At 44.8% G+C, this 67,194-nt stretch overlaps 1 protein-coding gene across 1 annotated transcript; it reads left to right on the forward strand.

Annotated features, from left to right (window-relative positions):
• The first annotated feature begins 36,790 nt into the window (after positions 1 to 36,790).
• Positions 36,791 to 60,311, forward strand: LOC142209220 (uncharacterized). Its single transcript, XM_075278150.1, has 4 exons — positions 36,791 to 36,872; positions 44,003 to 44,048; positions 56,826 to 57,023; positions 59,752 to 60,311. The coding sequence occupies exons 1-4, from the start codon at positions 36,816 to 36,818 to the stop codon at positions 60,120 to 60,122; spliced, it is 672 nt and encodes a 223-aa protein (XP_075134251.1). The 5' UTR covers positions 36,791 to 36,815; the 3' UTR covers positions 60,123 to 60,311.
• The last annotated feature ends 6,883 nt before the right edge of the window (positions 60,312 to 67,194 follow it).

Consider the following 67,194-nt stretch of genomic DNA (forward strand, 5'->3'; position numbering starts at 1 on the left):
CAATTACAAGCGGTTACCGAATATTCTAGCTTTGCTTCTCGGCCGAATGTTATCAATTACTAAGTCCATTTTAATTGCCTAATCAGATCCGGCTTATTAACATTTTCATTTAATTACCTGGAGATATTTTCACAGGGTTACCGATTGTACACAAAATTGGGTGATTAATGGCTTTGTCAGATTGCAATGATCAAATACTTGGATGCATTTCAAGCACAATATTATGGTAAAAGGCATCTTTCCCCGACTGTGTCTCAGGATACGATACATTGAGAATACTGGACTGCACCGAAAACTTATTCCGTGACATGAGGTTAAGCAGCTGTCCTCGGCACAAGTAACTTTTATGACTGTTCGTATTATTCCATGTTCATAGATGTGGATCTGATGCAGACACGTGTGCCGCCATATGGTGCTTCTTACTGATTAAGGTTGAGTCGATCTTGAGATTTCAGGATCGATTTTAAAATCCAATTTTCGATCATTTTCCAGCTGATCCCGATCGTGAAATTTGCTCGATCGCCGAACGGGATCTGATCTTTCCCGATCCCGATTGCTCAACCCTATTCATGATATATACATGATTAGGGTTGAGCCAATCTTGAGATAACCTCTGACCTCGATCCCGCCGGAAAAGTTCGGGATCGGAATTCCGATCGCGATCGTGAAATTTACTCGATCGCCGACCGGAATCCGATCTTTCCCGATCCCGATTGCTCAACCCTATTACTGATCTGTTCTGTATAGGCAGGTTGCAACTCTATAGTAAGTCATGGCCTGGAGAAGAGCCAATTTTTTTGCACCTTAGTAGGTGACCAGGGCAAATGTTATGAATATGAAACTTCATAAAACTTCATTTCCAACCATCCTGCTCCTACCTCTGCCCAGGACATGTCAATCCACCAATTACCGTGTCTATCATTCCATGGCCAATGTCCAACTCACTTGTAGGTGTAATCAAGTTTTATAGCAAACAGAACAAATGCAAAATGTAGAACACAGAAACAACATCATGAGCTGGTGCAATGATGGACGAACAAGTCCAAAAACAGGCATGTCAAGGGAAAAACAAGGATAAGAAAGGAGAGAGAAGTGAAAACCAAAAAGACACCAGGGGGGCACAGACAGTAAGGGAGGAGACAGGAGGAGGGGGTGAAAACCACCAAGTCAGGCTGATGAGAAGAGGCTAGAAACTCTGAGGATTCCTGAAACACCACCCATGGCCAACAGAGGGTTCGAACTTAAAGGAGGCAGAAGAATCCTCTGCAACAAGAACCTCCATCCTCCTGCTGAGAAGAAACTCCTGGAGCCATTCCATCATCCAACTCACTTTTGATCTCTAGTTCTAGACCTCGTTTCTCAGCGTCTTGCTCTTCACTGCTTTCCGGCTGATGGTGTCTCTCATACTAGATCCTGGCTCAATAAAGAGTCTAGATCAGGGCTCTCAAACTCAATTTACCCCGGGACCGCTGGAGATAGAGTCTGGGTGAGGCTGGGCCGCATCAGATTTTCCCAATTTTTTTTTTTCTTCTAAAAGTCGCCATATTCTTTTTTATACGTCTGTGTACGGGGATGCATAGGGCGTCTTTTTTTGCGGGGCCAGGTGTACTTTTTAGTTCTACCATTTTCAGAAAATGTTATTGCTTTGATCACTTTTTGTTCAAATTTTTATCAGAGGCAAAACAGTGAAAAAACGGCGGTTTGACACTTTTGACTTTTTTTCCCACTACGGCGTTTACCGTACAGGAAAAATATTTTTATAGATTTGTAAAACGGGTGATTTTGGACACGGTGATACCTAACATGCAGGTTCTTCACAGTATTCAACTACTTTTATATGTGTTCTAGGGAAAGGGGGGGTGATTTGAATTTTTAATACTTTTTAATAAAAAAAAAAAAAAAAAAAATATATATATATATATATATATATATATATATATATATATATATATTCCTTGCATTTATTGGACCCCCTAGGGGTCTTGAACCCCAGGGGGTCTGATCATTAATGCAATGCATTACAAAGCTAATGCATTGCAATACCTTGCAAAAAAATTTCATTTCATTTGCAGGCTGCAGACCGGCCGGGAGCCTTTACAAGGCCCTGGAGTATGCCCCCACGTGCGGGCACCGACCGGAGGCATTACATTGGGTGTCTACTTTGTAAAACAGTAAACACCCGGTAGCTATGGTGGCCGCCTGACTCTCGGGCGGCTGCCATAGTTAAACACCCGGCGTCCACCAGGGGCCACAAACTATTGTCCCGCGGGCTGCGAGTTTGAGACCCCTGGTCTAGATGCACTAAGTCCAATATCTCCATCCAATTCCCAGCCTTCCAATGCATCTTAAGGATGCTTCCTCCCATGAATAATGTTCGGTGACCAATGAGAAATAGTCAGTTTGTGTAAGTTCCATTAGCATGAAAGGGTTCTTCTGCTCCATATTCTTTATATTAAACTTGACTTGCCCTCTGTTGGACATTCTGACCTACTGAACTCCATCAGCCTGGACCTGAGCCTATCTTCCATTGTGAACATACTCTGCCAGCCCTGACCACTACAATTTGTGACTGCTGTCTTAGTACACTTTCACAAGTTGGTGTCTCCTGTCCATCCATGCATAAGTTAATGTTCAAGTAGACTACTCTGTGGGGAACATGCGGGGACTCCATTTGGTTCGGTCTATTTCTTTACTGGGGTTCTATGTAGAATAGGCTCCTGGTTTAGCCCAATGTCAAACCTGTAGCAAGTAGGTTCTCATTGTCTTCAGTGATTTGAAATACATTGACCATGGTGGCCTCCTAGATAGATTCCTGAGTATGATCTCTACTATACCAATGTCTGTCTATGGAGATTGCTTATATATTATTAACCTCTGAGACTTTTGATGCATTTTTATATTCCTTTCCCCATTTTTATTAAATCTCAGCCCATAGTGAAGTCTCTTCTTGATATTCGGACCATTTCAGGGCTCACATTTGCAGCTTTAGCACAGATCACACCGAATGTTTTATGTTGCTCTCTCTGAACACAGTCTTCCACTTTTCATGGTTTGGGCTATTTCAATGTGTGAATATTAAGGTTGGCAGGTGTGCAATATTAAACTTGCAAGGTGGGAAAAGTCCAAACCTCGGTGCCAAAACTTAAAACAAACTCATTTTTTACACCAGTAAAGATTGGAGCCCGCAAATGTTCAATTTGGAAATTTAATGTGAATTTATTTACATATTTATACAAAAATCACACTGGCACTCAAGCTCCATATGTAATGCCTTATATAGCGTAGAATATATATATATATATATATATATATATATAAATATATATATATATATATATATATATATATATATATATATATATATACAGTCCTATGAAAAAGTTTGGGCACCCCTATTAATCTTAATCATTTTTAGTTCTAAATATTTTGGTGTTTGCAGCAGCCATTTCAGTTTGATATATCTAATAACTGATGGACACAGTAATATTTCAGGATTGCAATGAGGTTTATTGTACTAACAGAAAATGTGCAATATGCATTAAACCAAAATTTGACCGATGCAAAAGTATGGGCACCCTTATCATTTTATTGATTTGAATTCCCCTAACTACTTTTTACTGACTTACTGAAGCACAAAATTGTTTTTGTAACCTCAGTGAGCTTTGAACTTCATAGCCAGATCTATCCAATCATAAGAAAAGGTATTTAAGGTGGCCAATTGCAAGTTGATCTCCTATTTGAATCTCCTCTGAAGAGTGGCATCATGGGCTACTCAAAACAACTCTCAAATGATCTGAAAACAAAGATTGTTCAACATAGTTGTTCAGGGGAAGGATACAAAAAGTTGTCTCAGAGATTTAACCTGTCAGTTTCCACTGTGAGGAACATAGTAAGGAAATGGAAGACCACAGGGACAGTTCTTGTTAAGCCCAGAAGTGGCAGGCCAAGAAAAATATCAGAAAGGCAGAGAAGAAGAATGGTGAGAACAGTCAAGGACAATCCACAGACACCTCCAAAGAGCTGCAGCATCATCTTGCTGCAGATGGTGTCACTGTGCATCGGTCAACTATACAGCGCACTTTGCACAAGGAGAAGCTGTATGGGAGAGTGATGAGAAAGAAGCCGTTTCTGCACGTACGCCACAAATAGAGTTGCCTGAGGTATGAAAAAGCACATTTGGACAAGGCAGCTTCATTTTGGAAACAAAGATTGAGTTGTTTGGTTATAAAAAAAGGCGTTATGCATGGCGTCCAAAAAGAAACAGCATTCCAAGAAAAACACATGCTACCCACTGTAAAATTTGGTGGAGGTTCCATCATGCTTTGGGGCTGTGTGGCCAATGCCGGCATCGGGAATCTTGTTAAAGTTGAGGGTCGCATGGATTCCACTCAGTATCAGCAGATTCTTGAGAATAATGTTCAAGAATCAGTGACGAAGTTGAAGTTACGCCGGGGATGGATATTTCAGCAAGACAATGATCCAAAACACCGCTCCAAATCCTCAGGCATTCATGCAGAGGAACAATTACAATGTTCTGGAATGGCCATCCCAGTCCCCAGACCTGAATATCATTGAACATCTGTGGGATGATTTGAAGCGGGCTGTCCATGCTCGGCGACCATCTAACTTAACTGAACTTGAATTGTTTGTCCAAAATACCTTCATCCAGGATCCAGGAACTGATTAAAAGCTACAGGAAGCGACTAGAGGCTGTTATCTTTGCAAAAGGAGGATCTACTAAATATTAATGTCACTTTTCTGTTGAGGTGCCCATACTTTTGCACCGGTCAAATTTTGGTTTAATGCATATTGCGCATTTTCTGTTAGTACAATAAACCTCATTTCAATCCTGAAATATTACTGTGTCCATCAGTTATTAGATATATCAAACTGAAATGGCTGTTGCAAATACCAAAATATTTAGAACTAAAAATGATTAAGATTAATAGGGGTGCCCAAACTTTTTCATAGGACTGTATATATATATATATATTCATGAAATATTCATTTATATACAGTCGTGGAAAATAAGGAATTAGGTGAATACAACCTTAAATGAACGACTACACGCGACAAATTACACGGTGCTATTATTTCTTTCCCAAAATCTAGTCCTTACTTACTGCTTGCTTATGAACTACGTGGCCAAATCAAATGCCCTTGGTCATCATCAAGTGAGACCACCTCTATAAGAACAGAAGTTTTGGAAGTTTGCTGGTCTGAAGCATTCCAATGCCAAAGATGAAAGACATCAGCAATGATTTTAGGGAAGCAATTGTTGCTGCCCATCAATCAGGGCCAGTTCCAAACAATTTGAGGTCCTTCATTCTACTGTGAGGCTGGGTTCACACCAGCGTTGGTTCTCCGCATGGGAATTCTGTTCCCCTCTCTGTGTTTTTATCCCTTTTTCAGAAGGAAACCAGGCAGACTCTAATTATAGTCTATGGGGCCTGTGGGTTTACGTGGGGAACTGCTTTTTTAAGGTTTCCCATTTGGGAAGTCTCCAAGCGGACCCCCTGAATGGAAAACCTGAACTGAGCCTTGGAAGATTCTCTCCTTACAGCACTGGTGCAACACTGGTTCCCTGAAATATCCTGGAAATTATTCCAAAATTGCTGTTTTTTAGTTACTTTTTTAAATGTAGATTGTGAGCCCCACATAGAGCTCACAATGTACATTTTTTTCCCCCTATCAGTATGTCTTTTTGGAATATGGGATGGAAATCCATGCAAACACGGCAAGAACATACAAACTCCTTGCTGATGTTTTTTTTGCCCTTGGAGGGATTTGAACACCAGGACCCCAGCGCTGTAAGGCTGCAGTGCTAACCACTGAGCCACCATGTGGCCCCTTGTTTTTCAGTTACTTTTGAAGAAGTCTTATGTATCCTACATGATACCATTGAACCCTAAAGCTTATCATGCAAAAAATAAGCCCCCACACACAGCCCTATTGATTAAAAATGTAAATAAAAAGTAATGCTCTTATAAAAACAAAGCCCCCCAAAACACAGAGTTGATGTTTCTTCTTAAAAAAACTATGTATTTTAAGTTATATGTACCATTAAAAAATGCCACTCATCCAACAAAAAAAGAAGCCCTCATACAGTTCTTCGAAGTCTTGCAAAAATGAGATGGTTTAGGACAATTCACTTTAGAATCCTATAGGAAAGGGTCACAGATTTGGAAGATTTATGGGAATAAAACAAAGTTAGCATATAGTTACACCCGTGTATGTTTCCTGGTTTGATAATCCATCAGAATATCTACATAGAGACTGTAGAAGGCTTCACATGAAGACTAATGTGTCTTGGAGAAGTCGCCCATTAACTCTATGGGCTCGAAGATGATTCACGTTGGAACCTGAACCCTCATAGACTAATGTATAGTCCACCAATTCATCAAACCCAAAGTACACAATGTACATAGGACGGGGGAGGGGGCGCTTTCTAATCACTCACGATTATTACCTCCCAGGTAAAATCTCTCATTACACCATATCGGAGGGCATGGGTGCGACTATTTTACTGAATTGATGCTTTCATATTGAACAAGTGACATTCGCAGAAGAATATATGTAGAGTAATAAGAACCAGACGAGAAAATTTACTTAAACCTTAAAATTTCTATAACTTATTAAAGTTTTTGCATTGGGAACGTCAATATTTCTACAAGAGGAGCACTAAATCTGTCCATATACCTAAAATAAAAATTGGCCACAATCAGGACACAATTCTCCATCACCAACGAGAAAAAATTCCAACAGAACCTTTCACCCTTTTGGGTGGCCCCAATATAAAATTTGTATCAGGCCCCCAAATATAATGTATCATTTATAGTACTGGTCTCCTTATCTTGTGCAAAAAAGCACATTATTGGTCCCCTGAGTAGGGTTGAGCCGTCTTGAGATTTCAGGATCGATTTTAAAATCCGATTTTCTAGCCGATCCCGATCGTGATCGTGAACTTTGCTCGATCGCCGCTCGGAATCCGATCTTTCCCAATCCCTCAACCCTACCCCAGAGGTTTGTGGATCCAGATGTGAATGCGACCTCTGTACCCCCTCAAGTTGTGCCTTGGACTCTTGTTAAATTTTAATGCCACCATTGGCCAATATGGTAAAAATTGTTCATTTTGACCAATTTGTATCTAATGTGTATGGACTTTAACTTTGTCCATCCCTATTTGTGTAATCCATCGCAACTCTCTTTTAGAGTAAGTGACCTTTAGGATCTATGGTTAGAGGATCTCTAATCATTGGGGGTCCCAAACAATTATCAAAATGGGAGTCCTGAGCCCCCATTCTGATGGAGCAGCAGTCATTCAATGTGTTCATTCAATTCATCACTATCTCGGTCATGGAGAAGAATGGATGACCCCTACTTCATATGAACACTCCTAGAATGGGCACTTGAGTCCCCTGTCCTTGTGATTATTGGAGTCAGACAAGTGGCTATATAGTTAGAGATGTGTCATTCCTTATCTTCAGTCTTGGTTCAATATATCCTAAAATACATAGCATAAAATGATCAGCTTTTTGAAAAAAAACTCCATGATTTTGTGATACTCTGTCACAAGGTATCTGTCCTATCTGTGTTTTATGGGCGTGGCTACACAGTGGTTGTGTTCTACAGCTTGTTAAGGGTTTTCTAACATGTTGCAATACTGTATTGCATTGGTTTTGTGAGAAATTGGAGTCGTTAACCAAATTCAAGCAAAACTAAGGGCGGAAGCATCTATATCATGCGTAGAGATGGTAAAGGAGAAATCCTTTAAAGTGGTATTAACCCATTCCTGTAAAGTATTAGTCCCCAAGTTGTTGATTTTACGTTAAAGGGATTCTACCATTAAAATTCTTTTTTTTCTAGTTGATACATTGAAAACCAAACACAAAGCAAACACGCATATACCAATAATTGCGTGTGTCTCTTATATCTGTTGTGGGCCCTACAACAACCTGTCCTTACCAAAAAACAAAGAACAATAAACAACAAACAATTATTTTGTTGTTTATAGTTGATACGTTGGAATAGCCTTAAGAAAGGCTATTCATCTCCTACCTTTAGAAGTCATCTCCACCGTTCCGTTAAAATCCCAGTTTTGATCATATGCAAATGAGTTCTCCTGCAGCACTGGGGGCGGGCCTCAGCACTCAAACAGCACTGGGGGGCGTCCCCAATGCTGCAAGAGAACTCTCTCCATCTTCTTCAGCAACCGCCTCTTCATTCGTCTTCTTCCGGCTTCCACTTCGACGCCTGCGCAGTCAGCTCTGCCATTGGGCCGCAAGCAGAGCTGAGTGCACAGGCCGGCGGCCATTTTTTGGAGGCCGCTTACGCGTGCATGCGCAGTACTCTCTGTACTCCATAGAACTACAGGAGCGTACTGCGCATGCACGCATAAGTGGCCTCCAAAGAATGGCCGCTGGCCTGTGCACTCGGCTCTTCCTGCGGCTCGATGGCAGAGCTGACTGAACAGGCGTCGAAGTGTGACCCCAGCCGGAAGAAGACGAGTGAAGAGGCGGTTGCTGAAGAAGATGGAAGCGTCGCTGCAGAGAGTTCTCTCTCAGCATTGGGGACGCCCCAATTGCTGTTTGAGCGCCCCCAGTGCTGCAAGAGAACTCATTTGCATATGATCAAAACCGTGATTTTAACGGAACGGCGGGCCGTAGACGACTTCTAGAGGTAGGAGACGAATAGCCTTTCTTAAGGCTATTCCGATGTGTCAACTAGAAAAAAAAAAGTTTTAATGGTAGAATCCCTTTAACGTAAGATCAACATCTTGGGGGCTAATACTTTACAGGAATGGGGAATCCCTTTAACAGGACATTGACAGGAGATCTCAGGGCCTCCATACAATTTTCCCGAACCAAGGCCAGAGAAGGATGCCGGGACACCATCGTAAGAGGTGAATCAAGGTGAACATAGCTGTTACTCGGGGGCGTATAATAGTGTTTTCTGGGTGACAAACTCCAAAAGTTTTTGAATTGAGTCTAAGTCAAAACTTTTTGAAAATTTGGGTCAAATTAGGTCCCAACAAAATAGCTTGGTTCAATCCCAATCCCAATGGAATGGCCCCACTTTCTGCAGGACCCCACCCTATCTTAATGGGCTGCCTCCATTTTTAATGAACCCTTGAGGTAAGTCCGACTCCTATAGGGTAAAAAGTATCCTCTCCAGTCACGTGGCCACGTCCCGAATGGGTTAATTCCTGTGATCCAAAATAATCCTGACACTTCTCACCTATCACATTTTCTTGTTAGTTGAAGCTTTGACAGCTACAGGTCTGAGGTTGGAGATATTAATTCCCCGCATACTTTTCGAGCAATCTCCATTTATATGTGTCTAAAAAGTTAGATTTTCCAACAATTTCCTTATTTCCTCGGCCCTGCCCGCACACCTAACCACCAATATGTACGCAGCTCCTTGGAAAACTGTTTGCTTTATCTTGAATAACTATATAATTGATTGAGGCGGTGGACAAGAAGTCTTCAGATTCATTTGCGAGATGGAAAGGAGCAATATTTCTAAGAAAGCTGGCAGCCTGGCCTTTTCCTCTCTCGTACCGAGAAAGCAAATGATTGAAACATCCACTTGCTCGCTCGCATCTTAAGTTACCTGGAGCGCAGACCTGGCTGGCACTTTCCCTGTTTAATAAATGTTGCCTCTCACAAGGTCCTGATTGTGCACACGGAGAAGAAACAAACGGGATTTAATTACGAGGGACGGCTCGGTGGCTGCTTCGCAAATCGTTTATTTGTTTTCACTGGTGCAAGGTCTTTGGGCGTTACAAGCTTAACCGTCCTTCATGTCGGAACGGGGACAGCAAATTTATTAAGTCATTGATTTTTTTTCTTTCCATTTCGCGATACAATATTTTTTTTAAGTCAACACGGAGCAGAGATGCAAGTAGGGTTCTTCTTCATCTGATGAGCCATTGTGGTTTGGAATGGTGTCTCTGCTCCTTGGAGGACTGTGTAGGTGAGGAACGCAAGATGTATGGGGGTTAGAGATGGTCCCCGGGCTAAGAAATAAAATTGGTTCTGATGGAACGCATCCAGACCGGATCGTGAGACGAGCAAACGTGTCCAGTCGCAAATATGTTGCCATGTAAGTGACCCATCAGGTTGTTCCCCTGTTAGTGAGTGCAAGGCATCGGTCTAAAGAAAGTCAAGGCGCTTTGCCGGATATTTGCCGAGCAGAAAGGCAAAGTGTACTGCTTGTTCCTTTACAGAAGGAGTAATGAGAATCTGATGAGCGACTGTGGTTTGGAATGGTGTGTGCGCAACGTACGTTCTGGAGGAACATCTGTGGGTGGTAGAGGTGGTCCTCAGGTTGATAAATGATTTTCACTTCTCTGGAAATAATGTTTCAAACATTGGTGGTGTCAAGTAAACTGGTTATGGACCAGTGGACGAGGACAAGCCAACGGTACCAAGAAGATCAAGACGCGTTCTCGTTATTTGCCAAGCAGAAAGGTAAGTGTAGCAGAAGGAGTAATGAGAATCTGATGAGCGACTGTGGTTTGGAACGGTATCTCTCTGCTCCTTAGTAAGAGGACTCCGTGTCTGAAGAACGAATCTTCTGAAAGAAAATGTTTTGGGTATTGGAGGTGGTCCTCAGCTTCATGGATGAGGTTCAAATTTTGGTGGTGTCAAGAAAACTGGATATGGACCAGTGAATGAAACACACCCAAGAGTGGACTTTGCGGAAAGTTAATGCGTACTATCGGAAATGTGTTGCTGTGTAAGTGACCCCACAGGTTCCACCCTCATCGTACAGAGGTGTCCACTCTTACTTTACTGAGGTCCGATTTACTGTATACTTATTATTACATTGAGCGTGTTTGTAATCTCATTGACCACTAAAATTGCAGAAGCAGTATCAGTGGCGTAACTAGGAATGGCGGAGCCCAGTAGCAAACATTTGACATGCCCCCCCCCCTCCGACCAACGTCAAAGATCTCGACGAACTGACCACTACCCCCCCATTTCTGCGTACACTATAATACCCCATAGTGGCCCCTACACACAGTATTATGTCCCCATAGTGGCCCCTGCACACAGTATTATACCCCATAGTGGCCCCTGCACACAGTATTATACCCCATAGTGGCCCCTACACACAGTATTATGTCCCCATAGTGGCCCCTGCACACAGTATTATGTCCCATAGTGGCCCCTGCACACAGTATTATCCCCCATAGTGGCTCCTGCACACAGTATTATCCCCCATAGTGGCTCCTGCACACAGTATTATCCCCCATAGTGGCCCCTGCACACAGTATTATGCTCCATAGTGGCTCCTGCACACAGTATTATCCCCCATAGTGGCTCCTGCACACAGTATTATCCCCCATAGTGGCTCCTGCACACAGTATTACGCCCCATAGTGGCCCCTGCACACAGTATTATGCCCCATAGTGGCCCCTGCACACAGTATTATACCCCATAGTGGCCCCTGCACACAGTATTATACCCCATAGTGGCCCCTGCACACAGTATTATCCCCCATAGTGGCCCCTGCACACAGTATTATGCCCCATAGTGGCCCCTGCACACAGTATTATCCCCCATAGTGGTCCCTGCACACAGTATTATCCCCCATAGTGGCCCCTGCACACAGTATTATACCCCATAGTGGCCCCTGCACACAGTATTATCCCCCATAGTGGCCCCTGCACACAGTATTATGTCCCATAGTGGCCCCTATACACAATATTATGTCCCATAGTGGCCCCTGCACACAGTATTATGCCCCATAGTAGCCCCTGGACACAGTATTATCCCCCATAGTGGCCCCTGAACACAGTATTATCCCCCATAGTGGCCCCTGCACACAGTATTATGTCCCATAGTGGCCCCTGCACACAGTATTATGTCCCATAGTGGCCCCTGCACACAGTATTATGTCCCATAGTGGCCCCTGCACACAGTATTATGCCTCATAGTGGCCCCTGCACACAGTATTATGCCTCATAGTGGCCCCTGCACACAGTATTATCCCCCATAGTGGCCCCTGCACACAGTATTATGACCCATAGTGGCCCCTGCACACAGTATTATGTCCCATAGTGACCCCTGCACACAGTATTATGTCCCATAGTGCCCCTGCACACAGTATTATCCCCCATAGTGGCCCCTGCACACAGTATTATGCCCCATAGTGGCCCCTGCACACAGTATTATGCCCCATAGTGGCCCCTGCACACAGTATTATGTCCCATAGTGGCCCCTGCACACAGTATTATGTCCCCATAGTGGCCCCTGCACACAGTATTATGTCCCATAGTGACCCCTGCACACAGTATTATGTCCCATAGTGGCCCCTGCACACAGTATTATACCCCATAGTGGCCCCTGCACACAGTATTATGTCCCATAGTGGCCCCTGCACACAGTATTATGTCCCATAGTGACCCCTGCACACAGTATTATGTCCCATAGTGGCCCCTGCACACAGTATTATACCCCATAGTGACCCCTGCACACAGTATTATGTCCCATAGTGGCCCCTGCACACAGTATTATGTCCCATAGTGGCCCCTGCACACAGTATTATCCCCCATAGTGACCCCTGCACACTGTATTATACCTCATAGTGGCCCCTGCACACAGTATTATGTCCCATAGTGGCCCCTGCACACAGTATTATGCCTCATAGTGGCCCCTGCACACAGTATTATGTGCCATAGTGGCCCCTGCACACAGTATTATCCCCCATAGTGGCCCCTGCACACAGTATTATGTGCCATAGTGGCCCCTGCACACAGTATTATCCCCCATAGTGACCCCTGCACACTGTATTATGCCCCATAGTGGCCCCTGCACACAGTATTATGTGCCATAGTGGCCCCTGCACACAGTATTATCCCCCATAGTGACCCCTGCACACAGTATTATGCCTCATAGTGGCCCCTGCACACAGTATTATGCCTCATAGTGGCCCCTGCACACAGTATTATGCCCCATAGTGGCCCCTGCACACAGTATTATACCCCATAGTGGCCCCTGCACACAGTATTATCCCCCATAGTGACCCCTGCACACTGTATTATGCCTCATAGTGGCCCCTGCACACAGTATTATGCCTCATAGTGGCCCCTGCACACAGTATTATGCCCCATAGTGGCCCCTGCACACAGTATTATACCCCATAGTGGCCCCTCCACACATTATTATGCTCAATTGTGGAAACCCATGAAAAATTATTATACTCTGGGGTCTTTTCAGACCCCAGAGTATAATAATCGGAGACCCAGGGGGGATAAAAATTTAAAAAATCACTGTTACTTACCTATCTCCCGGCTCCGCTGCATTCTCCGGTGCTGTTGGCCAACTTCAATGAGGGCCAGGATGTCATGTGACATCATGCAAGTAGGCCTCAAGCATGCCCGGAGTGCAGAGAGGTAAGTAACACAGTTTTTTATGTTCCGTTACCTCTCCTGCACCTCTGATCATTATACTCGGGGGTCTGAAAAGACCCCCGAGTATAATAGTGCTTGTAGGGGCCTGCGGTGTCACTTACCGATCCCAGCCCCTGCCAAGATTGGTAAGTAAGTAGGGCCCGTTATCAGCTGGAGTAACTCCAGCCAATAACAACCTATTAAAAAAAGAACCGCAACAGTAGCGGCTGTTGCCGGGCCCCCTAATGTCCCGGGCCGTGTGGCAGCTGCTATCGCTTCTACCCCGGTAGTTACGCCACTGAGTAGTATTTATTTTCTATTCCTACCCGCAAAAATGATAAAAGTTGTACCCCAAAATGGTTCCATTCTGTAAAAAAAAAATATAACCTGTCTTGCAAAAAACAAGCCATGATATGTCAATGGAAAAAATAAAAAAGGTTATGACTCTCGGTAGAAGGGGATGGAAAAATGAACAGCCTGAAAAAGGCCAAATCCATAATATAACAATTCTACAAGGTGTGAAATCAGATCTTTACTCTCGTGGACCTTTACTAAGACTAGGTATATACCTCCGCTCTACGGTCTATAGGGAATAGTAGACAGTCCCTGATGGGACAACATGGACCCCATGATAAGTGTGTGAATAATGAGATAACAGATGCCCAGTTGTGCTTGTAGATGGGCGACTGGGCCAACGTCATTCTTGTATTTCCAATATAATCCTATAACACAGTCCCGTTATTTTATGTAATATTGCAAATACATATTCTATTTTACTATGACGCTAATAGGGAGTCCTTGTGTCCCCTCGGGCCGAGCAGGAGCTGTCACTGAGAGACCCGCTCCTTGGGCCGGGAAACAAAACAGTTGGAGTTAATTCTCGCCACAGATAAAACACAAATTTGTAACACTTCATTTAGAAGCATATTAAACTCAAGGGGTTTGGAAATGAGACCTGAGCTGAACAAGCCTGTCCAGTGTTCTGCCCGCATGTGTTGTAAGAAGGTTAAAAAAGAACAGCATTCACACCCCGGCTCCTCAAAACAAGTTTGGCTAACTCAAAATTAATCACTTTTGGCTTAACCCGTCACTTCCACAAGGATTTGCAACAAGAGATTCATTTCTGGCTTGACACCAAAGACTTCTCATTTTAATTGAAGAACGAGCCTGCTATAGCTAGAACAGATTTACACAGATACGGTATATACTCCCAGGTACAATGTTACAATAAAAGGAATGATACGGAGTGTGCGAGAAAACAGAGCAAAGAGTTAACGAAAAGTGTAACATAGTATAAAAGTAGAATATAAAGAAGACTAAAGAGTTAAAACAATAAAAAAGTAGATTACAAAGAAGACTAAAGAGCAACATAAGAAGTAGATTACAAAGAAGGCTAAAGAGTTAACATAAAGTGTAACATAGTATAAAAGTAGAATATAAAGAAGACTAAAGAGTTAACATAAAATGTAACATAGTATAAAAGTAGAATATAAATAAGACTAAAGAGTTAAAACATAATAAAAAAGTAGATTACAAAGAAGACTAAAGAACAACATAAGAAGTAGATTACAAAGAAGGCTAAGGAGTTAACATAAAATGTAACAGTATAAAAGTAGAATATAAAGAAGAATAAAGAACAATATAAGAAGTAGATTACAAAGAAGAATAAAGAACAACATAAGTAGATTACAAAAAAGACTAAAGAACAACATAAGAAGTAGATAAAGAAGACTAAAGAACAACATAAGAATTAGATTACAAAGAAGACTAAAGAACAACATAAGAAGTAGATAAAGAAGACTAAAGAACAACATAAGAAGTAGATTACAAAGAATCTACTTCTTCAAAGAATCTAAAGAACAACATAAGTAGATTACAAAGAAGACTAAAGAACAACATAAGAAGTAGATTACAAAGAAGACTCAAGAACAACATAAAAAATAGATTACAAAGAAGACTAAAGAACAACATAACATAAAAAGTAGATTACAAAGAAGACTAAAGGGTTACAACAAAATGTAACAAATAACTTCTTTAGCCTTTATCCCATCGAATATAATAATGGGGGGTTAAGGGTGGTGTATAACAAAAATCCACTTATACTCACCAGTGATATCCAATCTTTCTTCAGGGCATCATCAACGTCTTCTAAGGTCACATGGGAAGTCGACATCACAACGCTGGTCATAAAGCCTCTCGTAAAGTGTCAAGATGTCAACATCACTGCCAAGGCTCAATAACAGGCCTCAGGGGTGACCCAACAAAGTCAGAGGGGGAACCAGAAGACATCAAAGGACACTCGACTCCTGAAGACTGGATGCCTTGGTGGACCCCAAAAAATATGGGACACCTCTTTCCACTCTTTACTGTTCGGCCACGGCCGCCCCATGTGTGCCCCCGTCAGCTGGCATTTTTTTTACTTGCAGTCCGAGCACGGGCCATAACCTTAATCCATTATCAGTTCTTTATTGCTTCACTGCTCACGTGTGTTGGTCGCTCTGACTTCTCCGGACATGGTGCTCCCTCCTTGGAGAATATCCACACACACAGATTTGTTACCGTTCCAATTATCTGAATAGGATTGTTTTTACAGCGTGTACATAGATTTTGGAATAGTGTAGGTGGGACAACTGCATAAAATTTAGCAAAAATTGGAGGAGGGGGTAAACCTTTAGCTTCTTATTGCTTTGGGGAGGCCACCAAGACCATGAGCTCTTAGTCTTGGAAGAATCCAAGGTCGCCTCCCAAAGCCTTGGGCTGAGGCTGATCCTTAACACTTGGGTGGCCATTGGGCCTCTTCTCTTCCTAATTCAGTAATCAGAAGGGTTAACTATCCATTGTTTCTTATTGATACAGCTGATACTTTCATCAGGGGCCCATTCACAGCTTTAATAGAAAGGGGGCCCAACAAGTGCCATGTGAACACGTCATTTTACTTTCTGGTGCTGACCCCTGGCCCACTACATTTAATCACCTACCATCAGGAAACCCAGGACAAGGAGGATACAAAAATAATTGGAGTGGGCGGTGGAGGCTGTGAGCACGCCCAGTCACATAGCTGCCACATGACTGCCCATGACTTCCACAGACCTTCCACCTGCCCCAAACAGACTAGTCCCACTCGAAATTTGTCTCATTCACATAGCCCATTCACTCCAGCTCCAGTCACGTAGACCCCAAAATCCCTACTACCCACTTCCCATGTCCCATCAGTAGAGTTGAGCCAATCTTGAGATTTCAGGATCGATTTTAAAATCCGATTTCCGATCATTTTCCAGCAGATCCCTCAATCGTGAAATTTGCTCGATCGCCGATCAGGATCCGATCTTTTCCGATCGCTCGACCCTAGTCATCAGTTAACCAAAAGTGGCCCAGCCTACCAATCAAATAATGTGGGCAGCCATGGCTTTCCCCAGTCACCTCCTCCAACATCTTACACAAGCTGAGCAGCGGCGGCCTTCCCACCAATGACATTGGTCATTTTCCAAAAATTGGAGACCAAGGAGCCAGGAGGTAATGTGAGAAGGTGGGGGTGGGGACACAAAATTTTCCTGTATAGGGCACCTTAAATTCGTGAACAGGTGCGTTACATAGCAGTAAAGCTGTCTTTGGTCCCCTAGACACACAGTCACTTCCCTGTTCTCTTCTACACCTTCTTACTAAAAAAAAAAAAAAAAAGTCAATCCTCTTCATGCCCTTTCCAAACTGCCTCAAGGAATTTTTAGGATCCGATTGGTAAACCCAATTTGTGAATTTAGTTATACATTTCTAGAAATAATGACTGAGGAACATCACAACACTAAGGGTCAAAAATTCTAGTACTGTGTTAGACAGTGTATATAGAGACTAGACAGTCTTATACTGCACCAGATTTATCACAGTCTCTAAAATCAGTTTTATTAGACAATTTAGTCTTTGTTTATATAAAGTGCATATGAAATGTTACAATGTTAATATTTCAGTTATTTCTCTCAAAATCAGTCAATATGGGAACGACCGGTATTAAACAAACCTCAATCTATCAGCTTTATCTTCCAATTATTATTATTTGCTATGAAAACAGCTTAAATTCGCCCTTCACTCCCACACGGACAGACCACATGGCTAAATTGCAGCTCTAGAGACTGTCGCCTACGATAATTTGACTTCATTAAATCTGAGGCAGAGATGGACGTTTTCCTTTTTTTTCCTGCGCCAGTTTCTCTGCAGTCAAAACCTCGGCACAACAGACGAGTTATTGAGCTCCAGCCCCGACTCTGTAATTACCAGCCAAGAATTGGGAAATAATGATATGCGCAGTAATAACCTTGTAATGCTTTATTAAAGAGTAGTAATGATAGGCTGCCCAAGAATCTCACCGCCTCCTATTCATTCTTCTTTCGAAGGGTAAACACAACGGCCACGAGGGCGTAGCAAGTGGTCAGTGCGCTGTCCGTGGACTCGTCGCAGTCACCCTATTCTAAACACAGTTTGGTCAGTGATGTGATGTGACCATAGACTGGAGAAACGCAACGCAGGCTTTAAAATTAGCAAATAAAAACAGGAAGGAGTAGAAAAAAAAACCTCATAATGAATGGAAATCAAATATATAATAAAAATAATCATCCCACTGACCTACAGCCCTCGATATTTGTAGAATATTATTTTATATAGGTTTTTTATGTTATTTATATTTCATAGTATTATTCTTTTATACCATGTAATTATATTATATTTATTATTATTATTATTATTATTATTATTATTATTATTATTATTATTATTATTATTATTATTATTATTATTATTATCATTATTATTATTATTATTATTATCATTATTAAATTTATTATTATTATTATTATTATTATCATTAATATATTTATTATTATTATTACTATTATTATTTTTATTATTTTCAATATTACTATTATTATTATTATTATTATTATTATTATTATTATTATTATTATTATTATTATTTCTTTTTAGATTTCATTATTTTTATGTTATTTAGATTTTATAGTAGTATTTTTTATACTATGCAATTATTTTATTATTATTATTATTATTATTATTATTATTATATTTAATTTTAGATTTCATTATTTTTATTTTATTTAGATTTTATACTATTATTTTTTATACTATGTAATTATTAATTTTACTATTATTTTAATATTATTTCATTTTATATTTAATTATTTTTATGCTGTTTTTATTATGTGATTTTTATATTATTTACATTATTATACTATTATACTATTATTATTTATTCCCATTATTATTATTATTATTATTATTATTATTATTTAATTTTATATTTAATTAACTTTATGTTATTATTAAATTTTTATGTTATTTACATTTCCATACTATTATTTTTTATCCTGTTACTTTGTCAGTTCTAGACTGAATTATTTTTAGAATATTATTATATTATTTTTGTGCCATATTTACATTTAATTATTTTCTATCCTTAGCATGGTATTTTTTATGATATTTACATTTGTAGACCGTCATTATTTTATACTGTTACTATGTTATTTTTAGACTGAATTATTTTTATAATATTATTATTCTGCTATTTTTGTGTTGTGTTATTATTTTATGTTATTTTTGCCTGTCACTATTTTACATTATTTTATATTTATATTTCATTATTTCATTATTTTACAATTTTACTGTTTTATATTTATAGTTAATTATATTTTTATATCGTTTCACTCTTTTCATAGTATGCTCATGTCATTTTTATGTGATTTCATTAATATTATACTAATATTAATGTTATTTTTAGATTTATTTTTGTCTTGATATTCTTATGCATTTTTTATGTTAATTATTTTTATAATATTTTAATATAACATATTACATTACAATATATTCTAACAATATATTTTATTGATATACTATTCATTTTTGTTTTTATGTTGTCTCATTATTTTATAGTCCTGGCACTTACAGTATATTCTACCATATGGATTTGTCATGGATTGGCTAAGAGGCCTTTAAATGCGACAACTCATTATTTGGAACCAGACATGCTCGGAGCAGTTGTCACCACTGTTTCGATGCTCCAGTACATAGTCATTTTTTTTCTTGGTAATTGATCACCTGTTAGAATTTTATTGTTGTTTAATTTGAAAGAGAAAAAAAATCTAAAAAACTCTTTTTAGTAAAAAAAAAAATAAAAAAAAAATCTTGTTATGCCTGGTACTTTCCCGTAACCCCTTCTGACTGTCATATAGCATAAAGCTAGTTAGGGGAGGTCTTGTGAGTCTATAGATGTTGATAGTTCTAAACATTGATATGAAACCTGATATATATATATATATATATATATATATATATATATATATATGTATAAGGGTATCTGGCGCCTCCTTAGGAGACAAGAAGTATTACATGGCGTCCATTGTCCTTTGTGCTGCCCTTAGCTACTGTAAGGCTAAGTTCACACGTGGAGTGTGTGGGCGTGTCTTGGCACCAAGAGTGACGCGGTCGTGGCTTCCCCCTCCGTAGTAGGCTCAAATGAATGGGCCGACTCTGGAGGTTGTTGCCACGAGGCGGACACGGTGGCTCAATGAGCCGCGGAATCCACCTGAAGAAAGGGCAGCTCGCTTCTTTTTTCCATGAGCGGCATGGCGGTCTAATGAGAACACCGTTGTGAGGAGACGGATTATGATGTGGATTATGCACCATAATCCACCCCCTTAGTGCCCGTGTGAACTAGCCCTAAGATTATCTTGGGTTCTATATAGTGAAAATCCAACAATCCATCCATATATATATGAGAGATGTTAACGGGTTATTCCCATCACGCTTGTTCACCAGCCTGCAGGCTGTGTGCTCTCTTCACTTCCTGGTTTTCTCGGCACAATGGTGGGCGGGGTTTCAATTGCTCTGCTATCTGCTATGTTGTAGTCAGTAATGAGGGATTGGTTGTAAATGAATTACCACAGTATGAAGCTAATGTAGAGGCTGATGTAGCAGAGCTGGATTTGAGTCAGTTTGTAATACATACAGAAGTACCGGACTCCCTATCTCAGCCCTTATCAGCCAAATTCAATTAAACCGACTGATAAGTGGAAGAGCAGGAGATAAGAGGTCAGAAATCCCGGAGCTCTCACCTCCCTCCTCCCCTATCTGAGGAGACATACACAGCTCAGAGCTGCTTTCAGCACTCAGCCCCCCCACCCCACCCCGAGAGCAGGCAGCTAGGTCACTTGGGGACTGAGTAGATAAGCTCAGAACAGGCCCGTGGTCATGGAAACTCAGTGTAAACAATGAAGTGAATAAATTAAGATAGCGGCCAAATAAAGCAGTTTTGATAAAGCAATGTATTTAGGAAAAGTCTTATATCCACATAAACTAGCAGTATAGATAGGATCCTTGTGATGGGACAACCCCTTTAACTGAACGCGACAATTTCATTGGGGCTGGTTGACTATCCAATTAGTATATGATCCCCCAACATTGTCTGACAGGTGATGTCTCGGGAAAGGTGGATAGAGCTTGTTGAATTTCATCATACCCAATCCTTTTTCTCCCTCCGAAGGTCAGACTTGTCTATCATTAGTTTATGACCCTTCCTCTAATGGATGTCTATGGCGTACTGAGAAGGATAGCCCGAATGAGAATTTTGCCGAAAGTCTTTGACGTATCCTGGCACCTTACGTCCAACCTTAGCTTATTTTTTCTCTATGTGGCTACTTCTTATGGTACTCTCATACTATGACCTTACTCTTCAGATTTGTGTGGTCTTCCTCTGGAACCAATGTCCACTTTGGAGGCCCCTGAACCGGATCGTGTTGCCCGGCCCTGATGCAGAGCATTATAAATCAGTTAATAATTGGTTGACATTTGAAGAAAGTGCCCAAAGAAACAACACGGCAGTGTGCATCAATACCGACTTGTCTTTACCACGGTAGACACAGTACGCATTGTAGTTATTGGCTCGGAAACACAGAGGTCTCTTCTATAGGCTTCTGTGGAGGAGTTTACGTTGAGTGGAGGCACCATTCAACTAATGCTCGAAAAACAGAATGGCATCATCCAAAGCAAAAATCGAGCTGACAAGCTTTCCAGACTGGGAGGAGCGAGGGCTCTGGGGTTTACGATATATAGAAGTTTTATGCTCAGGAGCTGATAAATGGCTTAGTCATTATTTAAATTTCGGGAAGAGAGCTACGCTTGTAATAGGATTTTAATGTATTCCAGACTCTCTTGTTTGCACTGTTGGTAGGAACTAATGTTCCCGTCCAACTCTCGTTGGCCGATGATTTACAGAATATTACCTAAATAGCTATAAGGATATGACTCTGTCTTCGTTCCCAAGTTAAGCTGAACCTTCTCCAGACACCATGAATTTGCCAGTGCTTGGAATTGGCAGAGGTATGGTTTTGATATGACTTTAGGAGGAAACCACAGAAAAACTTGCAAGTGCCCTGGCAACTCTTCCAGTCTGTGTTTCTTTCCTTCCTTAAAGACTGAGGCAATATCCTTAAGTCGGTAAACAGATATCTTCCATGTGTTCCCTTGGGAACGGCGCTACATGGTGGGCATCAAAAGGGCAACCACTCGGCTGAGACGAGAGCGTAAGAGGCACCAAGATGTGAGATGGAAGACGATAAATACACGATAGGCAATCATGATGGGCTTTACCGAAGGAAAGTGCAAATAGTTGTCTTGCCCCGATACGTTCTAGGTTCCTTCTCCTTGTTTTTGGTATTATTCCAGTTTTTACTGCTCATTTCCAATTTTTGCTGGTTAGTATCAGATTAAGGTCTCAGTCGTAACGAAAACAACATGAACCCAGCAGATCCAACGCTTGTGACTATTCTGTGTAAATGACGAACACAAGACTTCATTCAAGGACATCTAGTCCTTCATTCAGCGTGACGTTTGGAAGAGTGATGGCCAAAATGAGATTAGGAAATGGTTGTCCCAAAGCAAATAACAGCAAAGTGGGAGGTGCACATACATAAGAGCGTGACCCCAGGGTCCGTAATACAACGAGAGCCTGCAAGCTGAGCAGAGGGTATTAACAGATGGGGACGGAATGGGGAACTACTATTCGCAACGTTTACTTCCCCCTATTTGATTTAATTGTTCTGCTCTGAATACGGTATCACAAAATTATTCATAATATGGTGCAGACGGAGCAAAATTTATTTTTTTCAGGTTTTCCAAGACTATAATATTATTTGTAGAGAGGAGTGAACACTAAAATGTCCGAGGTTCGAAATCCGATTCGAACAGCCGCACACTGTTCGACTGTTCGAACGAATTTCGAACCCCATTATAGTCTATGGGGGGAAATGCTCGTTTCAGGGGTAGGCAAAATTCGATAAAATTATACTTACCAAATCCACGAGTGATGGTCGGGCTGGATTCTCCTTGAAGTCTTATCCCGGTGCAGGGTCCCCGCGTCTTCTTCCGGCTGGAATTCACTCTGCCTAGGCATCGGGGCCTAGGCAGAGCCGACTGCGCATGCGCGGTCATGCGCGGACATGCGCAGTCGGCTCTACCCGGCGTGACGCCTGAGCAGAGCCGACTGCGCATGCAAGGGCATGCCCGTGCATGCGCAGTCGGCTCTTCCTAGGCCGGATGCCTAGGCAGAGTGAATTCCAGCCGGAAGATGCCGCAGGGACGCTGCAAGGAGAAGACGTCTAAAGGTTAGAGAAGAACCAGCGTTGATTGGCAGAATGTATAGCATTCTGCCAATCAACGCTGGTTCTGCATCGAACCTTAAACTTCGAACAGCTAGTAGTGTTCGATCGAGTACGAGTATTTCGAATACCGTAGTATTCGATCGAACACCTACTCGATCGAACACTACTTGCTCATCTCTAATTATTTGCAGTCTTTTAACTACTCACTAGAGATTGGCGAAGCCCCCAAGATATGTTTCAGTTCAGGTTCGGATGGCTTGGGTCCTTGATTTATTAAGGGAGTTTTTTGGCAGCGGATTTTGACCCTTAATCTGCCTCAAAATCCGCTCGCTTCTTTTTTCCGCTACTAGTAGTGACATGCCCGTTCTTCCGTGGTTGACTCCACAGCGCGAGACTCCATCCCGATTAGGCCCATTCATACAGGTCTAATCCGGAGCGGAATGTCACGATGGAATGTTCAAGTTTCGGCAGAACCCCAAGTAACATTATTATAGGGGAGGTGTAAAAAACCCCAAAACATTTCTACTCCCCTTCTCTTACCTATTTTGGGCCTCCTCATGGTCGCGGTGACATCATGCACCCCAGGTGACTCCGAATAGCATGACCATAAGATTGCCATGACATCACAGAAGAATTCCAGATGTCGCGAGGAGGCAGAGACAAAGCGTTGGACGCTACGAGGAGGTCCAAAAGAGGTAACAATGTGTTTCTTATTTTTGTCACCTCTCGGCCTACACCTCTCTGAGGTCTGAGTGATAGTATAACAATTTACTGCAGCAGTAATTTTGGTTAGTCTGAGATGAATCCCAAATAGTTTGGTTTCGTTAAAAACTGGACAATGAGGAATATTTGTGTCGAATCTGGTTGGTTGCAAAGCGGTTCACCCATCTCTAATGATGACGAGGTCTTGGACAATCTCTTTAATAATCCCATACATCTACAGTCCTATGAAAAAGTTTGGGCACCCCTATTAATCTTAATCATTTTTAGTTCTAAATATTTTGGTGTTTGCAGCAGCCATTTCAGTTTGATATATCTTATAACTGATGGACACAGTAATATTTTAGGATTGAAATGAGGTTTATTGTACTAACAGAAAATGCGCAATATGCATTAAACCAAAATTTGACCGGTGCAAAAATATGGGCACCTCAACAGAAAAGTGACATTAATATTTAGTAGATCCTCCTTTTGCAAAGATAACAGCCTCTAGTCGCTTCCTGTAGCTTTTAATCAGTTCCTGGATCCTGGATGAAGGTATTTTGGACCATTTCTTTCTACAAAACAATTCAAGTTCAGTTAAGTTTGATGGTCGCCGAACATGGACAGCCCGCTCTCAAATGATCTGAAAACAAAGATTGTTCAACATAGTTGTTCAGGGGAAGGATACAAAACGTTGTCTCAGAGATTTAACCTGTCAGTTTCCACTGTGAGGAACATAGTGAGGAAATGGAAGAGCACAGGGACAGTTCTTGTTAAGCCCAGAAGTGGCAGGCCAAGAAAAATATCAGAAAGGCAGAGAAGAAGAATGGTGAGAACAGTCAAGGACAATCCACAGACCACCTCCAAAGAGCTGCAGCATCATCTTGCTGCAGATGGTGTCACTGTGCATCGGTAACAATACAGCGCACTTTGCACAAGGAGAAGCTGTATGGGAGAGTGATGAGAAAGAAGCCGTTTCTGCATGTACGCCACAAATAGAGTTGCCTGAGGTATGAAAAAGCACATTTGGACAAGGCAGCTTCATTTTGGAAACAAAGATTGAGTTGTTTGGTTATAAAAAAAGGCGTTATGCATGGCGTCCAAAAAGAAACAGCATTCCAAGAAAAACACATGCCACCCACTGTATAATTTGGTGGAGGTTCCACCATGCTTTGGGGCTGTGTGGCCAATGCTGGCACCGGGAATCTTGGTAAAGTTGAGGGTCGCATGGATTCCACTCAGTATCAGCAGATTCTTGAGAATAATGTTCAAGAATCAGTGACGAAGTTGAAGTTACGCCGGGGATGGATATTTCAGCAAGACAATGATCCAAAACACCGCTCCAAATCCTCAGGCATTCATGCAGAGGAACAATTACAATGTTCTGGAATGGCCATCCCAGTCCCCAGACCTGAATATCATTGAACATCTGTGGGATGATTTGAAGCGGGCTGTCCATGCTCGGCGACCATCTAACTGAACTGAACGCGAATTGTTTGTCCAAAATACCTTCATCCAGGATCCAGGAACTGATTAAAAGCTACAGGAAGCGACTAGAGGCTGTTATCTTTGCAAAAGGAGGATCTACTAAATATTAATGTCACTTTTCTGTTGAGGTGCCCATACTTTTGCACCGGTCAAATTTTGGTTTAATGTATATTGCGCATTTTCTGTTAGTACAATAAACCTCATTTCAATCCTGAAATATTACTGTGTCCATCAGTTATTAGATATATCAAACTGAAATGGCTGTTGCAAATACCAAAATATTTAGAACTAAAAATGATTAAGATTAATAGGGGTGCCCAAACTTTTTCATAGGACTGTATATTACACAGTGAGTTATGTAATCCTTGCTCTCGGAGGGATTATCCTTAGAACATAGTCCTCCCGACAGATGCGTAGAACGTGTTCTGCTCGCTCCTCAGTCACACAGATCAGTGGAGGATCTCATGCTGCTTCCCGGTGATTGCAGATTACTTCAGTACAGCAAACACTGGGCAAGGTCTTCCTGCCCAAACCGCACAGTAGCTTCATGGAACATATTCTCAAATCCTCCCGGAGATTGGCATTTAGTGTAAGTGATAGCTAGGACGACAGAACATTTCCTACTGATTCTTAGAAAGGAAGCAAACTTCTTAGAACAGCGAGGAATGAAATTTTGCACCCAAACTGTCTTGGCGCAATTAAAATGTAGCTATTTCCAGCTAAAATTTCTTGGTTTGCAAGGATCCTTAATTGGCTAGAATCTATTGAGTGATATGTGAAAACAGAAAAAAATAGGACACATCTTATTTTTGGAGGGTCCGTTAAAATGGACGTCAGAAAAATGGCCATGTGAATAACCCAATGGTAGTTTCCAAGTGTGAGAAGGAGCTATCGCAGGTCCTTTCTTCCAACCACGACCAGGCTGTATAATCTACATCAGACCAAGCGCAGACACTCCACACAGAGAACTAATGATTATGACCATGAAGTTTTCCTTCCTTCTTTCTGTTCTCCTCCTTAGCTGCTATGGACTCCTAGTATATCTTCTCTTCTCAGCATATGTGTGTCTACTTCTGTAATATATTACTGTGTATTATCCTGTATCTGTATTACTAGGCTGCTGTAACATACTGAAATTTCCCCACTGTGGGACTATTAAAGGATCATTTTTTTTTTATCTTAAATCCCTTTACACCACCTTTTTTGTGTGTGTGGGGGGGAATATGTCCCATCTTTGGTTTGTTCCCCATTCTGCACCTTGTTCGTTACTTTCCAGTTTAGGACACTTTTACTATAGTCCGCCAACCCCTATAGTAAATGACCTGTGAGATCAGAAGAGGAGGGAGAGGGCAGAGTGGGCGTCGGAACCAGGCTGTAACCTCCGAATCCATAATCCAGGGTCAACCAGATCAGTTAAGGTAATCTTAACACCTCAGACAACCCCTTTAATTTCAATACAGTATTAGATGTACCAATACTTCATCATGTTAATGCACCTTTAAGGCTGCATTCACACTGAGTTACGTTGGCGTTTTTTGTGCTGTTTTTATGCTGATTTTGCACATAACGCCGCGTTAACGCCGCATATACGCCGCGTTTGCGCCGGGCAACGCCACCGCAAAATAGCGCGGCGTTACGCGGCGCTATGTGCAAAATCAGCACAAAAACAGCACAAAAAACGCCAACGTAACTCAGTGTGAATGCAGCCTAAGGCTACACATCCTATACTTCTCATCTAGCACATATCAAAATTCATCTTTTACCATTAGCATTAGGGTTGAGCCAATCTTGAGATTGCAGGATCGATTTTAAAATCCGATTTCCGATCATTTTTCAGCTGAACCCGATTGTGAAATTTGCTCGATCGACGATTGGATTCCGATCTTTCCCGATCCCGATCGCTCAACCCTAGTCAATGCTTCTCTACGGGAAAAGTCACTTTTAGGGTTGAGCTGATCATGTTTCAAAATCCGATTTACGATCATTTTTCAGTCGATCCTGATCATGAAATTTGCTCGATTGCTGATTGGGATCCGATCTTTTCCGATCCCGATCGCTCAACCCTAATTAGCATGCTTTATTCGAGGCCCTCACATAGTATCATGTTCACCAGTTACCCCAATAATCATAATCTTCCCCATACTTTATAACAGCACCTTAAGTCCCCAAATAGTAGTCACGCCATATACATTTTTAAAAAGTAGTAGTTACTAAGCCCGCTCCCATGGAGCTCTTGGCAGTTCTCCTCCCCTTGCTCAATGCCACAGTCCTGCACTGAGCTGCAGACATAACTAGCAGGAGCCTGAATGGTGGAGCGGGAAGCTAAAGGCTTCCTGCTTCACTGTAATATTCAACTGTATCTGTGTCCTGAGGGTGCAGATAAAGTAGAACGGAAACATGACCTTCTTCCAACCAAATTATCTCAACACTCCAATTGGGGATTATTGCACTAGACTTACAAAGTGACTGAAATGATAGCGATGCAATTTCCCAGTGCGGTACACAATGTCACCGATGTCAGTCTTGCCCTGCAGTCATACATTCCTCCAATATGCATAGTATGAATATTACACTACGGCATGGAAATGTAATTTTTTCTGGTTGCCAATGCAATTCATTTTCTCGCTATCCATGGAAAATCCAATAATCTGGTGGTTATTTGATATCGGAGACGAGACACAAAGAAACCTTTAAGGTGAAGTAAAATAATCTTTGGCCTTCTCTTGAGGAGACTTTGGCCATTGGGAATGATGTTAGGAGGGCAGTCCAGGGCCGGGGAACAAAAAAAAAGTTTGGAAAGCAAACATTGTCATAATTAGGTTTTGGTTCAGCCCTGAAGACAGCGAGGCGAAGCAACTGAGAAGAAGAAAAAAAATCTATTGGAAAGTGTGGGCTGAGGTTACGGATCGTGTAACATTCCTCTAAGACGTGCGGGCCACTGAGGATCGGCTTCTCTTGTCTGCCTTGTAACGTGTCAGATTGTAGGATGCCATCAGATGGTGCAACTGGGCTACCATCCCCCTTTTTGGATAAATCAGATGGGTGTAAGAGGTCAAAGTAGTCGCTTGTAGCAAGAATTCACATGGAAATATTCTACATAGGCTGCAAATGGTTTTTAGTAGGTGTACAGTTTTGACCGTTTCAGTCCAGATCCAGAAATGTGATCAACCAGACATCAAAGAATAAGTAATCTTTCTGTACTAAACATCAAGGAGATGGATAGGGTTGAGCGATCGGGATCGGAAAAGATCGGATCCCGATCAGCGATCAAGCAAATTTCACGATCGTGATCGGGATTGGCTGGAAAATGATCAAAAATCAGATTTTGAAATTTTAAGATCGGCTCAAACCTAAAGGTGACTTTTCCCATAGAGAAGCATTGACTAGGGTTGAGTGATCGGGATCGGGAAAGACCGGATCCCGATCGGTGATCGAGCAAATTTCACTAGCTGGAAAATGATCGGAAATCGGATTTTAAAATCGATCCTGAAATCTCAAGATCGGCTCAACCCTAGAGATGGATCAGATTCCAGCAGTATTTTCTGGACTGAACCCCGACTCCGTATATCATAGTAGAGGAGTCCCAGCTGGATCACGGCTCTGCTATTTCATACTGAAGATGCGATTACAATATGGGACAGTAGAGGAGACGGGAAGCATCATAGACCAATATCCAGGTCCTGGCTCAGGGTCTAGTCCAGGAATTGTTGCCGACATCCAGTTCATATCTCTCAGACTTAATCCATCCGTGTGAAGCCATCTTTACAAAGAGACATAGTATGTCAATGAGGATCACCGGGACATGGCCGGGCACCATGAGGATACCTAGGAGATGTGTTTGTTATTTTTATTGACATTCCCTGGGCACTTCCAATTCGTGCCAATCCAGTTTAGCCTGAAATGAACTTCTCATGAGGTTTGCCCATCTCTACCCCAAACATTGGGCATGACAATACAACTCTATTCTAATCAATACTCCTCCCAACATGTCCTCACTATTGGGCATGACCTGACATTCCAGGCACCATAATTCCTCATGCCTGTACCCTATGTCACTCTGAATTTGCATCCATATTCCCGCTCTACATTCGACTCCCGCCCTTGCCTTGAGTTTGTGGCTTTGCTCTCCAGAAGTTGAAACCAAAACCTTCGAAACTCCGTGAGTCCAGTTGCCAATACCTCCTCACCACTAATCTCCCCTTTCTCCCCTTCATTCTGTTACGTTGGTGTTCAGGTTTCTAAACCCGCTGGTATAAGATACAGGCGCTCTACCCCGTGTCAGCTAATCATAAAATATGTGCTGTCTGAAGACTCGATGGCTTGAAGGTAAAATGGAAAAGCGAAGTCGACACATATGAAACTAATAGCAGTAGCTTGAAAGTAGCCAAATAAAATCTAAGTGTGCCAGAGAACCTCAAGCCTGACCTGTAATATCACCTGAATCCCAGAAACCGGGTCCCCCTGGCCGATACCGTATTACGTCTTCTGTGTGTGTGTGACATTAAGCACCCACTAGAGACCCCATTAAAGCTCCCCCTAACCCATTTATTTCCCGCGTGCAGTCACAGGCGCAAGGCTCCATGCTGAACCCAACGTTTTTGAAAGAGCCTGGAAAATGGTAGCACAGTCTGCTCCGGACCCTTTTTTTTTTTTTTTTTGTTGGCATGCGTCGCCCTAGTCCTAATCGCCAAAATGACTGATGTTCATTACTAACGTCTCTCTCTCCCCTATACTCCTGTGGTTTTGTAGATTTCGAGTCGTGAGCGGTCCCTAATGGAAAGTAACTTTATCCTAATGTTTCCTTTCAAAGTTCTGATTGTTTCTCCGCTCTATAACGTTGCCCTCGCTCTCTTTTTGGCAATCTCCGTTAATCCTTGATTTAATCCCCTTATTTCTTTGGCTTTCCCAGTCATAAATGTGTATAGCTGTCAAGTTAACCAAAGGACCTCACGTCCTCATGTAAGACGGCTTCTTGTTTGCTGTGCTCTGGCGAAGGCTTGAGGCGGTGAAATGTAGAGGCAATGGGTTTTTGTGCATTGCCCCCACGGCCATGAGTGTCATGTTTGTGTGTTTAGCTTAAACTTCTGCCCAACCATAATATAATATAGAATAATAACATACAGTATAATAATATAATATATCATAATGCAACTCAACCCAAATACAGTATCGATGTTCAACTCAATTCAATGAAACGAGACTGATTTTTTTTTGCCTGAAAGGGTTTTCTCACTATGGACACATCCCCTAGCCACAGGACCCAATGATCGGGGAGACTAAAGGTCCGCAAGTGCCCGAGTGCTCCATACGTGAACACTGCTCCATTCACTTTGATGAGACTTTTTGGTCATAAGTGTCAAAAAGACACAGGATAAGGCGTAGGTGTCTGTCACTCCTCGATGAAATCAGTGATCTGGAGAACATAGGACCACAAGTGTCCACACCTGACCACCACTCCATTCACTTTTAGGTATAAGACAGTAGGAGTGGTCCCATTGTGTTTGACCGGGCTACAGCTTCTTCGAACGGATGATTGGTGGGGGCAACAATGTCGAAACCCCATCAATCTAATATTAACATGTCCTGGGATATCGATGGGACCTCTAATACTAAAAGGTCCCCTCATTTCTATAAAATGATGCCAAGATACTTAGAGTTAGATAAGGTTGAACCCCTCAGGATACTTTTCATTTTGGATTCGGGTGGCTTGGGTCCAAGATTCATTCTGCGTTGGTACAAACCATGATATTCGGTACTTACTCTTGGCCTCCGCGATGAATTCATGCACATGGTCACCACCCAGACCCAATTACAGGCCTCAGCGGTGACCCAAGCCCCATGACGTCACCAGAAGACCACCAGACAACACAAGGACGTCTTAATTATGAAAGTTTGTTATTTTCACCACCACCCATGGGCTTTACCGATTATTACTCTGGGGTCAGAAGACACCCCGGAGTATAAGATGACAGCCATTTCAGTTTGTCCAATTGGTTTTGAAGAATTTGGAATATTCTGGTAAATTCTGACTTGCTACAAGTCTATTTGCCCATCTCTACTAGGGTCAATCTTGAGATTTCAGGATCGATTTTAAAATATTTTTCCAGCCGATCCCGATCGTGACATTTGCTTGATCGCCGATTGAAATCTGATCTTTTCCGAACCCGATCGCTCAACCCTAGTCAATGCTTCTCTATGGGAAAAGTCACTTTTGGGATTGAGCCGATCTTGAGATTTCAAAATCCGATTTCCGATCATTTTCCAGCCGATCCCGATCGTGAAATTTGCTCGATCACCGATCGGGATCCGATCTTTTCCGAACCCAATCGCTCAACCCTAATCTCTACTGAAAGAGTTTATTTGGTAAGAATTTCATTGCTGATTCGGCACACGAAATCTGGTATCACCGTACGTTCATTGAGTTATTTCATCCCGGATAAACCCCAAATTTTTGGAAATTCTTGTCTCGCTCATCACTTGAGGCCACTATTGGCTATGCAACTAAAAATTTGCAGCCTGTCGAATGTTCTGCACTTACTCCGTCTACATGTTATAGATCCGAAAACAAAATGTGATTATAGAAGGAAAGCGATAACTCACCCGACAAGGCTGTCGCCGACATTGCAGATTTATTAGGAGATTTGGGGTTTTTGATTATTTTTAGGCTCTTAAGCTTCATGTGATACAAATCTACACGACACTATATGGACCTCACTCAGTTCTGCTTTATTGGACTCCAGGAGTTAATAAAACAGAGGTCATGTGGTCATCATCCATCTCTCGCCCCGCCGGCGATTTCCAGTTTTGCCGTGGCAATGCGATGAATAAAGGCTTTTATCTATTCTAAACAAATATCTTGATTGCAGGGTCACCTGATTAATCACCCCGCATTGTGTCACCCCAGAACCCAGGAGCCTGGGCACAGGGTGTGAGGGGACTGACAGCTCCTATGGGTGTTTGTGGTGTGCAATGAAACCACAGAGACCAAGGCATATGGCTCTCATTCACGTTAGGGATTGGGTTCACACGGAGCTGCTGAGGACCGAGACCTCCCTCTGCAGCAAGACTTCTCCTTTGCAAGAGGCACGTCACAGATCTCAGGGTCCATGCTGCAAGACGTAGACTAGGAAGTTATAAGTATTACTGATATTAGTATAATATGCATTGACCTTTATAGCATGCATATGAGATAATGAGATACATATGTATCAGGACAAGCTCACACTCATATGCTATACAGTATACAGATGTAGCAAACATGAACATGTTACTTAATTCATCTAATACATAGTTTTTCCTTACGTATTCCTTACGTACTGGGCAGCAGTTTAAAGAGAACAAATGTCACAGCCTCATCTATGGCCATAAAATCTAGGCTGCACCTTGTCTGGATTTCCCAGTTCAAACTAAGTTAAGAGACTGAGAATCCTTGCATGATAGATCCTTGGGCCTTGTAAGCTGCCCTTTTGCTCCCCATACCTTGGGTCTTATCGGTTGAGTGGAAACATTGTTGGCGCCTTCTCCAGTCTTAAGACAATTTACCTCCTTTGTTGGAAGTATTTTGCAACCTGGTAAAGACTCTAGAAGTTCCTGCTTGTTGCAACTCCACTGCCTGTACAATCTACAATATGGGACAGTGAAGTTGTAGGCAAGCAGGGACTTCTAGATAACTATGATACTTGGGTCTGGGTTCGGGAAAGGAAATCTTGTTGATGTAAGGCTGGATATTCTGTTCTGGATTCCTCCATTTCCATGAGACCTTAGTGAGCTGTAATACCAGGCATTATGCTACCGTGCTGTGCCTGGTATACCACGAAGACATAGTAGATGATGATACAGGGATGACCCGGGCAGGTGGTCACCCTATGTGATGTCTCCTGACTGATGGTGCTTGGGGTCTCTTTGTTGGTGTAGAGTAGGAATGATTATGAGCTGCTCCCTCCGCCAGGCCTGGTTTAGGTTTTCAGCATCATATACACCAATTTGATGCATAAATTATAAAACAAATGGTGCGGAATGGGTGGAGCAAAAAGTCAGTTGCCAATGGGCGACAATTTATGTTGCAAATGGTATTTAAAAAGTTGCAAAGGATTTGTTTTAAAGGATTGGAAATTTTATTGCCCCATTGTTCTTTCCTGAAGGTAATAAGGAGCACAAGTCTTCAACAGGTTGCAAAACACTTCCAACAATGAAGGTACATTGTCTTAAGGCCATCTGGGCTGGAGCAGGGGGTCAACAAGGCTCTTCGTCAAGGTCAGTAGCATGCTTTCCACTCAAAGTATAATGCCCAAGATGTGCAGAGTAGGTCCACGAGGCAGCTTATAAGCTTCAAGGCTCTACGGGGCAACATGGTGGCTCAGTGGACATAGCACCGCCATCTTCTGCCATATGAACCCCATGGAGTACACCTCCTTACATATAGACTCTGATGATAAGATTTCCCATTTACCCCTATACTTGAGTATAAGCTCATATGAAGGTACAGTAGAAGACTTAGTAATGGGGAGTCCGAGGAGCCCCCATCTATAGCAGGGCCCATTGCTATTGTCAGTAGTCCTCCTCATGCTTCTGTAGGTTTCCAGTCGACCCATCGCTAATACTGTCTTTCCATTATTACATCCAGTAAGGACACCCTTCCAAATCCATAATAACATGTTACAGCAGTCGTCACGGCCTTTCCCCAGTCTGTAGGAGGCCGCTGGATTCCTAGTCACATCTCGAGCAGACTCATACATGGCCGCAGCACTAACCACAGCCGCAGAGCCTTTCACTGCGCAGTAAAGACCATATTGTGTAACTCACGTCTGCCAGTCTTATTATTTTCTCTCTTTTTTTCTGTACGAACGCATGCAAATCCTGGCAGATGTCCAAAACCATCACAAAGTGTCCAAAATTATCAGCAGCCACCCACCTACCAGATGATCCCTGTCTGCTTCCCCCATCTGGTTCCTCGCTATGGTGAACTGTGGACAATGGAGGGGATTCTGATACTTGTAGACAGCAGTGACGAGGGGCTTTGTATACAGTAACCAGGGGCATGTTCTGGCTTCAACTTGTGCAAGAGTAGGACATGTTTTCTTGTAGATTTCCCCTGCACACGTCACTTATTCTCAGGGTCTCCTTAGGGAGATTGAGTTGGTGGAGAAAGCCTTTGGTCTAAGGGGAATCGGGACTGGAACATTTCTGGTCCAGACCTGGACTCCCTGCATCTGGTTTGGCTGATATTCCTATTTCTTTAATGGACAATGACTTACTGGGTAGTGATCTATAGGTGGCTCTAGAGAGTCAGTGTTCCTCCTTCTGGAGGAGACCTCATTTGCATACTGAGTGTTTGGATTTGTCCTGAATATTCCAAATTGTTCGTTTTTACCAAAACCTGGCAATTTGGGTTTTGCCTTGGGTGAACTGAAATGGCCGCCATGGCATGATTTGTAAATTATTCTACTCTGAGGTCCAAGGGGGGCATAAAAAATAAGTAACATTTTACTTCCCCCAATTCTCTTGGGCTTCCTCATGCATCTAGAGGTCTCTGTCTTCTGCCTCCAGGATTGGCCATGTCACCACTGAAACCCAATCCAAGGCCTCAGCGATGTTCCTGGGTGCATGACATCACAGAAGAGCGCCAAACGCCGTCAAATACTGCACCCTGTATATTACACCCTGTACTACACTATAGAACAGAACAACAACATACAGTAGATACAGAGATACTACATTATACATCACACCCTGTATCATACTCCCCAACCGTCCCAGATTCAGTGGGGCAGTCCCAGATTCTGGGTCCTGTCCCGTGGTCCCGGTCAGTGGGAGGTATGTCCTGGAGTCAACTCATCTGATTCAGGAGAGGACACAGATGAGTTGATACGTGGTGAAGCCCCGGGAGCTGTAAATATGATACGATGACATCACTCACGTCGCGCCTGCAGCTCCCTGAACACTCGGGGAGCAGAGACCTGAGATGGAGCTGCAGGGGAGCGAGGAGAAATGAGGAGCAGAAAAATTAAACCAGTGGGGGGGGGGGGTAGCTGGAGGAGAACATTAATGTCCTACAGTTGCCCCAGTTTAATGTCCCCTTCCAGCTGCCCAAGTTTAATGTTCCCCTCTAGTTTTCCCCAATTTAATGTCCCCCTCTAGTTGCCCCTCTAGCTTAATGTCCCCTTCCAGCTGCCTGAGTTTAATGTTGCCCCTAGTTTCCCCCAATTTAATGTCCCCCTCTAGTTGCCCCCAGTTTAATGTCCCCCTCTAGTTGCCCCCCAGTTTAATATCCTTCTCTAGTTGCCCCCAGTTTAATATCCCCCTTTAGTTGCCTCCAGTTTAATGTCCCACTCTAGTTGCCCCCAGTTTAATGTCCCCCTCTAGTTGCCCCCCAGTTTAATATCCCCCTTTAGTTGCCCCCTAGTTTAATGTCCCACTCTAGTTGCCCCCAGTTTAATGTCCCCCTCTAGTTGCCCCCCAGTTTAATATCCCCCTTTAGTTGCCCCCTAGTTTAATGTCCCACTCTAGTTGCCCCCAGTTTAATGTCCCCCTCTAGTTGCCCCCCAGTTTAATGTCCCCCTCTAGTTGCCCCCTAGTTTAATGTCCCCCTCTAGTTGCCCCCAGTTTAATGTCCCCCTCTGGTTGCCCCCAGTTTAATGTCCCCCTCTAGTTGCCCCCAGTTTAATGTCCCCCTCTAGTTGCCCCCAGTTTAATGTCCCCCTCTACTTGCCCCCCAGTTTAATATCCCCCTCTACTTGCCCCCCAGTTTAATATCCCCCTCTACTTGCCCCCCAGTTTAATGTCCCCCTCCAGCTGCCCCCAGTTTAAATTGGGGCAGCTGGAGGTTGACAATAAACTGTGTTTGCACCAGGAGAGACTTTATACTGAGGGGTCAATCTGAGGATCAGTAGTCATGTGATCCTCTGCGATTCTTGCCCAGGAGTCCAGACACGGGAGGAAAAGAGGGCTGAGACTATAAAATAGACCATTGTCCACGTCATACATGAAGGTTCTCAGGACCAGCCCTTGTATAACCAGCCCTTTAGTCTTGTAGGAGAATCTTCTTTTATAACTTTTTGTTGCTCTGTTATTCCTCCTGGAAATGAAAACAATAACAAATGGGCATACCTCTGTGAAAGGGGGCGTGTCCTACACAACCAGTGCTGATTGGTCCAGGTCAGATTGTTTAGAGCCCCGCCTCCCCCAATCAGTTCTCAAGTCATTCGACAATTTCCAGGAGGAATAACAGAGGGACGAGACATGTTAAAGTTAGAACTAAAGATGTTCCAGCATTGTTACATTATGGGATATCCAAGTGATTATTAAAACAAGCATGTCAGGAGAGGCGAGAGGTTCCCTTTAAATATATGCCCCTTTAAGTGCCAGGTAAACAGGTGAAGGGCGACGGCCTCGCTGCACTCAGCGCCTTCCATATTAAGAAGGAAAGAAAATGTATTTATGACCAGGAACTGGTTGGACTCCTTTTTCTGTCCCTCGTCACGTCACCAACTGTTTCCCTTTGCTCTGTCTTGTGACCTGGTTGTCAGTCTGAATCTTTCCATGTAAGCGCCTGTTCACATGGGGTGTGAAGCATGTCCTTCCTGTACTGCTGCTGCTTACAGGCCAGCGATGAGGACGAGGAGGAGGAGGTAGGAGCAAACTTATCGATCGGTCACTAGGATCTGTGTCTTACAGGGGCCACCAAGGCTCTGGTGTCAGATATACGGAGTGCAGGCTATTGCTCCCTGTTGTCAGACTGTAGTGTTCTGTATTGGGATCCCAGGAAGCTCCCTGGCCCCCCCTATGGTCACTGCTGTACGTTACAGGTCTCTTGTAACTACATTTATATACACACAGTATATACAGCTCATTATATAACCTGCCGTATGCTCTTTTGTATTTTATTAACCCCGTCTCTGCTGTGGGAGGAGATATACGCCCGTGTATAAAGTTACACACCCGTATACAAGGATGTAGTAAATAACACCTCCCCCCTGCTATGAAATCAGTCAGTCCAGCAGTCAGCCAATAGGGTTGAGCGATCGGGAAAGATCGGATCCCGATCGGCGATCGAGCAAATTTCACGGCTGGAAAATGATCGGACATCGGATTTCAAAATCGATCCTGAAATCTCAAGATCGGCCAATGAAAAAACAGTTACTATACTGAGTGATGTCATCACGTGTGGCAGTCTGTGATGTCATCATACTAGGCAGGGCAATACAAGGAAGTAGTTACCAATATTATAATGATTGATGTCATCTGGCCAGGCGGGGCTATGTTATAATGCAAAGAATCGGTTCTTTATATTTGGGTAAGGCAGAGCCCCTATAACACATTGGGGGGCCAGTGCAAAGGTTTTGTAAGTGTCTCCCCCATCAACATCACTTAGACATATCTGAGCTTCACAAGTTATACTGCACCTTAGTGTCCCAAACATAGTATAATGCCCTATAGTGGCAGCAAACATTAACCTATCCCCTCTATAGGACCAGCTGCCCCCACAGTATAATGTACCCCTCCTGGTGCCCCCACAGTATAATGTCCCCTCCTGGTGCCCCCACAGTATAATGTCCCCCTCCAGCTGCCCCCACAGTATAATGTACCCCTTCTGGTGCCCCCACAGTATAATGTCCCCCTCCAGCTGCCCCCACAGTATAATGTCCCCCTCCAGCTGCCTCCACAGTATAATGTACCCCTTCTGGTGCCCCCACAGTATAATGTCCCCCTCCAGCTGCCCCCACAGTATAATGTCCCCCTCCAGCTGCCCCCACAGTATAATGTCCCCCTCCAGCTGCCTCCACAGTATAATGTCCCCTCCAGCTGCCCCCACAGTATAATGTCCCCCTCCAGCTGCCTCCACAGTATAATGTCCCCTCCAGCTGTCCCCACAATATAATGTACCCCTCCAGCTGCCCCCACAGTATAATGTCCCCCTCCAGCTGCCTCCACAGTATAATGTCCCCTCCAGCTGTCCCCACAATATAATGTACCCCTCCAGCTGCCCCCACAGTATAATGCCCCCTCCAGCTGCCCACACAGTATAATTTACCCCTCCAGTTGCCCCCACAGTATAATGTATCCCTCCAGTTGCCCCCACAGTATAATGTACCCCTCCAGTTGCCCCCACAGTATAATGTACCCCTCCAGTTGCCCCCACAGTATAATGTTTCCTTCCTGGTTGCCCCCCCAGTATAATGTCCCCCTCCAGCTGCCCCCACAGTATAATGTCCCCCTCCAGCTGCCCCCACAGTATAATGTCCCCCTCCAGCTGCCCACACAGTATAATGTCCCCCTCCAGCTGCCCACACAGTATAATGTCCCCCTCCAGCTGTCCCCACAGTATAATGTCCCCCTCCAGCTGCCCCCACAGTATAATGTCCCCCTCCAGCTGCCCCCACAGTATAATGTCCCCTCCAGCTGCCCCCACAGTATAATGTCCCCCTCCAGCTGCCCCCACAGTATAATGTCCCCTCCAGCTGCCCACACAGTATAATGCCCCCTCCAGCTGCCCACACAGTATAATGCCCCCTCCAGCTGCCCACACAGTATAATGTCCCCCCTCCTGCTGCCTCCACAGTATAATGTCCCCTCCAGCTGTCCCCACATTATAATGTCCCCCTCCAGTTGCCCCCACAGTATAATGTCCCCTCCAGCTGCCTCCACAGTATAATGTCCCCCTCCAGCTGCCCCCACAGTATAATGTCCCCTCCTGGTTGTCCCACAGTATAATTTACCCCTCCAGTTGCCCCCACAGTATAATGTCCCCTCCAGCTGCCTCCACAGTATAATGTCCCCCTCCATTTGCCCCCACAGTATAATGTACCCCTCCTGGTTGTCCCACAGTATAATTTACCCCTCCAGTTGCCCCCACAGTATAATGTCCCCCTCCAGTTGCCCCCACAGTATAATGTCCCCTCCAGCTGCCTCCACAGTATAATGTCCCCCTCCATTTGCCCCCACAGTATAATGTACCCCTCCTGGTTGTCCCACAGTATAATTTACCCCTCCAGTTGCCCCCACAGTATAATGTATCCCTCCAGTTGCCCCCACAGTATAATGTACCCCTCCAGTTGCCCCCACAGTATAATGTACCCCTCCAGTTGCCCCCACAGTATAATGTATCCCTCCAGTTGCCCCCACAGTATAATGTACCCCTCCAGTTGCCCCCACAGTATAATGTACCCCTCCAGTTACCCCCAAAGTATAATGTCCCCCTCCAGCTGCCCCCACAGTATAATGTACCCCTCCTGGTGCCCCCACAGTATAATGTCCCCCTACTGGTTGCCCCCACAGTTTAATCAGTTTCATATTCCCTTCCTGGTTACCCCTGCAGTTTTAAGCCCACACTACTGGTTGCCTCCACAGTTTCAAGTCCCCCTCCAGTTGCTCTGGCAAGTTTATGTCCCCCTCCAGGTTGCCCCAATTGTTTCATGTCCCCCTCTAGTTACCCTTACAGTCTATATCAAACAAAGTAAAAAAAACAAACAAACCCAAGAACAAATCCTCACCTTTGCCTGTGCCCCATCCCCTGTCCTCTGTTCTGTCTCTGCCTGCAGAGGCTTCAGGGAGCGACAGGTGCAATGTAAGAGAAGTCACTATATGGCGCCTATTACTCCCAAATCCCTGGGAATAGGAGACAATGCGCTAATGTATAGCATGCAACTCCCAGAGGGACAGCCTGTGCTAAGGCCCCATGTAGAGAAACACAGCAAAAAAAACACTGCCAAAAAACTCATTGCAATGTTTACATTTTTTCTCTGCATTTTTTCTCCCCTATTAAGTCAATAGGGAAACACTTGGGATTCCGCAGCTTTTGTTATGCAATGTGTGGATAAGACAAATGAAATCTCACTCACTTTATCGGTACAGTAATACTCAGCATTTGTTCTGCTGCAATGTGGAGCCTTAGCCTTATATCAAGTGATGACATCATGGTAGGCAGCCTGTGATGTCACCATATAAGGCAGAACTAGAAGTAGTTCCCGCTACTTTACTGAGTGATGTCATGATGCAAGGTGGAACCATATTACAATCCAAATAAAAACTTACGGTTATACAGACTGATGACATCACGTGTGAAGGCCTGTGATGTCATTATAATGGAAAGGGCTATATCACAATACAGAGAAACTGTTACCTATACAATGTTATATACAGTACAGGGTTTGCAGCCTCTGATGTCATTGTCTTGCAATACACAGAAGTAGTTACTTATATTACAAGGGCTGATGTCATCATGCTAGGCGGGGCTATGTTACAGTACAGTGATGTTACCAATAAAACACTGAGTGATGTCATCATGGTAGGCGGGGCTATATTACCTTACAAGGAAGTGGTTACTTGTACTATACTGAGTGATGTCATCATGGTAGGCGGGGCTATATTACCTTACAAGGAAGTGGTTACTTGTACTATACTGAGTGATGTCATCATGGTAGGCGGGACTATATTACCTTACAAGGAAGTGTCAAAATCCGCCTGCAAAAAACTCTGTGTGAACAGACCCTTAAAGGATATAGTGAATCTTTTTAGAATTTCCAAAAAATATCTCCATGTGTACATAAGCGCAGACGTAACATCAGAACTATGGCACCATCAGACTTTGCTTGACCAATGTGATCCTTTTCGTTGCACTTTCTCCTCAGTCTGTCCCAATTTACCCATAAAGCTCTTTAGGACCGGTGGGCCGAGTCTCCTTTGTCTGAAGGTTATAGGACAGGTCTAATGACACGTATCAGGCTAAATCGGATTGTTTGATACCAGGATGAAGCAGAAGGTTCTTGGTTTTCTAATGTAGCCGCAGCCTAGTAATAAATATACACCCGGGTATTAGAGATGTAATTACAGGACGGCAATAACAGGGACTGAGAGGATCGGGGCACGGCATGTAATGATAGATCTCAGTCCTCTCTAGGAGAAGATATTGGGTAAGGTTTCGTAATATCCATGGCTTGTAGAGACTCCAGCACAGAGACGGAGATGAGATCAGTAAACAGGGCTGAGCCCCATTGTGCAAACTCTGACAGGTTCCTGATATCGCGTGACTGTAAAGAAGAAAGCACCGAGCCTAGTATAAGAAGCCCACACCACAGTGAAATATATATATATATATATATATATATATATATATATATATATATATATATACACTCACCGGCCACTTTATTAGGTACACCTGTCCAACTGCTCGTTAACACTTAATTTCTAATCAGCCAATCACATGGCGGCAACTCAGTGCATTTAGGCATGTAGACATGGTCAAGACAATCTCCTGCAGTTCAAACCGAGCATCAGTCTGGGGAAGAAAGGTGATTTGAGTGCCTTTGAACGTGGCATGGTTGTTGGTGCCAGAAGGGCTGGTCTGAGTATTTCAGAAACTGCTGATCTACTGGGATTTTCACGCACAACCATCTCTAGGGTTTACAGAGAATGGTCCGAAAAAGAAAAAACATCCAGTGAGCGGCAGTTCTGTGGGGGGGCGGAAATGCGTTGTTGATGCCAGAGGTCAGAGGAGAATGGCCAGACTGGTTCGAGCTGATAGAAAGGCAACAGTGACTCAAATAGCCACCCGTTACAACCAAGGTAGCCAGAAGAGCATCTCTGAACGCCGCACAGTACGTCGCACTTTGAGGCTACAGATGGGCTACAGCAGCAGAAGACCACACCGGGTGCCACTCCTTTCAGCTAAGAACAGGAAACTGAGGCTACAATTTGCACAAGCTCATCGAAATTGGACAATTGAAGATTGGAAAAACGTTGCCTGGTCTGATGAGTCTCGATTTCTGCTGCGACATTCGGATGGTAGGGTCAGAATTTGGCGTCAACAACATGAAAGCATGGATCCATCCTGCCTTGTATCGGTAACGGTTCAGGCTGGTGGTGGTGGTGTCATGGTGTGGGGAATATTTTCTTGGCACTCTTTTTGGGCCCCTTGGTACCAATTGAGCATCGTTGCAACGCCAAAGCCTACCTGAGTATTGTTGCTGACCATGTCCATCCCTTTATGACCACAATGTACCCAACATCTGATGGCTACTTTCAGCAGGATAATGCAATGCCATGTCATAAAGCTGGAATCATCTCAGACTGGTTTCTTGAACATGACAATGAGTTCACTGTACTCCAATGGCCTCCACAGTCACCAGATCTCAATCCAATAGAGGAGCATCTTTGGGATGTGGTGGAACGGGAGATTCGCATCATGGATGTGCAGCCGACAAATCTGCGACTGCAACTGTGTGATGCCATCATGTCAATATGGACCAAAATCTCTGAGGAATGCTTCCAGCACCTTGTTGTATCTATGCCACGAAGAATTGAGGCAGTTCTGAAGGAAAAAGGGGGTCCAACCCGTTACTAGCATGGTGTACCTAATAAAGTGGCCGGTGAGTGTATATATATATTGTATCTGTGTATGATAAACATGGCAAGACCTAATGCAACAGGGCCCCCACCTACCGCACACCATGTGATACAGAATCCAGAATCAAGGGGCGCAACAGCTACCTCTGCACCAATATCGCTTCATCCTAGGTTTGGGCTTGTGGCCATACTTGTGAAACCTCCCTGCAACTTCTTTCAACATAAACATCTGAAATAGTGGCCGGGGGTTCAGGGTTGCACTGTTGCTTTTAGTTTGCATGATAATCCTAATTCTGCTTTTCACCTTCTTACATTAGTCACATGATCACAGTATGACCTGCTTTTTTCTAGCATGGGTTGCTCTGCAAACAGGAGGTCTCCCTTTGCTGCATGCAGACACTATTGATACTGTGTGATGGGAGATGTTGGGTTTAGGGTTTACTGTGGGGTGCAGACTGTACCATGGAGAGATTTAGGGTGCAAGGTTGACTGTGGGTGGGGGAGAGATGTGGAGTGCAGTGTGTACTGTGTGTGTAGAGATGTGGGGTTCACTTTTAACATACCTGGCCCAGAGACAGAAAGCATAAATAGGATATATAGGGTCCTTTCTCTCTAGTATCTCATCACATAGGACCCCAGTCTTTCTAACAGTCCACCATGACATTTTATTACTTCAGTCCCTTCCATGAAATCCAATAGATAGTGTAAGGCTGTATCAAGGCGGTAGAGATCTACGTTACCAATTGGGCCCCGTGCAGATGCACATATGGGATATCGGCCCCCGGTAATACATATCTGACAGCTGATAATATTGCACAGTTTATCAAATATAATATTCGATACCAACCAAAGCGCCCGTCACACCAACCATGGTGATCCAAGAAGATACCAGACACTCTGGAAAATGCCAGCCATGAATATAGTGCCAGGCGTTTCTGTAGGAACGAGTGACATGCTGCCTTTTCCAAAACTGCGGCGGTTTTGCAAATCGCAGCATGTCTGCTGCATGAGTTTTTCCGCAACATCTGCGTTACATGGGGCTCTGGCCTTAAGGAACGTTTGTTGAGGTTTTTTTTTTTTTTTTAAATCCTGCAGTTCTGACTCTGGCCACTAAGCCAAATAATAGGCTAAGACTTCCTGTTTTCTTTAGGAGATTTTTTTGCAGCGATACCTCACTTACAGAACACTGATGGTCACAGCTATCGTGTATATGTAAATAAGACGCAGAATCCACCAGTCATAATAGGAGATGTGACAACTTATCTGCCCCCTTCTATGCAATGACAGGTCACAGAGCAGGACTAGAGAGCTCTCCCATACAAGTCAATGGAGTCTGCTCCAGACCACATACAGACTGAGGATATATATTATACTCTGGGCATTCAGTATATGTCATTTTTTATTTCTTTTCCAGACTCTACCGTTTTCGAAAAGTGCCCAGACCCCAAAGCAAGTGATGGGTAAGCCTCTGATACCGCTGTTCACACTATTAGGTTTTCATAACATAAGAAGATTCCAGCTGATGTATAAATCTTTGTGCCTTCCACTGTCAGAGCTGCACGGTCAATGGCTGCCGCTAACATGGGGCCCATAGGTCACCTTTAAGACTCTAGGGCTGGATAAACCTCTTTGATCTCCCTTCTGCTTCCCTCTGCTGTCTGGAAGTCTGTGTATTGTAAATGTATCCCCCCTGCCCTCTGGTGCGCTGGAGTGAGAAGACACACAGCCTGCCACTGTCAGAAAGGCACTGACATAGGATGGGAATGATGAGAAACTTTTTTGCGCAGTCATGTTGTCAAGTCTTCGTGGTGGTCTGGGCCAGATAGAGAAAGAAAGGGAAGTGTAAAGATGGGCCGTGCCTGATTATTGGGAAAAGTTGAACTTTGACACCACGCACCATGACCCTTAGTAGTAGTTTTACTCTAAGTTTTTTTCTCTACCTTAAAGTTTCTTCCATGTGTTAGACTCTCTGAGGATACGTTATACGGAGCGGACAATTCTTACATGGCCGGCTCTTTGTTCCTCTGTCTCCCGCTGGGTTTCCTTTTCCTCCTCAACTAAACATAAAAATAACTATATTGTTCTGGGCCGGGACTGTGTAAGTTCTGGATCTAGTGACACTGATGGATATCCAAGACGTGATGTGATCTGGCAGGCTCTAGTCAACATTTTGGGGAACTATGTGGGTAGCCAAAAACATTGAGGAATTCATCATGGTCCTCATTATAGTCCTTATCGTTGTCCTTATCATGGTCCTTATTAGGGTCCTCATTAAAGTCCTCAACATGGGCATTATTATAGTTCTCACTATAGTCCTTATCATGATGCTCATTTGGTTCTTGTCCTCATTATAGTTCTCATTGTAGTCCTCATCTTGGTCCTCATTAAAGTCCTCATTATAGTCCTTATCATCATGCTCATTTTAGTCCCTATGATGGTCCTCATTAAAGTCTTCATTATGGTCTGCATCATATTCCTCATCATGGTCCTCATTATGTTGCTCATCATAGTCCTGGTTATATTTCTCATCATTATCCTTTATCTTGGTCACATTATAGTCCTCATCATGGTCCTCATTATAATCCTCATAACTGTCCTCATAATAATCCTCATTACAATCCTCATCATAGTCCTCGTTAGAAGTCCTCATCATGGTCCTCATTAGAAGTCCTCATCATGGTCCACATCATGCTCCTCATTAGAAGTCCTCATCATGGTCCTCATTAGACGTTCTCATCATGGTCTTCATCATGCTCCTCATCATGGTCCTCATTAGAAGTCCTCATCAAAGTCCTCATTACAATCCTCATCATAGTCCTCATTAGAAGTCCTCATCATGGTCCTCATTAGAAGTCCTCATCATTGTCCTCATTAGAAGTCCTCATCATAGTCCTCATTAGAAGTCCTCATCATGGTCCTCATTAGAAGTCCTCATCATAGTCCTCATTAGAAGTCCTCATCATGGTCCTAATCATAGTCCTCATCATAATCCTCATTACAATCCTCATCATAGTCCTCAGTAGAAGTCCTCATCATAGTTCTCAGTAGAAGTCCTCATCATGGTCCTCATTAGAAGTCCTCATCATAGTCCTCATTAGACGTTCTCATCATGGTCTTCATCATGCTCCTCATCATGGTCCTCATTAGAAGTCCTCATCAAAGTCCTCATTACAATCCTCATCATAGTCCTCATTAGAAGTCCTCATCATGGTCCTCATTAGAAGTCCTCATCGAAGTCCTCATCATAGTCCTCATTAGAAGTCCTCATCATGGTCCTAATCATAGTCCTCATCATAGTCCTCATTACAATCCTCATCATAGTCCTCAGTAGAAGTCCTCATCATAGTCCTCAGTAGAAGTCCTCATCATGGTCCTCATTAGAAGTCCTCATCATAGTCCTCATTAGAAGTTCTCATCATAGTCTTCATTATGATCCTCATCATGGTCCTCATTAGAAGTCTTCATCATAGTCCTAATCATAGTCCTTATTACAACCCTCATCATAGTCCTCATTATGATCCTCATCCTATTGCAGCAGTGTCGATAGTGTACAGTGTAACCTCTTTGAGACCACCCAAAATGACATGATAAAGTGGTCCTCTAGAGAGGTGGTCTTCTCAAAGCAGAAGGCTTGTATGAAGATCCATCCTAGATGATGTGGTCTAGGTAGTGCGGCCGTCTCAGAGAGGTGGTCTTATGGAGAGGTCTCCCTGTACACATGACTTGTTATTAGAGATGAGCGAACAGTGTTCTATCGAACTCATGTTCGATCGGATATCAGGGTGTTCGGCATGTTCGAATCGAATCGAACACCGCGTGGTAAAGTGCGCCATTACTCGATTCCCCTCCCACCTTCCCTGGCGCCTTTTTTGCTCCAATAACAGCGCAGGGTAGGTGGGACAGGAACTACGACACCGGTGACGTTGAAAAAAGTAGGCAAAACCCATTGGCTGCCGAAAACATGTGACCTCTAATTTAAAAGAACAGCGCCGCCCAGCTTCGCGTCATTCTGAGCTTGCAATTCACCGAGGACGGAGGTTTCCGTCCAGCTAGCTAGGGCTTAGATTCTGGGTAGGCAGGGACAGGCTAGGATAGGAAGGAGAAGACAACCAACAGCTCTTATAAGAGCTAAATTCCAGGGAGAAGCTTGTCAGTGTAACGTGGCACTGACGGGCTCAATTGCCGCAACCCAGCTTTCCCAGGATCCTGAATGGAACACACTGACAGTGTATTCCCGTATACCCCATATATACACCCCAAATCCCCGTTCCAACGGTGTGCCCCCCCACCTTCACCTCAGAAATACCCTGCAAGTCCCCTAGCAATAGAATTGGGGCTATATACACCCACAATTTTTGCTACTGGTATATAGTGCCATTGTCTCACTGGGAATTCAAAGAATATATGGGGGTTATGTGCACCCACAATTTTTAATACTGGTATACAGTGCCATTGTCTGACTGGGAATTCAAAGAATATATTGGGGTTATGTGCACCCACAATTTTTACTACTGGTATATAGTGCCATTGTCTGACTGGGAATTCAAAGAATATATTGGGGTTATGTGCACCCACAATTTTTGCTACTGCTATACAGTTCCATTGTCTCACTGGGAATTCAAAGAATATATGGGGGTTATGTGCACCCACAATTTTTAATACTGGTATACAGTGCCATTGTCTGACTGGGAATTCAAAGAATATATGGGGGTTACGTGCACCCACAATTTTTAATACTGCTATACAGTTCCATTGTCTCACTGGGAATTCAAAGAATATATGGGGGTTACGTGCACCCACAATTTTTAATACTGCTATACAGTTCCATTGTCTCACTGGGAATTCAAAGAATATATTGGGGTTACGTGCACCCACAATTTTTGCTACTGCTATACAGTTCCATTGTCTCACTGGGAATTCAAAGAATATATGGGGGTTATGTGCACCCACAATTTTTAATACTGGTATACAGTGCCATTGTCTCACTGGGAATTCAAAGAATGTATGGGGGTTATGTGCACCCACAATTTTTACTACTGGTATACAGTGCCATTGTCTCACTGGGAATTCAAAGAATATATGGGGGTTATGTGCACCCACAATTTTTAATACTGGTATACAGTGCCATTGTCTCACTGGGAATTCAAAGAATATATTGGGGTTACGTGCACCCACAATTTTTGCTACTGCTATACAGTTCCATTGTCTCACTGGGAATTCAAAGAATATATGGGGGTTATGTGCACCCACAATTTTTAATACTGGTATACAGTGCCATTGTCTCACTGGGAATTCAAAGAATGTATGGGGGTTATGTGCACCCACAATTTTTAATACTGGTATACAGTGCCATTGTCTCACTGGGAATTCAAAGAATATATTGGGGTTACGTGCACCCACAATTTTTGCTACTGCTATACAGTTCCATTGTCTGACTGGGAATTCAAAGAATATATGGGGGTTATGTGCACCCACAATTTTTAATACTGGTATACAGTGCCATTGTCTGACTGGGAATTCAAAGAATATATGGGGGTTATGTGCACCCACAATTTTTAATACTGGTATACAGTGCCATTGTCTGACTGGGAATTCAAAGAATATATGGGGGTTACGTGCACCCACAATTTTTGCTACTGCTATACAGTTCCATTGTCTCACTGGGAATTCAAAGAATATATGGGGGTTATGTGCACCCACAATTTTTACTACTGGTATACAGTGCCATTGTCTCACTGGGAATTCAAAGAATATATGGGGGTTATGTGCACCCACAATTTTTAATACTGGTATACAGTGCCATTGTCTCACTGGGAATTCCACAAATAATTTGGGGATTCATTCACCCTACATCTCAGGCTCTTGCCATATTCACCCAGGTTGTCAGTGCTGCACCAGCTCGTTCCCAGACAGCTCGGCCCGAAAAACACGTTACCTATATAGAGGATTTGGACAATGAAGACAACATGTTCTAAATCTAATGTCTGCACCTTCTCCAGAATTAAAATAAAGGCAGCGTTTAACTTTCAAATAGCACTGCACAAAGGAAGAGCTTATCAGCTTTTCTCATGACATGCTACTGAAAAGTTTCATTTGTGTATCTTAATGTAAATATAGTTGTATAAGCTTTTTGGGTTTTAGGCACTGCCAAGTTATTTATTACCACCCGCTCCCTTATAATGATGATGACGCCAAAGTCACTGTGGGTGTTCAGAGCTCACAGCTTTGGGTGACATTTGTCTTGCTCTCTGTCGGTACCAGCTGTCTTTTTGGATACCGTAAAGTTATGTTGACTTTATTAACAGCTATAGAAGCTTTAGCCAGGTTGTGACGGTGTGTAACCCTAACAACACTAAGTGGGATACACATTAATAGTCAGTCTATGTACGCTAAACGTATCACTGAAGTAATTTTTTTTCCCTCTCCCCTAATATAAGAAAGGAACAGACATTAGACCTAGACCGGGGTTCGAGGCTTGAAAAAATCCAGTATTATTTGTTCTTCATGATGTGAAATATGTGTTGAAAAGCAACCCAAGATGAAGTCAGCCATGTGTGCCAGTGTGTTACTTGGCATGCCTTTGCTGGCCCCAACTGTAAGGGTCACTCTCCATTTCCTCCATTTTCCACTCCCCTTCACACCATTTGTGGTGAAGCAATGGGATGCACTGAAGTGCACCCTCTAGCCTCGTGTGGGATAGGGACATCAGATGCCACTCCAACCCCCTCGTCTTCCTCCGCCAGCCAACGGTGCGAAGATGAGAGGAGTGTGCTCTGAATGTTTTCTGCCTAGCAGAGGCTAGTTCTCACTTACGAAAATGGCCCCACTTTGACCTGTATATCAGGCACAATGGTGTAGGTTTCAAAGAAACATGGCACCAACAAGTTGGAAAACGTGGGCCATGCGTGGACCGTGTTTGAGTCTGGCAAGCTCCAGATCTGCTACCAGGTTCCAGCCATTATCACAGGCGCAAAAATGCCAGGCCCCAGGTGTAGCAGGGAAAAAAAAATGCCATCTCAGCCAGGATGGCATCCCTGACCTCGGAGGCACTGTGCTGTCTGTCCCCCAAGCTGATCAGTTTCAGCACGGCCTACTGACATCTCCCCATGCCAGTGTTACAGTGTTTTCCGCTAGTAGCTGGGGTGGAGGTTGCAGCTTCGTAGGGTTTCAGTCTACTCCTGCCATGAATTTTGGCCTGGGAGAGGAGATAGGCCACCCCAGTTTGCACCCGGGGAACAGACTCCACCACATTCACCCTGCCTGTCATTAAAGATAAGCACTGCAGCATCCCTGACCACAGGCGCTTGTCCATGTGTCGGTGGTCAAGTGGACCTTGCAGCAAAGCGCAGAGCTCTGGGCCCGACTGATGTTATGGGACACATGCAGGCGCAAGGCAGAGACAGCACACCAAGAGAAGTAGTAACGGCTAGGCCCAGCATAGGGAGGTGCCCCAGCTGCCATCTGCTGACGGAAGGCCTGGGTCTCCAGAAGCATAAACAAACACCAACATCTCCAGGGCCAGCAGTTTATCGATGAGGCTGTTACAGGCTTGGGCATGGGGGTGGGTTGTATTGTACTTCTGCCTGCAATGAAAAGCTTGGGAAATGTGGAGTGGCTGGGAAGAGGCGCATGATGGTGCAGGCCAAAAGGGCGCATGAGGGTGAACTCCCCAATGTGTCAGAGATAGGTGTGTAGGTGTCCTTGCATCATATACTTGCACCATATTTGGCTTTGGAAGTTAATTTTGTGCCAAAAAGTGGTTAAGACAGCGATCCCTCAGCTACTCCCGTTACACTGTCTATTGAAGTTACCATCTGTGGAAGTGGACCACCATTTCTAAGATCCCAAAGGAAGCAGGCAAGAGATGTGCAGTTCAGAAAAAAAGATGAGAAAATAAGTTTAGGCTGTAGAGCACAGAGGGATCGGAGAGGACAGAGCTGGTGTCGGCCAGGTATTCCCACAACATGCGCCTATACTTGTCCCTCCTGGTGACACTAGGCCCCTGAGTGGCAGTAATTTGTCCAGGGGGGCCATTAACGTGTTCCAGACCTAGGAATAAGTCTTCCAACAGGGTAGAGTTTTGCATGCCTTTGCTTCTACCCACTGTTTTTGCTGCTTAGCTTCCCTCCACATCTACTCTGCTTTCACCCCTAAACATCACCCCAGTTTATGCCTTTGCTTCTACCCAGGTTTTTTGTTGATTTAGCTTCCCTCTACATCTACACTGCTTTAGCCCCTAGACATCACCCCTGTCCATGTGGGGTCGGTGGCCTCGTCATCCACCAACTCCTCTTCCAATTGCGCACTGCCCCCTTACTGCAAACCGCACATGACCACAGCTTGCCTTGATGGCAACTGTGTCTCATGATCCCCACTTAGGTCCAGACAAGTCGGTGGCGGGTCCAAAACCCCAAAATTGGAAGGAAATGGCAGATGCTGCAGTATTTCTAACACCTGTTCCTGGTGCTCGGGCCTGGTCTGTGTTGTACCCTGCACCCTGCTTAACGCATCTGCCATATCCGAAGTTGTGCTGAGCGCATGCTAATGTTTTGTGTCCAGTGCAATGGATGGGATGGGATTTCACATAAGTCTGCCACCCATGGCCACTCATGGTTGAGCAACTGAGGGAGTTGACTTTGACGAACCCGAGGGTTTTGGAGTTGGAACTACATCAAAGGTCTGTGCTGCTCACACACTCTGCTCAACACATGATATGTTTAGTGCCAGCAGTGTGGAGACGTCGCACAACAGCCATTGTTCGGGCAGATACCGGCGTTGTAGGAGTGCATAGAGGCTAGCAGCGGCAACTATACACTTTAAAAACTATCCGCACAAGCGCCACACTTTCACCAGTAGCTCAGGAACATTGGGGTACCTTTTTCAAAAGATTAGCAGCAATGAGTTAAAAACGTGGCCCAGGCATGGAATATGTTGCAGGCTGCCAAGCTACAGAGCCAATCCCAGGTTACGGCCATTATCACACATGACAACATGCCTGGGCCCAGGTGCAGTGGCAAAAACCACATTGCCGTCTCATCGAGGATGGCATGACTCACTTTGTAGGCAGTGTGCTGTCTGGCCCCCAAGCTGATGAGCTTCAGCACGGCCCGCTGACGTCTCCCCACACCAGTGTTGCAGCGTTTCCAGCTCGTAGCTGGGGTCAATTTAACAGCGGAGGAGGGTGGTGTTTCAGCCCTCCTCCCAGGAATGTTGTGTGGGGAGACAAGTCAGGCCACCACATTTTGCGACCCGGTCCACGCCTCAACTACATTCAACCACTGTGCCCAAATTGAAAGGTAGCGTCCCTGTCCGCATGCACTTGTCCATTCGTAACTGGTCACATGGAACTTTAGGGCTAAGCGCTGAATTTAGGGACCGCCTCATGTTTGGGGGAAAGTGCTGGTGTGGACGGCACAGTGCGGTGGCGCAGTAGACACTCTGCCCAAAAAGGGCAGAGTGTCCCCCAGCCGGGATTCCAACATCTCCTGGGCCAGATTTCTTGAGATGAGGCCGTTGAAGCCTTGGGCATGTGGGTGGGTTGCGCTGTACTTTAGCATGAAATGAAAGGCTTGGGAGATGGGGAGTTGCTGGGAAGAGGCGCATGATGGCGCGGGCAAAAGGAGAAATGGCAGGAAAAGGTGAGGATAAGGGTGAACTCCCCAAAGTGTCAGAGGCAGATGTGGAGGTGTCCTGGCTCCTGGTCTGGACTGCAGCGCCAGCCCTGTCAACAGTGGAAGAGGCAGTGGCCGCCAGGCCAAACGACGATTATCCTGCGCTTGCTCTCACCCACTGAGCCCAGGGCTTGCCTTCCAAATGATGGCACCCGCAAGAGGTGGTGAGATTCCTCTCCGCAGATCTCCAAACCATCTTGGACTTGCAAATTGCACTAAATTTGTCATGTAACTGACATGTATATGATGAGTCTATCCATTGTCTGTTCATTTTGGTGAAAGTCAGCCTGTCAGCTGACAGACAGCTGTGCTTGTCAGTGATGATGTCACCGGCTGCTTGTACCCCCAGTTTTTGCTGCTTAGCTTGCCTCCACATCCACACTGCTTTTGCCCCTACACATCACCCCTATCCATGCCTGTGCCTCTAGCCATAAGTCTGCCACCCATGGAAACTCATGGTGCAGAAAGTGAGGGAGCTGACTCTGAGGAACCCTTGGGTTTTGTAGCTGGTACTCCATCAAAGGTCTCTGCTGCTCACACACCCTGCTGAACATACGGTATCTAGGGTTAGAGCGTGTGGTGACCTCGCACAACAGTAGGTGCTTCAGGCAGATGTAGGCCTTGCTGGAGTGTATTGCGGCTAGCTCCAGGTACTGTAGACTTGGGAAAGTGGGTGTCCAAGTGCCGCACTTTCACCCTTAGCTCAGCTAATTTGGGGTATGTTTTTAAAAATCATTGCACCACTACATTGAACATGTGGGCCAGGCATGGAACGTGTTGGAGGCTGGCAAGCTCCAGAGCCCTCCAACAAGCTAAAAAACCTGGCCCCAGGGGCAGCGGGGATAAACAAATTGCCATCTCATCCAGGATGGCATCCCTGACCTCAGAGGCAGTGTGCTGTCCGTCTCCCAAGCTGATGAGCTTCAGCCCAGCCTGCTGACGTCTCCCCACACGAGTGTTGCAGCGTTTTCAGCTCGTAGCTGGGGTAAATCTAACAGCGGAGGAGGAGGAGGGTGGTGTTTCAGCCCTCCTCCCAGGAATGTTTTGTGGGGAAACAAGTCAGGAAAATTCTTGAAACGGGAGAGTTTTGCATCTTTGCCCTTGCTGCCTATGGACATCCCTTTGCCTCTAGCCACCATTTTCCCTGCTTTGCTTGCCTCCACATCCACACTGCTTTTGCCCCTAGACATCACCCCAGTCCATGCCTTAGCTTGTACCCCCAGTTTTTCCTGCTTAGCTTGCCTCCACATCCACACTGCTTTTGCCCCTAGACATCACCCCAGTCCATGCCTTAGCTTGTACCCCCAGTTTTTCCTGCTTAGCTTGCCTCCACATCCACACTGCTTTTGCCCCTAGACATCACCCCAGTCCATGCCTTAGCTTGTACCCCCAGTTTTTCCTGCTTAGCTTGCCTCCACATCCACACTGCTTTTGCCCCTAGACATCACCCCAGTCCATGCCTTAGCTTGTATCCCCAGTTTTTCCTGCTTAGCTTGCCTCCACATCCACACTGCTTTTGCCCCTAGACATCACCCCAGTCCATGCCTTAGCTTGTACCCCCAGTTTTTCCTGCTTAGCTTGCCTCCACATCCACACTGCTTTTGCCCCTAGACATCATCCCTATCCATGCCTCTTCCCCTAGCCATAACTCTGCCACCCCTGGAAACTCATGGTGCAGAAACTTTGGTTGCTGACTTTGAGGAACCCTTGGGTTTTGTAGATGGAACTCCATCAAAGGTCTGTGCAGCTCACACACCCTGCTCAAGATATGGTATTGTAGGGTTTCAGCGTGTGTGAATGACGGACAACAGCCTGTGTTTGGACAGATGTAGGCCTTGCTAGAGTGTTTTTAGGCTAGCAGCGACTCCTGTGCACTTGCAAAAGTGGGCGCACAAGCGCCGCATTTTCAACAGTAGCTTCGGTACATTTGGGTATGTTTTTAAAAAACTTTGCACCACTAGGTTAGACGTGGGCCAAACATGGAACGTGTTGGAGGCTGGCAAGCTCCAGAGCCGCTACCAGGTTCCAGCCATTATCACAGGCGTAAAAATGCCAGGCCCCAGGTGTAGCAGGGAAAAAAAAATGCCATCTCAGCCAGGATGGCATCCCTGACCTCGGAGGCACTGTGCTGTCTGTCCCCCAAGCTGATGAGCTTCAGCACCGCCTGCTGACGTCTCCCTACACCAGTGTTTTAGCGTTTGCCGCTAGTAGCTGTGGTGGAGGTTGCAGCGTCGTAGGGTTTCAGTCTACTCCTGCCATGAATTTTGGCCTGGGAGAGGAGATAGGCCACCCCAGTTTGCACCCGGGGAACAGACTCCACCACATTCACCCTGCCTGTCATTAAAGATAAGCACTGCAGCATCCCTGACCACAGGCGCTTGTCCAAGTGTCGGTGGTCAAGTGGACCTTGCAGCAAAGCGCGGAACTAAGGGCCCACCTGATGTTGAGTGACACGTGCTGGTGCAAGGCGGGGACGCCACACCGGGAGAAGTTGAGACGGCTAGGGACGGCATAGTGAGGTGCCACAGTTGCCATCAGGTCCGGGAAGGCGGGAGTTTCAACAAGCCGGAACGCCAACCTCTCCTGGGCCAGCAGTTTAGCGATGTTGGCGTTCTAGGCTTGCGTGGGTGGGTGGTTAGCGGTGTATTTCTGCCGGCGCTCCAATGTCTGAGAGATGGTGGGTTGTTGTAAAGAAGCGCCTGATGGTGCCTTTGATGGTGCAGGAGAAGGAGATAAGACAGAAACAGGGGAGGATGAGGGAGAAGTCAACAAAGTGGCGGAGGCAGATGAAGTGATGTCCTGGCTCGTCCTCTGGAGTGCATCGCCAGCACTGTGAGCAGAGGCAGTGGCATGAACGGCGGGCGACGTTTGTCCTGCCGTTGCTGCCTGCCACTGATTCCATTGCTTGGATTCCAAATGACGGTGCATTGAAGTGGTGGACAGGTTGCTCTTCTCAGGGCCCCTACTCGATTTCGAGAGGCAAATTGTGTAGACGACACTATATCTGTCCTCGGCGCATTCCTTGAAAAAACTCTACACCTTCAAGAAACGTGCCCTCGATGGGGGAGTTTTTCTGGGCTGGGTACAAAAGGGAACATCTTCGGACATTCCGGGTCTGGCCTGGCTTCGGCAAAGCAGCTGACCTCTGCCTCTGGACATGTCTCTGCCTCTAGCTACCCTTTTTGGTGCTGCACCTGCCTCAACATCCACACTACTTTCCCAGCTTGACATCTGCCTTGTCCAGGTGGGGTCGGTGTCCTCGTCGTCCACCACCTCCTCTTCCAACTCCTGTCTCGCCTCCTCCTCCTGCACAATGCGCATGTCAACTGGCTGCCCTGACAGCAACTGCGTCTCATCGTCGTCGATGAGGGTGGGTTGCTGGTCATCCGCCACCAAATCGACCGGAGATGGAATGGAGGAGACTCTAGTGTTTGAGCATCTGGACACAGATACTCGTCTGTTAGGTCCGTGGAATCGCGAAATGGAGGGGCAGGTTGCGGTACAGTCAAAGGAAGGGAGAACAGCTCTGGGGAGCAGGGACAGTTGGGGTTATTGTTCTGAGAAGATTGGGAATTTTGGGTGGAAGGAGGACAAGACTGTTGGGTAAGAGGAGGTAGAGGCTGACTGGCTGGTGGACAATGTGCTTTAAGCGTTATCCGACAGCCATTGCAAGACCTGTTCCTGGTTCTCGGGCCTACTAATCTTTGTACCATTCAGCCTAGTTAATGTGGAACTTTTGTGCAAAGCGCAGAACTTAGGGCCCGCCTGATGTTAAGGGACACACGCTGGTACAAGGCTCAACTCACCCTAAGTGCCAAAAACACTGCTGGTGCAAGGCTCTACTCATGCCAAGGGCCTCAATCTCTGCTGGTAGCTCAGCTTAAGGTCATGTAACTTTGTTTGGAAGGGCTCATGTTAAGGGCTAGAAAAGTGAATTTTGGAAGGTCTTACCACATCACACACACACACACACACACACACACACACTCAAAATGACAGTTAAGGGTGAGGGCTTTTGGAATTCCCATTGCCTATTCCATTTGTGGTTGTCATGGGGAACGTGATTTAAAGGGGTGGTTGTTACTGTTTGTTGAGCTTAAATTGGGGTTTGTGTCCATCCATTTGGGGAGTAAAGAAGGTTTCCAGGTATTTTCCCACTTTGATAGAGGTTTTTTTGAATGTGGAAAGTGTGTAGTTGTTAGGCAGTGATGTTGGGGTAATAGAGGGTCTTTGGTGTGTTAGATGCCCCCAGACATGCTTCCCCTGCTGTCCCAGTGTCATTCCAGAGGTGTTGGCATCATTTCCTGGGGTGTCATAGTGGACTTGGTGACCCTCCAGACACGGATTTGGGTTTCCCCCTTAACGAGTATCTGTTCCCCATAGACTATAATGGGGTTCGAAACCCGTTCGAACACACGAACATTGAGCGGCTGTTCGAATCGAATTTCGAACCTCGAACATTTTAGTGTTCGCTCATCTCTACTTGTTATGTATCACATGTGGAGACCCTGTACTCTACCCCTATATCACCACCTGGTTCACGTGACATTTTCCCCTGAATTTTAGTGCTGGAGAAAGGCAAGAAGCTGATTGTGAAGAAGGTGAACGTGACGGAATATGACGACAAGTTTACTGAGATTGCTGAACTCTACAACCACCAGGTGGAAAACTACGTGGCCATGAAAACGAGCTTGTCCCAACTCAACGAGGTCAACAACTCTGCCGACCTCACCGGCTGTATGGAGGTGATAAAGGAGAAGTATAGTAAGTGATATTCTCTATATACTGTGTGAATAGGATCGAGAACCATTGTGAGCGCTGTGTAGCATACAGGATAGGATGGACTATAGAATAAGGACTGTATACAGATGGACAGCAGTACGGTCATACCAGGGCGTACGGTATTTACTTATCACACAGATGTGTCCTCTACTGCAAGAGCTAAAGGGGTTTCCAGGAATTAGATATTGATGTCCCATCCTTAGGACAGGTCACTAATATCAGACCAGCGGGGTCATCCTGAAGCCCAACACCCCCACCAATCAGCCCATTGGAGGAGTGCCAGGCACAGTGCCGTACAATGTACAGAGGCATCATGGAAGAAAAATTTGTCCCGCAACCATTAAGTCCTCATATGACTCTGAGAGCGGAGAAATAAAAAAGTTATGGGGTTTGGGGGGGGAGTCAAAAACGAAAAACAAAAATTTTCCTGGCCAATCCCCAGCCACCATTGTCTATATAAAGCATCTTAACACCTGAGCAATACAGGTTCCTAGTAGGGTTGAGCCGATCTTGAGATTTCAGGATCGATTTTAAAATATGATTTCCGATCATTTTCCAGCCGATCCTGATCATGAAATTTGCTCGATTGCCGATCGGAATCCGATCTTTTCCGATCCCGATCGCTCAACCCTAGTCAATGCTTCTCTATGGGAAAAGTCACTTTTAGGGTTGAGCTGATCTTGAGATGACCTCTGATTTCGATCCCACTGGAAAAGATCGGGATCGGGATTCCGATCATGATTGGGAAATTTACTCGATCGCCGATTGGAATCCGATCTTTTCCAATCCGATCGCTCAACCCTAGTTCCTAGCTTGCTAGTTCCTCCAAAAAAAGGCTTTGGCTCAGCTGATTACCTGTGTCTAACCCAAACTTGTTACTGACTTCCAAACTGGGTTAAGCATCAGGAAATACAGACCAGGGCTTTGACATGAGCTCAGGACCTTATACACGGTTCCCGTGATAATAGGCCATAGAAAATAATGTGAAAAACAAAAAAAATCTGCTAGAAGTGAAAAAACAAACAAAGGATATAAGGACTAGGGTTGAGCGATCAGGATCTGAAAAGATCGGATCCCGATCGTTGATCGAGCAAATCTCAGGATCGGGATCGGCTGAAAAATGATCGAAAACCGGATTTTGAAATCTCAAGATCGGCTCAACCCTAAAAGTGATTTTTCCCATAGAGAAGCATTGACTAGGGTTGAGCGATCGGGATCGGAAAAGACCGGATTCCGATCGGAGATTGAGCAAATTTCACGATCCGGCTGGAAAATGATCAGATTTTAAAATCGATCCCGATTCTCAAGATCGTCTCAACCCCAATAATGACAAAATTTTGCATAGTTGGAGTCTGTAAGGACTTTTTCCCCATAACAAGGGGATATTGGCCTCAGCCACATGGGGGTTGGCCTTCCTGTGAATCTGGTATGATTATATATTGGATTTGATGGATTTGTCTTCGTTGAATCTTATGAACTATTTCGTTTTGATCCAAAATTCATTGAATTTGCCCTGTAATAAAACATGGCACCAGCTCTTCTCTTTGAGCCGTTGGCGTTTCCTTCCTTTACGCTAGCGCCATGTCGGTGGTGCCCGGTCTACGCCACTTTTTCCTTCCTTCGTCTACAAAACAAGAAGTAATATAAGGATAAGACTTTACCTCCCTGAAACCGAGCGTCAGCGAGAGCCGACCCCCGTCCGACACATCCCATTGGGGTATGCGGTGTATATTTTGATGTACGTGCCAGTAACCTTGTTTTCTCGGCAGGAAGTTCCCGGCTCTTCGTTTCTCTCTCGATAATTAGTTATAAGAGATCTATATTTATTTGCACTTCTATGTTTTTTCGATCCAATGGGCAACATGGCAGTGTCATAACTTTTCCGAGAGAGACTTAAGGGGCCTTTTCAGACTTTCTCAAATTTTCCTCATCCCAGTCCAGTTTACAGGTTTTATTTTTTGGTGGTGTGTGCAAATCAAAACCTTCTCGCTGGCCATAAATCTGTCCGGCCAGTCACAGAAAGAGGCAAACATGTGGCCAAAGTACATACGACTCTTAAACAAACCCGCATGAAAGAAAATAAACCAGCAGCTCGCAGCGTCCCGGCCGGATCATGAGGCAATTCCATTAGGTTAGGGTCTAATACACGGAGGGGAACGCTCAAAACTAATTAGACCCAAAGATGGAAAAGACAGAGACTGGAAGGTCGATAACGTGGACAGCAGCCGTCCCAACATGTCCTCTTAGTTGTACTCTATCTGGTCATATGGAAAATTGTAGGCTTCCTATACTGTATAACACTAGGCCATGAGGAAATGGAACGTAAGATATGATGGTGCGGCCTCTCCGATGGTTATAGAGGACACCACCGTACATTGTATAGTGACTGGACTTGTCTCTGCTCCATCCATTGACGCTGAGCCGTCAACAAGCTACGTGGCTAGTAAAGAGGAATCAACCATTGTCCAAAGAGTTTGGCCCCTTAAAACCAATAGTAGGAGGGGGGATCAAGAGTTTGACCATAAGGATAGACCATCAATGGTATTAAACCAGAGGTTTTTTGGTCAATCATCACAATGCGTAGATCTAAATTCTAATTTTATTTTAATGGGTTTTGGCTCCAAGAACCAACAACGAGGCAAGATTGCAAGAATTTTTGTGAAATACCAATACTCTCCATGTATTTAATGTATCCGCGCTTCCTTTGCAGGCCATCATGATATCCAGATACAAATGAAAGGCTACAACTTCTCTCTACTGGTAAAAGCGACGGAGAATATCCCAGAAAATTTGCAGGAATCCCAGGAACTCATGAAAGAGCTGAACCGGGCAACTAAGGTTCTCCTCGGTAGTCAGATGAAGCTGGGGGGTATCATGTTCTCTGGGAGTCAGATACAAGAAGAAATGGCCAATCAAATAAAGGAGGTCAATCCAGGATATCTGGACCAGGTACGTCTAGTGGAAAACCTCAAGGAGAACATGAAGAACACAGACCAAGCTAAACTATGGTCTGCAGAATATGAAGAAGAAGCTGGCCAGGTTCTCAGGGAAGTTGCCCACATTGCAGGTGTCACAATCTGAAGTAAGATTAGGTAGACGTTGGCCGGAGCGAACTATGGCTACAATGACACCAGCACTGGGCAATAGTTGTGCCAAGACTGTTGGTTGGTGGTTCTAATAGTGACATTGTGGCCAACTACTGAAGGCCAAAGCTATGGACAGCAAAGCATCTCCCACTGTTATAGACTTATATAAACCCGTTGATTCAACCTGTACATCTTATTAAATTCATAATTACTGACAATTATATAAATAAAACCAGTATGAAGTGATTTGACCAAATCTGGAAGTTGGTGGACCTTATTCAAAACCATTGGTGTTGGTAGATTGTCCCTATATTTCAGTAAAGAACAGTAGGCATGATGTCATCACTTGGTTTTCTATACATGCGTGTTGTTGTAGAAGGGTCCACACTGGATCTGGATGACATGATATGAGAAGGGTGTTCTATATGACATCTTCACCAAATGCACTGAAGATCTGCCATTGACTTGCCAAGGAACATCTATTTCCAAATCTTCTAGGTAACGTCTTCCCCATTTGCATCTTGGTAAGCGAGCAAGTGTTGGGATAGCAGCCACCACTCCTTACTGTCGCCACTTTGGTAGGCTTTAGGCCACATAGCAGCTGCTCCGCTTTGCTAATACTCCATTCCAAGTCATTTCTGGTGGTAACATCTCATCTGTTGCCTTCCATTTCTGACCCTTGGCTATTATTGTGACTTTTTTACATGTCTACCCCCTGATCCCACATCATCTATCCTACCGATGCCATTATCCTCATACTCTGATTCTGGCCAAGATCTCCAGTGCACGTGTCTACAAGTAGGCCTTCTTTGTAGGCTTCTTCAGGCTATCAATGGCAACCTACCACAGTGGTGGGCAGTAGACGAGAGTCGTTACAATCACAAACATGGTGGCACCTTAGCATGGATACTATATGTTGTCCTATTGTTTGCACTGGTTTCCTACGGGCGTCTGCTCTCCTCCCACGTACCAAAATACACCGTTGGGTCAACCCAATGAGACGTAAGCTTAGAACATGCCTGAGAAGGCAGAGAGCTGCAGGATTTTCCGAGCTGGAGGTGTAACGTACAGATGTGCATTACAATGCTCTGTATATTTTGCCAGTGAATAACGTATCCTTTAGTGTACATATTCCATACTTTCGGTGTGACTCGCTCGCTGACTTTCCATACTGTCTGTCTGGCTTGTGCTATATCAATTTAACGCTATTTTATTGCCCATGTGTCTTCCCCGGAAAGAAATTCCTATAGGGAATTTGTGTTTTAAGGAAAGATGAATGACTTTAGATCACAGGACTGAAACGCGCTAGTCGATAATCCAGTCCCAGCTCTCTCCATTCTCGACCCCGCAGCAGATCTCGTCTAACATCGGAAAGGAGGAACATTCTCTCTTCTGGTTTCAGTATAAAATTGGTGGAAACCCAATGGACACCTGGCAAACCCCATTACAGTCTCTATCTCCAAATTTCAAAAATCACAATTTTTTTACTGTCCAACAAGGGGAGTTGAACCTGAGAAACAAAGGCAGAATGAATATTAGCCGCGGCCTCCCTCCGTCTACAACCAGTCCTTCCATAAACACCAGGCAGTGGTCGCACTAATGTGCCGCTTTATCATCCCTGCCATCCCACTAATGATTGCTAATAGTCAGCCCTGTTTTTTGCCAGAAACCCATTAATGGAAGTTTTAAAGTTCTTTTTTTTGTGTCTGTAGATTTACAGTAGAAGGAATCGTTCCTGGAAATACGATGTGTTATTTTATCCAGCCAGAAATGTAAAATATTCAGACACTTCCTTTTTATAACACCCATTGGATAAGATAGGTTGGCAAAATGTAAGCAAATACCGGTTGTCCCGGGGAGAGGGCAATGTGCAAAAATAACAAAATGTAAGGGAGCCCTGTAGAAATAAACTCTATCTATCTATCTATCTATCTATCTATCTATCTATCTATCTATCTATCTCCTATCTATCTATCTATCTATCTATCTATCTCCTATCTATCTATCTATCTATCTATCTATCTATCTATATCCTATCTATCTATCTATCTATCTCCTATCTATCTATCTATCTATCTATCTATCTATCTATCTATCTATCTATCTATCTATCTATCTATCCATCCATCCATCCATCCATCCATCCATCCATCCATCCATCTATCTATCTATCTATCTATCTATCTATCTATCTATCTATCTCCTATCTATCTATCTATCTATCTATCTATCTATCTATCTATCTATCTATCTCCTATCTATCTATGAATTCTTGTCTGTCTGTCTGTCTGTTCTCTATTGCAAACCAAACGACTGGACCGATCTTCACCAAATTTGGTACAGAGATACTTCAGGTATCCGGGAAGGTTTAAGACGAGACTCCAACTCGCTCGGACGTACCGTTGCTGAGATACAGCATTCCAAACACAGTGCCCCCCCCCCCCCCATGGCCAATACAAACCTGCAAGTCTTTCACTCATATTTCAACTGCAATACACACGGTCACTCCACATGCACAATACAACACGGATATCCAAACTGAGATACACGCATCAGAGGATTAGATACACAGATCAGCACACAGTATCACACGCCAGAGGATTAGATACACGCTTCTGCACACAGTTCCACACACTGAAGGATTAGATATGTGCGTCTGCACACGGTTCCACATGCTGAAGGATTAGATACACAGTACCACATGCCAAAGGATTGGATACATGCATCTACACACAGTTCCACACACCAGAGCATAAGCACATCTGCACACAGTACCACATGCCGTAGGATTAGATACGCGCGTCTGCTTACAGTTCCACACTCCAGAGGATTAAATATGTGCGTCTGCACACAGTTGTACACGCCATAGGATTAGATACACACGTCTGCAGACAGTACCACATGCTGTAGGAATAGATATGCGCCTCTTCACACAATACCACACAGGGAAGGGTTAGATACGTGCGTCTGCACACAGTACCACATGACCGAGGGTTAGATATGCACGTCTGCACACAGTTCCACACGCTGAAGGATTAGATACGTGTGTCTGCACAAAGTACTACACGGGGGAGGATTAGATACGCACCTCTTCACACAATACCACACGGGGGAGGACTAGATACGCGCCTCTGCACACAGTTTCACACGCTGGAGGATTAGATACGCACGTCTGCACATAGTACCATACGCTGGTATTGGATACATGCGTCTGCACACAATACCACATGCCAGAGGATTAGATAAGCACGTCTGCACACAGTACCACATGCCGTAGGATTAGATTTGCGCGTCCGCTTACAGTTACACACGCCAGAGGATTAGATATGCGTGTCTGCACACAGTTGTACACGCCATAGGATTAGAATCACGCGTCTGCACACAGTAACACATGACGTAGGATTAGATAGGTGCGTCTACACACAGTTCCACACGCCGTAGGATTAGATACACGCTTCTTCACACAATACTACACAGGGGAGGATTAGATACGTGCCTCTGCACACAGTACCACACCAACAAGGATTAGATACTTGCGTCTAAACACAGTACTACACTGGGAAGGATTAGATACAGCTTTACTCCAGGTATCCATAACAACTGATCACAGGTTTTTCACTGATATCCAAAATGAGATACACATAATCACATGACGCTTATGGACATACACACAAACAGCATACAAAATACACCAGTGCAAAATTGGGCAATTCTTATGGGGCCACTACACAAACATAAAATGTAATATACCCGTGCGAAGCCGCATCCTCCTGTTAGTTGTGTATACATATATATTTCTGTCTATCATGGCCACAGTGGTCATGTCGGGCACACTAACATCACACAGCTTTGACACAAACATCATGAAGAGTTTGTAAGATGACCAAATGGGGCAACCGCAACATGGAGAGAAATGGGGCAGCCGAAAGATGGAGAGAGATGGGGCAGCCAAAACATGGAGAGAGATGGAGCTGCCAAAACATGGAGAGAGATGGGGCAGCCGAAACATAGAGAGATGGGGTAGTCGAAACATGGAGATAAATGGGGCAGCCAAAACATGGAGAGAAATGGGGCAGCCGAAACATGGAGAGAGATGGGGCTGCCGAAACATGGAGAGAGATGGGGCTGCCGAAACATGGAGAGAGATGGGGCAGTCGAAACATGGAGATAAATGGGGCAGCCGAAACATGGAGAGAAATGGGGCAGCCGAAACATGGAGAGAGATGGGGCTGCCGAAACATGGAGAGAGATGGGGCAGCCACAACATGGAGAGGGATGGGGCAGCTGCAACATGGAGACGGATGGGGCTGCCGAAACATGGAGAGAGATGGGGCTGCCGAAACATGGAGAGAGATGGGACAGTCGAAACATGGAGATAAATGGGGCAGCCGAAACATGGAGAGAGATGGGGCTGCCGAAACATGGAGAGAGATGGAGCTGCCAAAACATGGAGAGAGATGGGGCAGCCGAAACATAGAGAGAGATGGGGCAGTCGAAACATGGAGATAAATGGGACAGCCAAAACATGGAGAGAAATGGGGCAGCCGAAACATGGAGATAAATGGGGCAGCCGAAACATGGAGAGAGATGGGGCTGCCGAAACATGGAGAGAGATGGGGCAGTCGAAACATGGAGATAAATGGGGCAGCCGAAACATGGAGATAAATGGGGCAGCCGAAACATGGAGAGAGATGGGGCAGTCACAACATGGAGAGGGATGGGGCAGCTGCAACATGGAGACAGATGGGGCAGCTGAAACATGGAGAGGGATGGGGCAGCTGCAACATGGAGACAGATGGGGCAGCTGAAACATGGAGAGGGATGGGGCAGCTGCAACATGGAGAGGGATGGGGCAGCCGAAACATGGAAAGAGATGGGGCAGCCGGAAGATGGAGAGAGATGGAGCTGCCAAAACATGGAGAGAGATGGGGCAGCCGAAACATAGAGAGAGATGGGGCTGCCGAAACATGGAGAGAGATGGGGCAGTCGAAACATGGAGATAAATGGGACAGCCAAAACATGGAGAGAAATGGGGCAGCCGAAACATGGAGAGAGATGGGGCTGCCGAAACATGGAGAGAGATGGGGCAGTCGAAACATGGAGAGAGATGGGGTAGCCAAAACATGGAGAGAGATGGAGCTGCCAAAAAATGGAGAGAGATGGGGCAGCCAAAACATGGAGAGAGATGGGGCAGTCGAAACATGGAGATAAATGGGGCAGCCAAAACATGGAGAGAAATGGGGCAGCCGAAACATGGAGAGAGATGGGGCTGCCGAAACATGGAGAGAGATGGGGCAGCCACAACATGGAGAGGGATGGGGCAGCTGCAACATGGAGAGAGATGGGGCAGCTGAAACATGGAGAGGGATAGGGCAGCCGAAACATGGAAAGAGATGGGGCAGCCGAAACATGGAGAGAGATGGAGCTGCCAAAACATGGAGAGAGATGGGGCAGCCGAAACATAGAGAGAGATGGGGCTGCCGAAACATGGAGAGAGATGGGGCAGCCGAAACATGGAGAGAGATGGGGCAGTCGAAACATGGAGATAAATGGGGCAGCCAAAAACATGGAGAGAAATGGGGCAGCCGAAACATGGAGAGAGATGGGGCTGCCGAAACATGGAGAGAGATGGGGCTGCCAAAACATGGAGAGAGATGGGGCAGCCGATACATAGAGAGAGATGGGGCTGCTGAAACATGGAGAGAGATGGGGCAGCCGATACATAGAGAGAGATGGGGCTGCCGAAACATGGAGAGAGATGGGGCAGTCGAAACATGGAGATAAATGGGGCAGCCAAAACATGGAGAGAAATGGGGCAGCCAAAACATGGAGAGAGATGGGGCTGCCAAAACATGGCGAGAGATGGGGCAGCTGAAACATAGAGAGAGATGGGGCTGCCGAAACATGGAGAGAGATTGGGCAGTCGAAACATGGAGATAAATGGGGCAGCCAAAACATGGAGAGAAATGGGGCAGCCGAAACATGGAGAGAGATGGGGGTGCCGAACCATGGAGAGAGATGGGGCAGATGAAACATGGAGAGAGATGGGGCAGCCAAAACATGGAGAGGGATGGGGCAGATGAAACATCGAGAGAGATGGGGCAGCCAAAACATGGAGAGAGATGGGGCAGCCGAAACATGGAGAGGGATGGGGCAGCCGAAACATGGAGAGGGATGGGGCAGCCGAAACATGGAGAGAGATGGGGCAGCCGAAACATGGAGAGAGATGGGGCAGCTGAAACATGGAGAGAGATGGGGCTGCCGAAACATGGAGAGAGATGGGGCAGCTGAAACATGGCGAGTGATGGGGAAGCCGAAACATGGAGAGAGATAGGGCAGCCAAAACACGGAGAGAGATGGGGAGGCCGAAACATGGAGAGAAATGGGGCGGCCGAAACATGGAGAGAGATGGGGCAGCCGAAACATGGAGAGAGATGGGGCGGCCGAAACATGGAGAGATATGGGGCAGCAGAAACATGGAGAGAAATGGGGCGGCTGAAACATGGAGAGAGATGGGGCAGCCGAAACATGGAGAGATATGGGGCGGCCGAAACATGGAGAGAGATGGGGCAGCCGAAACATGGAGAGAGATGGAGCAGCCGAAACATGGTGAGAGATGGGGCAGCCGAAACATGGAGAGAGATGGAGCAGCCGAAACATGGTGAGAGATGGGGCAGCCGAAACATGGAGAGAGATGGGGCAGCCGAAACATGGAGCAGATCTCGGCATTCTATAGCTAAGGTATTAGTTTCATGATTTATTTTCTTTCCTGTCTGTAGCGCAGTCTCTTACAGGTCCAGCGGGAGCCTCCGCTCAGACGCCTGCAGTTTTGTAATTTACATTTTTTTTCTCGCTGTGGGTTCTTGATGAAATTCGTTGTAGTCTCAGCTAAAATGCGAAATGAGAATCCGCGCCAGCGAGCATGTGGGAGAGATGGGGAAGACGTGCGCCATCTGCAAAGATTTACTACTCATCTGTCTACTACATGTGTAAGGAGACTGAGTAACATATACAACGGTGCGCGGACATCCAACATACACATGTAACCACTATTAGGGATTATTTTA

This window comes from Leptodactylus fuscus, chromosome 6, assembly GCF_031893055.1.
Source record: "Leptodactylus fuscus isolate aLepFus1 chromosome 6, aLepFus1.hap2, whole genome shotgun sequence".
NCBI lineage: Eukaryota > Metazoa > Chordata > Amphibia > Anura > Leptodactylidae > Leptodactylus > Leptodactylus fuscus.

Excerpts from the sequence above, each read along its gene's own strand:
- LOC142209220 (XM_075278150.1), top strand. The coding sequence starts at position 36,816 with ATGTCCTTCCTGTACTGCTGCTGCTTACAGGCCAGCGATGAGGACGAG. Across the intron at positions 44,049-56,825 it reads GACCCCAAAGCAAGTGATGG|TGCTGGAGAAAGGCAAGAAG; the intron begins GTAAGCCTCTGA and ends CCTGAATTTTAG. Across the intron at positions 57,024-59,751 it reads GGTGATAAAGGAGAAGTATA|GCCATCATGATATCCAGATA; the intron begins GTAAGTGATATT and ends CTTCCTTTGCAG.